This window comes from Phoenix dactylifera, chromosome 3, assembly GCF_051530095.1.
Source record: "Phoenix dactylifera cultivar Ajwa chromosome 3, Ajwa_hap1_PhDact_Kaust_v1.1, whole genome shotgun sequence".
In the NCBI taxonomy this organism is placed as follows: domain Eukaryota; kingdom Viridiplantae; phylum Streptophyta; class Magnoliopsida; order Arecales; family Arecaceae; genus Phoenix; species Phoenix dactylifera.
The window spans coordinates 55,698,891-55,763,135 of record NC_143192.1 but is presented as its reverse complement, the minus strand read 5'-3'; the positions used below and the strand labels follow the sequence as shown (position 1 = coordinate 55,763,135).

Genomic DNA, 64,245 nt, shown 5'->3' with positions numbered 1-64,245 from the left:
ATGAGAGCGAGAGAATGTTTGAGAGAGAGATAGTGCTTGAACGTGTTTACCTGAGGATTTACCAATTATCCCTATATATAGAATGGGGCAAATATCAATTATCTTATTTGTTAGAAAGCAATATAATGTATCTTCGTGGTATATCTACAATGTTAATTATATTGATTGTGCATTTATGGCCAAGCTAGGTCCACCATTATCCAAACCATAATTGCCACTCCTTTAATAATCTTTGGCGTTCGGGTGGACCGACCAGCATAACACGTCTGCCAAGATCAAGATCAAAGAAATCAGGACAACCTGATGTTAAGATGAACAATATTTTTCTCGTCACACTTACTAATTTGGCCAGTTGGTACTCCAACAATTTAGACTTTTTTAAGCTATGTCTTGAAAAAGAGAAGGATGATTATTAGAAGCACCAGCTAGTCAAATGCAGCAGTAATCTTCAACGTCAGTGTATTCAACATGCGTGTATGAACATTTACGAGTCAAGACAATGGAATCAGCCCAGTCCAAACCCACCTCCACGCTCTTCCCTTGACTATGATTTATGATTCCGCAGCGTCCGGCTCCATTCCTTTGAAAAGGTCAAGCATGAGAAACGATTCTGAAAAAACAACCTCGTACACCCAAAACACACCCACCCGAAACAAGGTACTCCACGTGGATAGAATCGCCCCAAGACCCCTGGGGCCCGTAGAACTGAGAAATAAAGTAAACGTAATCTTCTCAGGTCCTTGTAACAAGGGAAATAAAGAATTAATATTTTTATTCTCTCTAGGGCAACGGAAGAAGGTGCTCTTCTAATCTCTCGTTATCTTGGGGCCGGCTTCCACTCGTCTTCCCTTCCCCCCATTTCTGACCTGCTACGTTGACTTGTTAAAAGAAATCGAATTCCTCCAACTCGCTATTTAGAGTCATCTCGCCTTCCCCAATTCCATCGCCTCTCTCTCTCGCTCTCGCTTCGAATCGGAGAAGGAAAGAAGTGAGGGAACGATGAATTGGATCAGCCGCAAGATCCATCTCTACAACGTGACGATGGGCCTCTACATGCTCGATTGGTGGGAGCGCTATCTCTTCAGTATCCTTTCTCATCCAATATTTCCCTACTTTAATTCGGATTCATCCATCCATTACGGCTCTATTTTTTTTTTCTTTCTTTGAGGTTCTGCTGTTTGATTCGGCGAATTAAAGAAACCTACCGTGGAATCACTACTTGAGCTTTTGCATCCGCCGTGTCTCACTTCTTTTTCTTATAATTTTGACTCCGTCTGAAATTTCTATTCAGTGTCATGCAAGGGCTACAGAATTGCATCAAATTTTTGTAATTTTTATGGTTTCTTAATCCATGAAAGTTTTCCCCCCTTTTTATATTAAGCGCGATGTGCTGGTCTTTATTTTGCTCTGCTTCAGCTGCTTCGTTTCTCTTTCATATCACAGAATCGCCACCATTTCCTTCTAGGTTTGTTCATGGGTTACCGAGGTATTTTTGGAGTTTTTGTTCCTATGATATTATACTAAGGATACTCTGGATTGTGGGCTTTCTTAACTCTGGTAGACATATTAATCCTTATTTTGCTCTGGTTCATCTGCTACAATGGATCTCGTTTCGCAACTGAGTTCTATGAAAGGTAAAATCTCTTTCCCTAATTTTGTTTTCTATTTTTTTTTCCAGAAAAGCCTGAGGAATATTACTCCAAGGTCACTCTAAGAAATATTTTCAGAGTGTGGAGGCAGCCATTTGGATTGGACCATGACTTGAGCTGATTAGTAGTAACTACCACACACCATAGACAATTTTCCTAATAGATTCCCTTATGATACACCGACACCAAATGACCGCACTCACTCTAAAAATGATTAAAGTGCACTGCCTCTCACAGTAGATTGCCTTCATGCAAGAAAAAGTCATCTTGGGCTTCCAATCTGCAGCAAGAACTTGACATCATCAAATGTATATTCTGAACATTTTACTTCTGATGAAAGTCAGAGAAAACCATGACTGTTTCAGTGTATTAGAATTGAGGTGGGACCAACTGTAAAAATCTAAACATAGCAATGAATGTTCATTTTCTCTTCGTCTCTGTTTATGACCCCTTTCAGCAAAGTTGGCCAATTTGTATCTGTTAACATATGATTGATCGACTGCCTTTGAATTGGACACTTAACTAAGTGCTTTCTCAGGAAAAAAAGTTTAAATTAATAATCTACAATTAGTTATGGAGTATCTGTATAATAATTGGTTTATGTAACAAAAAAAAAAAAAACTATTTAGAAATCTAGACTGTTTATTATATTGCCCTTAGAAACCAATCCAGCAATAATATGATTAAAAAAAGTGATAAATACACAAATATCTTGCAAATTGAATTTCTCTTATAAGTCAAGTTCAATGTGAAACCATAATACATAACACTAGCCACTAGCCCTGGATTGCTTATTGAAATTTCTACAAGACATTAGCATGGCCTGATGTGTTCTCATGATTAGAGTAGTGCACAACGAAGAGGGTGCAAGCACACACAACGAGAACTTTAGATATTAGATTGCTAAGGTAGATGTGCGGTAAGAACAAGAATAGTACAGTTTATTATGAATAAATTAGAGCAAGCACTTAAGAACAGCACCTATCAGACATAATGATGGAAAACAAGTGGATAGTAGGATCTAGTAAGTAAGGGGCTTAGATTTGTATCAGAATATCAAGAAACAAGCAGCCAAGGTTGTGAAGAAGTATTGGAAATGCTTATATCAACAATGAAGGTAGGCCTTGACAGGAATGAGCAAAGAAGGATTTGTAAGGCCGACCTTGATGTGTGTTTGTAGCTACTCTGTGGGGCATTTGCACCTCGGTATTGTTATTTCTTGTTTCTCCTGGCTGGTTGCCTTTCTATTCATGGTAACCATAGTCATGTTCTAGCTATATTTCAAAGCATGTCCTGTGGAGTTGTCTGTTGTTTGTTTAACCTTTTTGGCCATTTCTTCGATGGACCTGTCCATTTTCTTCGAACCCCTGACTTTTTATTAGTTACCATATTCTGACTGCTATTTATATAATTCAACAATCTATCAACAATTGTCAGGTAGATAATTCCGGGTGTTCTATTTTAAATGATATGCATGTTTCTTTATTGACAATGGTCAAGCAACATGGTGTTAATTGATGGTCCTTTTTTTCCCCCTCTTTTTTCAGCTATCTGAAGTCCACACTCGTGGCTGGTGGCCACTCTGCAATGGAAGGAGTGTACCATCCTAATTGATGATCAGAATATGGAGAGAAATAATAAAGTGTGCAATGAAGTGTAGACTGATCATATTTAGTGGTTTGGAAACGTTTTTTTTTAATTAAACCCCTGTGCAACATCGAAGCCCTGAGTTTATCTGTATAGTAGATCACCATGGGGTGTTTCTTGAAATATTGTTCTTTGGAGAACCTGTCTCTTTCTGTATTATTTGTGACGACATTAAGTATAACTTCTCTCTTAATGTAGTAGGTGGAGCTTGACTCCTCTCTTTTCTTTAAACAAAAATTGTATACTTTTTTTCATGAAATTATTTCCATACAACATATGCACTCTCTTGTATTCCACTTTTTCTTTTTCTTTTTTCCATTTGGACTTGATCTAGTGGCTTCAATAAACCACACTGGACTTCCATTGAACCCTAGATTATCACTTTGTCTTTATGAGTACATGCAAAAGCCAGGATGGCACTCTGAGAAACATCTACGAACATAATTATACCCACTTAATTATGCTTTCGCTTTCAAGGCAATTGTTACAACTTGCAAATTAAGAAACAGTTATCAGCAAATAAATTTGAAGGAGCTTCTTATGTATTGTCTTTAAAGCCTACGCTAAGATTCTAGGAGTTTCTTGCTGAATAATTGAAGTTTACTCATCTTAACGTCAATGCGTTTGGCCTCTGGAGTTTCTTATAAGAATTAGGGCTGGATATATTGAACTTGACTCCTAAACTTGCTCCAAACGTGGCCAAAATGAACTGGCAGGCTCACAATGACAGTGATTCTTTGAAATCATCAAATTTGATCAATGGTTCGTAACACGATATTGAATGATAACTATTACAACACACAATTTTGAAAGAGAACCCTGATGAAGTAGGATTAGAATATTAGTAATCACATTAAGAGTGCAAGGAAATGTGACTAGAATATATGCCCCTTCTAGGCTGAAGATTTTGGGCATCTTTGTTTTTACCGGGTTATTTGCCAGTTCAGACAACCTGCCTCACTTTGTAGTACTTGCCTTTGGAGGCTTTCAATCAAAACTACCGGCTCCAAAAAAAAAAAAAAAAAAAATCTGAACTGAGTATTTCAATTTTCAAGGGTTCACATATTTCAGAATACCCTAAACCGAAGACTTTATGTGCATATCCTCTTAAATCCTGATATAAAACACAAGATTCTTTTATCAAGTTAAAGTTCCTGTCACTGATAGATAATGCCCATATGCTTTCACTCCTTTGAGGACTAGATTCTTAACCAGAGGGGTTTTATACCTAAGCTATCATAAATCATGGCTTTTCATATAAAAAGCAAAGAGTGTACTTCCAATAATATTTTTGCTAACTTACCAAATTGACAAACTCTTATTAGCTATATCAAAAACTTAGATATAAATAATGCACTCATTAGATTTTTGAGAGTTGATGGTATTAAAGAGTGGCTGATTTATTTTTATCAGCCTTTTCCATGACATACATATACATGCCTATGTGCGCACATGTTTAAATATATAAATATATAAACAAAACTAAATTTACATGTAATTTAAGGGCCCATTCGGTATTATATTGTTTCTTGTCTCTGTTTTCAGAAATCCAACAGAAAAAATGATCAAAGCTATGCAGCATGTATAATATTACCCATTTCTTTTTCTTAAATTATTTGTCAAGTCTATAAATCTTTTTGTGTTAAAGGATATATTACCTTTAGAAAGAGTGAAAATAAAAATAATAATAGCAGTTTTGTGCAAATGTTATTATTAACATCAATTATCATATGGTATTTTATTAACTTCTATAGAAATGATGATATCATATGTACCTTTTAAAAAATAATCAATTATTTATTGTTGATAAAGTAAATTTTTATTGGTTGTTTTTGGTGCATCAGAGATATTGATAAAATGGGTTATTTTCAGTGCTACTGAGATTTTGAAAATAAATGTGCAAATATACATCAAATACTAATTCGTGTTATTAAAATTTTATTATTTTTTACGAAATGTTAGATAGATGGACATGAAATATAACACGGTCTGGTTCGGTTCGTGTACCTAAGGCTGGTTTCGACCGGATCGAATCCGGTCCGCATCAGTCAGGGCCCGACCCGGCACCAACTCACTTCCTGTGTTTAAATATATACCATACCGCCTTCGGTTTTCCCCTTTCTTAATTGCATCATACGGAGGTAGGGCATCCGCTTCCGCCGGCCGCGGGCGGTGCGCAGCAGCAGCGGGGCGGGCGGCGGCGAGATTCCGGCAGCCGAGGGCGGTGGCTGCCATGGGTATGAGGCCGTCGTTCTCCTCGCGTAGGGGACTGCGGCCCTGTTGGTGAGGAGCGAATCTGATTCGAGTGGGTCCGGACCGGCTCAAACTCCCCAAGCCAAGTTCTTTCCTTTCCGGTCTCTGGCATAGATATTTCCATGCTTCAAGCGATAGGCGTTACGGAAGCAGATCCTTGTTGCGCAAGAAGTTTTTATAATGGGCACGTCGGCAAAGATTGCAGCGCCTCCGATGATAATGACGGGGCCCTATATTCTCGCGGGCCATTCCCCCTGTCCGAGGTTCGAGACAGGATACACGGTTGGCCTTTTTATCCTTTTTGTCAAGCTTTTAACGAGCGTATTCACTGCGTTTGGGAGTGAGCGGGACTGCACTTATTGCAACGCGCAGATCGACATTTGGACACGCTCGAGAGGAAGGAAAGAAGGGAGAAGCGTTTCAAGAAAGTCTTCTTCTTTCTGGTTTTCACCAGAGCCCAGAGGTTTCATTCTCTTGTATTCTTTAATCCAGCCCCGCTTACCTTCCAGTCATCTGTTTTCATCTCCTGTCAGAAGAAAGACAAGGGAACGTGAAGAAAGAAGCCATCTTTGAGGTACTTCGCGACTTACCCTTTTTCCTGTCAATGAGAGATTTGATAAAAGACCGAATTCTTGATGGTTCCTTTTCTTGCCCCCCTCTCGCCCCTTCTCTCTCTATCCATCTTTAACTGCTTCCCAAAACGTTACCATCTGATCCATCTACACGTGCATTCACCTTCCTTCTTGGTTCGTGTAATACCCCGTTTCGATCTTCTTTCACGATAAACGCCAAGGAAAGGAAAGAGAGGAGCCCTCCTCAAGGTTATCATAGATTATTATGTATTACTCTGTTTATTTTAATAAAAAAAATTGTTAAAAAAGATTAGAGAAACGGGCCATCTTTGTACGCCCATTTTGAGATTTTGATATCTTTGATGATTGATTTTTATCATCTTTGCAAGAATAAATGGTTTAGATGCTTTGTTTCCATCTTGTTTTCAGGAGAAACATAAGGGAGGGAAAGTGAGGAGGGGGCTCTAAGGTAGTGAGCCATCATTTACAACTTATTGATGTTTGCTTTGATGAGAAATATGTTGGAAGATTGGATTCTTAATAACTTGGAGAAGCACAAGGGAAAGGAAAGAAAGATGAGATCTTAAGGCTTTTGATGAGAGGTTTGCTGAAAGATTAGAGAAAGAGCCCATCTTTGTATAAACATTCTCAAGTTTTGATGTCATGGAAAACTGCTTTCCTTCCTCTTCTTCTTCTTTTTCTTCTAATGTGTTGTCTTTGTAAGAACAAATAGTTTAAATTCTCTATATCCATCTTCCTTTACATAGACCATAGGGGAAAAGAAAGAAAGGAGGGAGCTTTAAGGTAGTACACCAGCTTTTAGGGCTTACCCTGCTTGCTTTTGACAAGAAATTTGCTCAAGAATTATAGAAAGTGCCCATCTTTTTATGCCTATTTTGGATTCTTGATGTCTTGGATGGTTGGTTCTATGTTCCGTTAAATTATTTCTCTTTGTAAGAAATACTTTAGACGATCTAGTTCCATTAATTTAGAAGAAATGCAAGGGGAAGGGGAAAAAAGAGGCAGCTTTAAGGTGGTTCACAGCTTTCTAAGGCTTACCCTGATTGTTTTCCATGAGAAAAAGGTCAATAGGTTAGAAAAAACACCCATCGTTCTATGACCTTTAAAATCAATCCAGGCTTACCCATTTAATTTCACATAATTATCAATTATGCTAGATGGTAACACCACATTCCTAACCGTCATTTAGACTTTTATCCATGTGCATGTAACTTAACATAGCCTTATCCAGCAAGTCTTGTCTACCAATATTCTGAAACTATGACCATGCATTTCTATTTTTGTTTGTGCACTTCTTGAGGGTTATTTTGTTGTTTAGATTTTGCACATTGGAGGGATAGGTCATTCACCAATCAAAACAAAAATTCCCTTCTAGGTGGGCAAGGCAACAATAGAGCAAGACCAAGAGGGTACTGCTTGGTACATGTATTTAAATGGTTAAATTGTCCGTGAAGCTGGTTTTGTGTAGCTTTCATTCTGTTCAGCACGCTACCTATAATAATAACTGCAGCTTCAGTAAAGTCAGTGACATGATTCATGAATGTATAGAAGATGTCCAGAGTATATTAATATTTGTTTTGAGCTATTTCATATTTAATTGCGCCCATCCTCACTTTATTGTCAACAAATGGAAACTGATTTTGGTTCAGTTTTCTGGATATGCTTGCAATGCCAAAGAATGAACCCTGAATTGAGCGACTGGTTGAGAAGATCCTTAAAGTTGACTTGGAATCCTTAAAGAAAAAGCACCCATCGATCTATGACCCTTAAAATATTTTGATACGATTCGAACATTTTGATGTATTGGATGGTTGGTTTTCTATTTCTCTATGAATCTTTATAATATATACATGCCCATAAGCGCATATTTTTGATAATTAGCTATCCAGTAATCTCGCAAAGATTAGTGAATAGCTTGTTGTCAAAATGTGCATGCATAGACATGTATTTTTTATAACTTCCTATATTTTGAATTTGTGAAATGCTTTGTATTCTCCAACATTATTTTGTGCATGAAGCTTAAGGAAATCTTCTTTCTTTGTCACTACTGTTTGTAAGACTTTCATTAGCATGACAGCTACCTCTTCCTCTCCTTTATATTTTATTTTTTTTCTTTTACTTTGAAAGGCAATTCTTAATAAAGAACTAATTTGATATATGAGTGGCTGTTGGATGCAGGGGTGATTTTATTTTTATGTGCTTGTTCTTTCAATCCTCTTGAGTTAGCTTTTTCTAATAAAACCCTTGCTCCCTGTTACGTGCTTAGATTGGTGCAAAGGCGACTTTCAGATAATAGGCAGCTCTGCACCTTCTAATGCATGAAGAAATCCTGAGGGCCATTTTAGTTGGTAATTAGTTTTACATGCTATTCTACCCTGCTAACCAATGTATTTCAAAAGAAACTATCAGTTTTTGAGTTTCTCTTACATGTTCTAAAGGTTTTCTAATGTTGATTCATTGTGGTTTGCATTGGTCTCTGCATTTTCCTTTCCTTTGAAGGAAGAAGTTGATTAATTTGAATGCCGTAATATCTCTATGTATGCCTTATTGAGGATGGTTCATTTGCGCATCTGCAGCTAAAATCTTTTAGAGCTATCAGTTTTTGATGCTTGACCTCAAATTCCTGTATTTGGTGCTTATTGAAGGGGTTTTTAATTATTTAGGCAGCTATATTTAGATGTAAACTTATGAAACGTGCCTTCTGTAGCATATACATACATACATACATGCATACATATGTATGTCTGTCTTTTTCTGAGGTGCACACACATATTTGTCTAAGATATGGCTACTGACTTTAAAAGTTATCCAGATCTCAACAGCTTAGGTCAATATTTGCCTACTATATTGGACCAGCACTTCTATTGTCCATGGAATACATGGACCTTGGTAAATGGGTAGCGGCTATCGAGGGTGGTGCACATATTGGTCTCCATCTTATACTAGTGCTGTTTTTTTTCAATTGCTCTGGTATTTTGTGCCAGTATCTTGCAAACCTTATTGGCATAGTCACAGGAAAGAATCTTGCTCAGGTAATCTCTTTTGTCCTTGCTAAGTTTTATTGTTCAGTTTCTTTTGCCCGTGCTAATATTGAATGTTCTTTGCATTAAAATTCATGATATGTTCCCTATGTTAATTTGAAGAGTTCAATAAGACATAATTTTGTCTTGGCACTTGGGTTAAATGATGATTTCTGCAGTGAGTCTGTTTTCTGAATGTTGCAACTATGGTTCCATACTTCCATTAATCTTTTTCCCCAGTAATTAGAGTTACTCAAATTCATGGCCTGAGCATTTTTGACATGTTAAGTAGTCAATACTTCATTAGTACTGCATATTATCTTCCCATTAATAATCATTTTTTTTTGTTTTTGTTGATTTGGAAGATTTGCAATGAGGAGTACTGCAGGTTGACATGTGTCCTTCTTGGAGTGCAAGCCCAGATATCGATGATTGTTTCCGACCTGACAATGGTATTTGTTATGCTTCATCAAATAAATGAAAGCCATTTTTAGGTTTCTTGATTCGTCAGGTTTCTTTACAACGTTAATGATGCCAGATTCTGAGCTTTGCACATGGATTCAGTTTATTTTTTGGGGTGAACCAGTTCATTTCCATCTATTTCTCTGCTACCATTGCTGTTCTAATTCCATATATTTTCAACCTCTTGGTAAGTTTATGATTTGTATTTTATAGACCGTCAATGATCCAATTGTCAGATGTAATTTTAATGTGTTTTGTGACGATATCACTTGTCCATGATCCTTAGGGCTCTTGCAAATTAGAGGCGGTCTATGGCATATCAAGCTTCGTATCGCTCTTTGGAGTGCTCTCCAGTCTACCAAATATTCCATCTATAGCTCATGATAGGTATCCAGGGTTGGATTTGCAGACTGCTTGCTCAGTCATGGTTCTTCTTGGCTCAAATATCATGCCTCATAATTTTTACATTCACTCGTCTGTTGTACAGGTATGCTTAGCCATCATACTCTTGGATCTTGGTTACGTTGGAAAATATGTTTGTGATGATCATCCTTACAGTTCGGTTGTTAATATTCCTGTCATCTTATTTTAATGCTTGAGAAGATTATGGTGCGTAACAGATTTTTTCCAAAGAACCTTCAATTCTATTTTTGAGTGACCATATATGCAAATCTGTCATTTAACTCTGCTAATTTCATGCTTAAGGATAAAAGAGTGGACAAGCCATTTATCCAGTACTGTATCTTAGTGCAAAAAGATCTCAAATTTGATAATGAGAAGTAACAGATGATTAGGAATAGAGGAAAGGAAAGGAAGAGTTGGAGGAAGAATTAGGAATGCAACTTTTGAATCACTATTTAATATAACTTATGAAAGTCTTGTAATTCATCACTTCTCTAAGGTGTTTTGATGGATTATACATTGAAGGTGGATTTAATTATAAAGTTTAGATTATGAATGATGGTACACTAGAGCTTAAATTAACGAGTATCCTTGTAGATAATTCTTAATGCTTCTTTAGAGAGTGAAATAATTAATGGTACTGTTCCTTTTGACTCGTAGTCAGTATTCTAGAGCTTATTAACTACCCATGGACCCTTGCATGGACAACACAAGAGCCATTTAATATCTTAAATGGAGATTTGCTCTTCTACAAATGGCAAGACTGACCACTTAACAAGAAATTGGTTTGAATAGCTTAGGCTGGGTTCCATTTAAAATATCTGGTTCATTTGTTTCTTAAGGATCAAGGATTAGAATAGGTCTGCCTATAAGTCCGTTTTCGGTTGCCTGGTCCAACCAGACTGTCTGGACTTGTTTGATAACATTGGCTTATGTCTTCCTTTCTTCCCTCTAATGATTTTATCTATATTAAATGTTGTGCAGGAACTGATTAATGTTGTCCTTTTTTTCTATTTAGAGCCAAAGTTTGCCGTACCGTTCCGTACTGTATCGGTATTGAACCAGTACCCAGTCTTGTGCCGTACTGACACTCGGTACGACTCCCCTTCTCGTACCATACCCCATACTGACACTATAATAGGATGGTACCAGTAAGGGGTTCGTACCGAGATGGAGAACCTTGCTCAGAGCTACTGCTTGGATAACTTATTTAACAAGTGCTAAAGATGTTATTTATCATTTCTTCCCCTTGTCAATCTAAAATTAGACATGCTTTAATTTGTTCCTTTCAGGTATTTTCCTAATTTTTCATGCTGAAGCATTTGAGTTCAAAATTGGCATTTATCCTTAATTAGTTCATTTTGGTACAAAGTTGTGTTGGCTATATATATATATATTAATCCAGTACCAAGTTTCAGCTGCTTCTAATAGATGATTACCTCTTTCATTTGTCTTTGTGCAGCAGCAGAAACCAACAAATGCCAGTGTGGGCTCTTTAATTCATGATAAACTTTTTACTATAATATCTAATTTTGCTGCTATTTTCCTGGTGAATTTTGTTTTTATGAGCTCGACAGCAGCTGTATTTGACAATGCGGGCCTCATAATGCCTACATTTCAAGATGCTTTTATGTTGGTGGACCAGGTTATGTCTCACTTCTTTGGTGCACTATTTCTTCATTCATTTACATGATTAACATAAGTATGCCTCTGTCAGTACAATTCCGTATATAAAATGTACAGATTGCATTTAGGACTAAAAACCATGACCTAATTTCTCATATATTGGTGAACCTGCAAGCTGCATTATCGTCGATATTATGTAGCATAAACTGCATTAGACACATTTTGATAAGTATGTTGGCTCTTGTTGCTTCTGCATTGCATATTTGTCAAAGTTCTATATCAGAATTTCAGTAAATGGTAGGTGTATATTTTCTACAATTTTTTCCATCGTAATGCATGTCGATTGGATTTGTTATCTTTATTCTTGACCCAGTACAGAAAGACCAACACTGAAATCAATTTTGATGGAATCAAATCTGTTGTCAAACTACGATAGGTCTCGACACTTTTCCTTGTCAATATATATATATATATATATATATATATATATATATATGTATGTATGTATGTATGTATGTATGTATGTATATGTATCTCATGATCTAAGGGACTCAAATGGCTTGCCTGAAGGTTAGATTACATAAAAAAATCTGTGTTAATCCCATAAATAGTTGCTTCAAAAATTGGATAAAAGAAGTGTAGTAGAAATAAATATAAGTTTATAATATTTTCTAGACTTCTTTTGGACCGAGGTCCGCAATCTCGGTACTAGATACCGAGTCGGTACCTTATTGGTTTGGTACGGTACGGTATACCTCTGTGCTAAAATTGCTCTCTAATTATTTTTCTCAATGTTCATCTTGGTACACCTTGGTACGAACCAGTACATATCTCAGTACGAACCGGTACACACCTCATTATGCCTCGGTATAGGTGGTACAAGGCTTATACCAACTTGAATATGTGTTTCGTACCGATTTTCTTTCGGTGCGGTACAGTACGCCCCATACCGAGCAGTACAAGACGGTACGACCGACTTATTTTGGACTGTTAATTAACTCGTATATTGGAGTTACTGGACAACTATGCTATCTTCTTTGAATTAGATGATCCTTCCATGATTAAATAGTTGATTCATTTTCTTATTATCCTTTACCTCTTTCTTTACTTTCTGGTTGCAAACTGACTTACCTAATTTTGGGGGATCGTATCTGTAAGTATGTAATTTCACACCCCATCGACCTTATAAAAATTAAAAAAAAAATAAATGCACTACCATTACCCAAGTACCACCGGAATACAGTTAGGGGTACGAATGGGTTAGGTGGGACAGGATCATGAGTGACCCTGACTCGCCCTAGTTTCTTGTTGGGGTCCTAATATTGGACTCAGACCTAGACCCAACTCAATAGAAGATTGGGTCGGGTCCATGGCTAAAATTTTTGACCCAGTGAAACATTCGGGTCAGCTTGGGTCCATGTATAATCCGATCCTAACCCGAAAAATTCGGATCCCGATCGGGTCTAGGTTGGGTCTAGATCACACAAATGGAGCTCTAAAGTGAAAGTTAAATTTGGACAAAAGAAAATCCTAGTTTCATCACAAAATATGAATCTGTCTTTGAAAGTTTGTTATGACACATTCAGCATGATAACTTTTTCCAATAAAGCTCAGAAAACAATTGAAAAGAGTCCAAAAGTCGAGCATTCCCTATGGATTATATGAATTATTGTGTTTAGGGATATCTACTAGACGGAAACGGAGTATGGATAGAGTGCCAAGTCAGTCACAATATCAATCAACAATCCGAGAACTCGTTTGGTTCGTCGAAAAAATTTTAGCTCACTAAAATATTTTTTATGGAAAGCTGATGCCTGGGTATACGATGCTTGGAAAAGTGGTTTTTGCATATTCGGTTGACTATGAGAAGTGGCACATTTTAGAGTGGCTTATGTTTGGTTAAGTATCTATTTTAATAGGAAAGTTGTGTAAAATACATGTTATGCTCTTAAATTACTGTAAATTCCAGCCCGTGAGAAAGTCACTTTTCCATGTCCCACGTGGGTTTTTCTTTTTCATGAAATATGAAAATCTTATTGTCATGGAAAAGCTAATTTTTCATCTCTCTCCTTTGAAAACTCCAACTAAATATGAGTCATTTTCCCATTTTCCTATCGACCAAACTTTTCCCCCTCTTCCTGCGAACCAAATGAGTCCTTCCCATCCAAGGATATTGCTCAATTATCTAGTTTGCCACAACATCCCCTATGTCATGTGAAGAAAATTAGATCAAGAAGCTTTGTGGGGTGCTGTCACCATTTATTTCAGACCAATTAATTGATGATGGATAACACCATTAAATGGCTTTACAAATTCTAGCACAGAATTCCTAGCGCTTCCAAGCACTATGCTTCCATTTCTAACACATTATGCACAAATGAAGTTTATAAATGTAGTTTACAGATTTTCTACATGTTAAGATTTGTATGTCAGTTAAACCATCAATTAAAATAAATTTGCCCTACCTGTTCTATGATTAATGCCTTATAAATTATGGAATAAAATAAAGAACAAGGTCAAGAAATTTAACAACAAAGGTAATTAAAGATTCCATCATTTATGGTTTTCAGTTTTTAACCTACTTTTCCTATTAAACAATTCCACAATTGAGGTCTGATCAAGGCCGGCTTGAGCCTTAGGCGACTGAGGCGGTCGCCTAAGGCCCCCGGCCTGAGGAAGGCCCCGATTTTTTTTTTTTGCCTTAACGCTGCACATCTGAAAGAGTGAAAGCTAGGAGCCTAGGATAGGAGGCACCGCTACAGTGTCAGTGCTTTCCGGCGGCAGCAGGCTACGGGCTATAGGTAGGCGGGCGGAATTGACAAACAACGGGCTACAGTGTCAGTGCTTTCCTCCCCCCTTCTCTCCCAGAGCTTTTTTTTTCTTTTCTGAACCTTTTCTTTGCTGAACCTCCCCCCTTGAGGCTTCCCATTTCTCAAAGCTTCAGTTTTTGGGCCGCCCCTGCTCCGGAGTCTTGTCGGGACCTCCTCTCCTCTCCAGACTCCAGCGACCAGCTCTCCTCGGCAGCTCGGCTCCTCCGACTTCCGGGCTCTGCCGCTCCAGCCTCCAGCCTCCGCGGCCTCTGGGCTCCCTTGATCCCTCTCGATCTTGTCAGCGCCAACGGTCCACGGACCACGGTCCACGTCCACCGTCCTCCGGCAGCCCGGCTCCGGCTACAAGAAGGCAAGAACCCGGGCTCCCTAGTCCCTCCTGGCTCCATTCCTCTTGATCTCGTCAACCTCCCTTTTTTTTCTTTTTTGATCTCTAATCTTGTTCTTTTTTTTTGTGAGGAGGGATTTGCATGTCTGGAGGAGAGCGATGCACCGCTCGAAGTTGAGGGAGGGGGGTTTTGGGGCGGATGAGCGTGGGGGTGAGGTGGTGACTGGTGAGGGATAGAGGGAGGAGGGGGTGGGGACCGTGGGGTGTCTTTTGAAGAGGGATGGAGGGCGCCAACCAGGCGCCAGCCAGGGAGGAATTGGGTCAGGGACTCAGGATGGAGGCTGAGGGGTTTAGTATGGTGGTGTGGTGCCGTGGTGGGGGGTTTGGGCTGCATCTGGCCATTAAAGTAGAGGGGTGGGTTTTCCTGGGAATTGGGAGTGATATTGTGTGGTTTAATGAGCTCAACCTCCTTTTTTTTTTGTTTGTGATTGATTAGCTTTTCCAGGGGCCAGGGGGTGAGGTCTGTGGTGAGCATGATAAAAGGAAATGTTCTCTTCAACAAGGCCTTGGCTTGGGCTATCTTCTAATGTGATCAGGTATGTTGTAAATTCTTTGGGGCAGGGCCTCTTCAAATACATTGGAAAGCATTTGTGGTGTGGACGAATGCACATAGCTAGGTTGTTAAAGGATGCTGAAAGGTTTAGATTTCTAAACACTAATAGCTGAGCATAAATGGGCCCTATTCTCATAGCTTTTCACTACTTGTAAGCACTGATTTCGGAACATCTAATAGCTATTATTTTTAAATGAATTTTTAAAATATTTTGCATTTATTAAAAAAATTTATTATTTTTTTTTAAGAAAAGCCTCTTTTAATGAGTTCGCCTTAGGCCCCCAAATGTATTGAGCCGCCCCTGGGTCTGATGGGGGCGAAATGAATCGTCCAGCCCACAACAAAAAGGGGCCCAATTTCGGCCTGATAGACACCAACGCCGATCAGACGTATCCTCAGTTCAGCCCAGAATCAGCTCGACCTTGGACTCCACCAAAAGTTCCTCCAACCTCCTTATTCGCCAAAGCGCCCCGGCCAAGCCCGAGCGCCAAAGCGCCCTGGCCAAGCTCGGGGTGCCCTCCTGTATTCGCCGATGCGCCCCGGCCGAGCTCGGGGCGCCCACTTTATTCACCGACACACCCGACCAAGCTCGGGCGCCCTCTCCAGCAATGCACTTCGACCCTCGGGCTCGGGGCACTTCGTCGAGCACACCTCGGCACCCATCAAGCCGACCTCGTCAAAAGCACAACGCGACCTCTCAGCGAGTTTGGCCTAACCGGCAGCCGCACCCATGTGTGTGCCCACACCCTCCTACGTGGCTGTACATTGCGACACCACCACGACATACTATTCCGGCCATGCTCTGCCAATGCCTTTTTGTTCCCAAGAACGGACTCCACCGTGCGCCACAATCAAACCCTGGCTGCGCGCCACACCCACTCATGATGGGGACAGGCCATGCCCCGCCACGGCTGTCAATGCCTTACTGTTCTCAAGAACGGACTCCACCGCGCGCCACAACCAAGCTCTGGCTGCGCGCCACTCCCACTCATGATGGGAACGGGCCATACCTCCGCCACCTAAGTACCCCTACCGGGACTACAAATAACGATCAACAAGTAACACCTGGGGGGACACTTGGCTGGATATACAAAACTCCACTCTAACTTGATCGTCGGAGGGCCCTCACCGGAAACATCGGTAAGGCTTTGTGCAGGTACACCGTCGGTCGCAGGAGGTGGCTATCTCTATCTTCTTCTTCACTCCGGCAGCTCCCCCAACTCCTCCAGCGTGGTCACCCTCGGGCCACATTTGAACCACAACAAGGTCCATTCGATTATATGCTAACACAAAACCACATAACTTGTGTCGGGTCGAGTTGGGTAATAGGTCGAAAGACCTAGACTAGACCCATATAACAATTGGGTCGGGTCGGGTCACGTAAAAACTCAATAAACCCTGACCTGACCTAAAATATGGAATAGGTCCAAATTTGAAACCTGACTCAGCCCCCAGGTCCTTAAATCAGATATGGATTGGATCTAAGCGGGTAGGGATGGGTCGGGTCATGGGTCAACCCGACCCATTTGCAGCCTTAAATACAGTAAACAAAATGTCTTTAAATTTATCAATTTGTCTAATTGTGTCCTTTGACCTAGCATATCCATAATGCTTGTCCCCTCCATCATTATCTGATCCTGCAATCAGGTTCTAGCATTTTCTCTATTCCATCTCTTCGCTCGATGCTTGCTAGCTTTTGTTTGTCGATCAACTTAGTTTGGGCGTTGTGTATATAACTTGGTAAATTTTACTCCCCATCAACTGAATCAAAAAAAAAAAAGAAACAGAGAAAATGTACCATTGAAATGCAATGGCCAAAATGCCCTTAAACTTACATTACACCTAAAAGGCCAACTATATTCATATGTCTCCAATCTAAAGAACTCATACTGCTAAAACCTCCAGCATTATTAACACTAGCGGTTGCATTTTGGTGTAATCTCCAATTTAAAACAATGCACGACTAAGTGCAACTTGGTTCGAGACATGCCGAAGCATAATATTAAAGGCCTACACATTGGTTTTAGGCCCAAGTCCCACGTGAGCTCTTCTCTAGGCTCGTATGTTCAGCTTCCTCCATTTGATCTAGACCCATGACCAGCTTGGCCTGGCTAGTTCAAATTACTAGACAAATCAGTTCCCTTCCTTGGTCATTTGTCATTGACGAGGAGGGGGAGGGGAGGGGATGACTATGAGATCATTAATGGTGATGATGGATGAGATGCTAGTAGTTCATAGAGAGGGAGAGTAGGGGGTGGCACATAACCGATGGCAGTTGTGCCCATGTGCGTTGATGGAAGAGGAGAGAGAGGCATTTGCAGGTGGTGAGCAAGGCAATAGTGGGGGTTGTGACGAGGACAAAGTTGGGCAAGGCTATGATGGAAACTGATATTTAGTAGTGGAAGAAACAAATTAGGGATTTAAGATGAAAAAGTATATATTTCAATATTAATAAATATAAATACATATATATTTATTATATCTAACTCTAGGCCAGGTCAGGTTAGCCTATACATTTTTTGGCTAGCATGAGCTCAGTATGAAGTTTAATCAGCTCATGTGTTTTAGGCTCGACCTAACCTGATGGGATGAAAACTTTGAAAGCTTGCTAAAATTGGGTCAAGTGGGTTGGGCTTGTTCGAGTCTTTCTCTAGTCCATTTTTGCCCATATTTGTTAATTTCTATTTGTGAACTAACTTACCTAATTTGGAATATTATGCATTTTTAATGAAGTAAATTTCCTCCTTACTAAGTAAATAAAGTTTATAAAATATTGATTGTATTACCATTGCCAAGGCACCTTTTGAAATAAGAGAAAAGGTACCTTTTAAAATTTGCTTAAAAGATGGTATCTTGTGAGATACAATGTACAAGATGCCCTTAAAAATTTCATATTATTGAAAAACCCCTCCATTTATATTTGGAAGAAGACCTATTTATCACCTTCAACCAGAAAACTCCTAATGCTTTGTCCCTTCTCCAACATTGTCTGCACCAAAGGCCATAGTTTGGTGTTATCTCTTGTCCATATCTTCAATTATACTTTTTAGTTTCCATTTGTGTAACAACTTGCCTAATTAAGATTGTCATGCATAGAAAATTAGAAAATAGTAAATGTACTACCACTGGATTTCAATGACCAAATGCCCTTAAATTCTATTACACCGAGAAACTCCCTCCAACTATATTTAAAGGAAGACCTAATTGTCTCCTTCAACCTAGAAAAATTCATAATGCTTACTTCTTTTTTCTTTGAAATTATCTGCACCAACGATTGCATTTTGGTGTCATCTTCGCTGCATCTCTTCATCTATACTTCTTTGTATTTGTGGTCTTGTTTACCTTATTTGGAAGATTGCGTATATCTTAGTAAATTTGTTCTCTGTCAACTGAATCAAAAAATTAGAAAACATTAAATATCCTACCATTATTAAGGTGACACCAAGTACCATGCACCAAATGCTCTTAAAATTCATACCAACAAAAGTTCCACCCAATATAGAGGAAGAACCTGTTGTCTCCTTCAACCTACAAAACCCATAACACTTAACTCCTCCTGCTTCAACATCGTCTGCGCCAATGACCAGATTGCAGTTTTATCTCTGGTCCATTTGTTCACCAGTTGCTTTCAGTATGCTCCATGAAAACTCATTATTATGTTTCTTTTGTTGCAAAGTAATCTTACTTTTGTTGCTTTCATGAAAAATAAAAAAGGGAATAAGTGGAAGGATGATTTTGCCATCTCAATCTTTAGTTTATGGTTGCTTGTACTAGGAGCGTGTGCATGAGTAGAGAGCTTAAGAATTTAAGGAACGAAAGCATCAAGGAAGTGTCCACATGAAAATAATATTAACATTTATTTTTAAAATACTAGATTTTTGTTTAATTTTATGATAACTGAATTATATCATGATAGAGAAAATGATATGACACATATCTTTTGCAAAATAAATGATAAGATAATGAATAGCACAGCTGTCATGGAAATAATAGAGATAGTTTAATGCTGGTTGGAAACATATATAAGTGGGTATATGTTCTAGAGAGGGTGCAGCACCCTTGGGGTAAGATTATGGCTACTAATTTTTAACTGACATCTTTTGTGTCTGTTGTTTCATGATGCCGTGACAAGTGCCGGTCAGCAACCATTTGTAGGTGCATCTTTTTGGGATGCTTTTCCACAGAAACTCTAAACATAATTAGTTCTTTCACTGTCATTCATAGGAAATGGGACATTTACTAAGGTGAACAACATATCTCCAGAGAAGGCAAGCCTTGGTGCAACAGTAAGGTTGCTCCGTCGTGACCTAGTGTCACAAGTTCGAACTTGGAAATAGCGTCTCTGCACATCGGGGTAAGACCGTGTGCCTGTGTGTATTTGACCCTCACAAAACCCGTAATGACTGGAGTCTCATGCACTAGGACACCCCTTTAACAACATCTTTCTAAAAGCGCATTTACTCTTCGTTGGAAGCAGGGATTGGTAACTGATGGTATTTCATGGATTTGCTTCTGCGAACCATGCCACTCCCACATGCATGCCTCAAGTACATTGCTTTGGTAAATGTTCTTTTTTTTCTCTGTTTTGCTATTTATGCGTCCTTTGCTCATGGTTTCTAAATGTCATACAGAAGAATAATCCTATCAAGGAAGAATGTTGTCTATGTTTGAGTTTCTGATTCTTTAGCATTCACAGTGGGCAGAGCATGCAACTCTAAATAAAGCTTCAAAAATAATTTTTATCTATAGAGTAATTTAATTGTGAATTTGATCTCTGAGAATGCTGTGATAATAATACTTGATGGATACTCTTTCAAGTCATGTAAGCTTGTTCAGTAGACTATGACAGCCCTGTGGTATGTTTCCTTAAATTAGTATTAATATTTTCCAACTCTTTTGAATTTTCCTTGATGCAAGTTTATTCCATAGTTTTTACATTGGATGCACTAGACAACTAATCCAATGGAGTTACCTAATAGATCATTCACTGTTTTCATCCTTGCAGATTTTTAATAGTCCTGCAGCACCCTTTCCCTTTTCTCTGGTTTTTCTCATCGCAATTGTAATCACCTCTTGCATTCGGAGTCTTGGTGCGCAAGTCATCTTGCATGACTTCTTTCAGATCAACCTACCTATTTGGGTTCATCACATTATAGTGAAATCTCTTGCTGTCATTCCGGCTCTATACTGCCTCCAGAGTGTAGGACCAGAGGGGATCTATCAGTTGCTTCTCTTCTGTCAAGTTATATTGGCGACCCTCGTACCACCCTCAGTGATTCCCCTTTTCCGAGTGTCATCGTCCAGATCAATTATGGGTTTTTTCAGAATCTCGCAGCATACAGATGTCTTTGCTTTTTGTGCCTTTCTGGTGTTCCTTGCAACAGATACCATCTTCATTTTTGAGTTGCTATTCGAAAATTGCTTCTGGATGGTTGAGCTTAGGGAAAGCATGGGAAGAGGTGTGAGACTTGTCCTTCTCCTCCTTGCCATCACATCCTATGTCTTTGCACTTTATATGGTATTCACACCACTAAGGTCTGAAAGTAACAGACTAGATGATGAAAACAGCGAAGGACCGGATATGCAGATATTTACATGGGGCAGGAAAAAGGATCAACTTGAGCTATCTAAGGGTAGAGATGAGAACTCTTCAAGTCAGACCATTAATGGTGAAGAAAAGGAGTACGTAAAGGAGACAACCTCCATAGAGTCATTGGAGAATCAATCCAATAATATGTTTGCAGAATTCAGTCTTGATCAGCCTAAGACAGCCATTCATTCTGAATGGCAAGCCCAGAAGCCTGCTTCTGTTCTGGCTCTTAATAAGGATTGTATTATCCAATCCTTATCTTTAGAAGAATATAATTCCATAGTTAACATTGTTTCTAGCGACGAGGTGATTAGTAAAGGTATTGCACAGAATTATGAAACTAAAGTATCCGGAGAAGAAAATGTGGAAGTAGGAGTTGGAGTCCACCATCAGAAGGATGGTGAGAAGGGCGGTGCATGTGAACCTGTCCAGCCTCCGAGTGCTTCAACCTCCGATGTACCTGGGTCTTGTAAGAATGCCAGAGTGACGGGTGGCAATATTAGAAATGATGCCAAGAAGGCAACATCATGTGGATTGAGTCGTGCAGGACGGCGCCAATTAGCTGCCATTCTCAATGAATTTTGGGCGCATCTGTTTGACTTACATGGTCTGCTAACAGAAGAAGCTAAGGTCATGAGAACAGATCTTTTACTGAATTTGGATCTAGAAATGTACCATGCATCTGCAAGAGCAGGCACCAAAGACACTTCCCAGAAAAGCTCATTAGACACAAAAAGTGGACCACTACCTTCAGCAAACTCGAGGGACTACACTCCCATGCAAGAGAAGGCTATGAATTTGGAATTATCTTATATGCCACTAGCGCAAACTTCGTTTTGGTCAATGGACACTCAGTTTCTGGATGTGAATGGCCAATGTGATGGCCAGGATTGTCACATACCCAAGATTCATGACTTTGAGATTCCGCAATTTGGCACATGGTTACGGACTCCTAATATTGCTAAATCTTCTGTTATAGAATATGGGGATCAACTCCAGGATACTTCGAGCCAGAATGCATCTGATTCTTTATGTAAAAGTAGTTTACAAAACCCTGCATCAACTGGATCAATCTGTTCACAGTTTAGAAGGCCTCAGTATGAACCTTCCTCAGTTGAAAACCCTTCATTCTTGGGCTCAACGAAGGAAAATATTAGCTTTCCTGATATTTCAGAGCTCATAGATTCCTTCGGGCGTTCGTCTCTCAATATTTCTGGCTCCTTTTCATCTGCGAGTGGAACTGCACATGAACAAGCACAAAATCCAAACTATCTGGTCTCTGAAGGTGAAGAGGCTCCCTCAGCACTCGACAAGCCTTCTGTGTTAAAGCACCATGAAAGTTTCCTATGTCAAGTAGTTAGCCCTATTCTGGACTCGGAACCTTTCTGGGTTAAACAACCATTAGAAAATATGTTCAGTTCGACAATCAAAACTAGTAAGGCAAGGAAGAGGAAGCAAGTACTGAATACCTCTTTTACTTCAAAAATAATCATGTCTTATGGAGAATCAGAAGCTTGGGTTCTCCAATCTCTAAGAGTTTGTCTTGGAAAGCTCCTAGATTTGGAAGGATCAAGTTGGTTATTTACTCAGAATGGTGGGTATGATGAGAAGTTAATAGACTGGGTAGCTGCAGCAGAGGGTTACCTACGGAAAGAGGGGACTAGCTTGTTGAATCAGGTAAAGTGTAGTGAGGAGGAAGATATGAATGATGTCATCTCCTCTGTGTCTAACTGTGGGGAGCACTGCACTTGGCAATCTGGCCTGGTTATAAGCTTTGGTGTCTGGTGCATTTGCCGGATCTTAGGACTGTTGCTCATGGAAAGTCGACCAGAGTTATGGGGCAAATACACCTATGTTCTCAACCGTCTTCAGGTAAAAATTTACACATTATCTTTTTTCTTTTTATAAAAAAAAAATCACACATTATCATGAACCCGTTTTGTTTTATAGCAGCCATGGTCATTTCTACAACTTAGGTGACTGAAGAAATTGTTTTTTTCCCTCTTCCTTCTGTTGAATGGCAGGGTGTTGGCTAGAACGATGTTTTTATATCATGTAGGATATATTGTTCTATTTTATGTGTATATTGTTTTATGATATACCACACAAGGATATGAGTCAGGCAGTTCTACAGAAATATAGTCCGTTAACATGCAGAGAACCCTGTGTGGCTATATCTGATATATGTAAGCTCTGCAATGGCGTGATGTGTCTATGTCAAAAAATACACCAACAATAGTGTTAGTGTTCCAAGGTTCAAACATTTAGAAGGAAAAAAAAGTTGGATGTTGGAAAAGAAACAGCATCGAGGAGAGCTGAAACCCTTGATTGTAACCAAAATCTGGAGTTGTGGTCACTTGATACTTGTGAAATCCATAATTTGTCAGGATACCAATGAGTGTTTTCTCTCTCTTTAAACATGGTGTAACTCTTTCTAAACTTTGTCAAAGTCATGATATAAAACAACTCCATAGACAAGAATACCTCTCTTCTCACTCAAGGAAAGCCGAACCTTGGATATGGATTCCTTGGATGCATATTGGAGCATTCAGAAGAGCCCTTGTGGATTAAGACAACTGGTATTGTAATTTGACACTTGAATCGTAATATAAGGAAGCTGATAATAACCAATGTTGTCGGCATAGGTTGTTAGACCTAAAGCTTCATGTATATCTTGTCATGCATAGGTGATGGAGAACTGAACACCTGAAATGGATTTTTTTTTTATTGGGTGCTTTGGTCTTTCATGTGTTGATACTCAAGATTACACCTTTAGCACTAGTTTCTCTTCATATTTATACTTTCAGAACTCTACCAGAGTATACAACTTACTTTCAGAACTCCTGCCAACCACACAATTGAGGAATGAACTCATCACCAGGTTTTATCACAGCTAGACAGCTGGGCTATATAATCCATTTAAGGAAGAATCATGTGTACTTGTATGTACTATTTTGATAAAATAATTAAGATAAAAACAAAGAAGAATTTTCTACTAACATGTCCATCAGCTATGCTGACAGATTTTTATGGATCATATGAGATGCAGGGCATACTTGATCCAGCATTCTTGAATCCCCGTGATCCTCTCAAACCATGCCAGTGTATCGACCACCTTGATATGCGGACCAGTGGGCTCGAACATATTAAGGAAAGCCTTGGCGGAACCCGGTGCACTACTGCAAGCTCAGTGTTACAGATGATCAAGGAGGTTGAAGGTGCAATTTCAAGGCGCAAGGGTCGGTCCGGCACAGCAGCAGGAGGTATTGCCTTTCCGAAGGGGAAGGAAAACTTGGCTTCTGTTCTGAAGCGCTACAAGCGTCGCCTGTCAAAGAAGTCATCTGCTACTAATGGAGGAGCCTCTGCACCATCTGAAAAGGCATGTACCAATCAGCCTGCTTATCCTCCTAATCAAAGTGAGCCATTTTTCAATTTGAACTGAGTGAACTTATAATGAATTTTTCTTTTCTACGCCTCATGCAATTGTGAAGTAGAAACTAGAATGGATCAAAATGTATCCAGGTTAAGGTGATCTGGTTGTTGAATAACTGTTCTTCTAGACATCTTGGCTAGTGGATTTTGAGTAACCACCTGAATTTCGAGGAGACATGATAACTTTGATTAGGGCTTCATGCTTTGAGGTTACCATTGATGCGGTGAATTATAATAATAAAAATATAATAATTATGTTCATCTTTGAATTTTTTATATTTTGATAAATGTTATTTTGTCATTTATAGCGATAAAATGTTAAGAGTCCAGCCACATCCCATCATCCTGTAAATCTGAAGTCTCCCTCTTCAGCTGGCCTTACGTAAAAAAAGAATAACATATTATCATTTAGTCTAATCTTTATTTTTTTTTGGGGATATTTTTATAATTAATCTTTTTATTATAGTTTTTTAAAAAATTTCATATACAGGATACGGAGCAGGCTGAGAACTTGAAACTGAATGCGCCGCTAAATGGGAACCGAGAAACTACGCATGGAAAAATGGCTGAGCTCCTAGAAGACACCGGTCATCTGAAGTCGCATGAATATATGACACGTGGCGCGCATTTTGGGTGGAAACTAAACTTTCACGGAAGCACCGTTGACTGACGGTCCCTCCTCTATCTTACCTTCCTTTCGCTTCCGTTCTCTTCTCGTCTCTCCCCTGAAAGAAAGGAGGCAACCTCCAGTTCCAGTTCTTCTCCTTCTCCCATAGCTGTGGATTCGGATATTCCGGTCATCCGCCATAGCATCAGAGAGGTACGCTACCTTCTCTCTCTCGGATCTCGATTTTTTCTCCTTGTTTTGATTCTAGTCTTTATCTGAAACGGAACCCCAGTTGTGTTGCTAATTTCGCCCCCCTTCTCTCTCTTTATCGTGCCTCTCTTCTGTATATAGTAGTATTTTTTATTACCACGAATTTTTTTTTTCATTTTTGAATGAAGAACGAGTATCTTTCTCTCTATATATACATATGTATGTATGTATATATCCAAATTGATGATGAAAATTAACCGGAACTATATGCTTAAAATCTTTGTGGGTTCGCATAGATCTCTTAAATAAGCTAGCTGTTCATGAATGATTTTGAGCGCTTCTTCTTGAAATTAAAGAAGCTGTGACTCCAACTTGGCCCGATTACAAGTTGTGCTGATCTGCAAAGTATTGTAGGCTGAAGCTGGGATGGTCATTCTGATGCTCCTGCAGGAAAGGATAGTAGCAGCGTTTGGAAGGCGATGGGATACGTGGTGGTGATATCGGTGCCGTTCCTTATCCTGCTCGCGATCCTGGCCCTTGCTTGCTACCTTCTCGGTAGGGCCAGGGGACGGTCCGAGTGGAGGACACCACAGTACTACGGGCCGCCGGCCCCACCCGCCACAGCCCCGGCCCAGGGCAAGTAAGGGCCCTACGGCCCGTACATGGATATCAAATACAACTACTACTCTTAGATGTGAGGTTGATTGTGGTTTTATTTAAACGATATGATGTTGGTGGGTTTGATATACTTTTTTTGCTTCTTTGTTAAGCATGGGTTTTAAACAATAATTTTATATTCGTTTTATAATTATTCAGTTGACTAATTCGATAAACGTGACCCTCACTCTTGGTTGGTTGACTTATTGAATAGTTCTGCCAAGCCCCATTCAGGGAAATCCATGGGCTGAGCTAACAAATTCATCTTGGTCCGCACCAAGTTAGCTTTTGACCTGCAAGCGACGTTCGAATAGCTTTAACAAATCAAATGACTCCTGTTTCAAGGATGCTTCTACGTATTCTTGCATGCCCAACTAATGGTTTATTACACGCTAGCAATTTGATATGTCTCTGGCTCATGATAACTATGTATGGTTGCTATAACATGATAATCTCAAAGATAATATGGTGCATGACTGTTGCAAGAGGGATAACGATGCTTTGATATCTTGTTAGCTAATCGCTAGATTCTATAAATTTAAGTTGATAGGGAAGGGATCAATAATGTATATCAGGCTTTATTGCTTTAACCCTTCTTCGGCTTTATGTATAGCTTGGACCATGCAAGTAAAAGATATGATTGAGTCAAGAGTTGCTCAAGGTAAGAACAAGTAAAAGACTCAATATAGAACCCGTCGATAGAAGAAAAGACTCAAGAAAATAAACCGTAAAATTGGCCTTAATGAATGAAGAAAGAACAGACTAAAAATTGTATAGATAGAAATCTTAAGTTCTCACATAAGGAGTTTAAATAGAACAAAGATTTTAGACAATATTTGTAATCACACACTCAAAGGAATATTTGTTGGATAAAAAAACTTTGATAGATAATGAAGCTCCACTCTCTCAGCTTATACAGCACTTATATAGGATGCTGCAAGCTGGCTGTTACAAGAATGTTAAACAAATCTTTAAACTTGCTAAGCAAACTCCTAGATAGTTTCAACTACTTGTAACAAATAACAACTCAATATCAAGTGACTAAAAATTAGGAACTAATAAACTAATAGGAGACTAAGTTTAGAAGACTAAGTTTTTAGTTCACGTTTTTTTTTTTTTTCCAGCACCCAAAGAACCCATGCTGAATTATCTAACATTCTCCCCCTTAATTCAAGTGAAGGGTTGTACTCCAAGCATGCTTTGAAACTTCTTGTACTTCTTCTCAGTTAGTGCCTTTGTGAGAATGTCTGTAGGTTGGTCTTCAGTACTGCAATGTTGTGCCTCCACTTTGCCTTTAGCAACTAAGTCTCGAATATAATGGTACTTGATATTAATATGCTTGGTTCTCCCTTGATGAACTGGATTCTTGGATAATGCGATTGCTGACTTGTTATCGCAGAATATCACTGTTGGTTCATCTTGCTTTGCTTCAAGTCTTTTAAAATTCTTCTCAGCCACACAACATGACATGCAGTGCTTGTCGTTGCAATATACTCGGCTTCAGTGCTCGACAAGGTCACACAGTCTTGTTTCTTTGATGACCAAGAGATGACACCGAAACCAAGACTGAAGGCATAAACTGCTGTACTCCTACTATCATCTGCACATCCAGCCCAATCACTGCCAGTATAACCAATAAGATTATTTGGGTTCCCATTAGTATACCTGATGCTGTAATCAGTAGTTCCCTGAATAAATCTGAGAACTCTCTTAGCTGCCCCCAAATGGTGTTTGCTTTGACTATGCATGAATCTGGAAAGAAGACTCACAGAATACATTATATTTGGCCTTGTGTGAGTAAGATACATGATACCTCCTACCAAGCTTCTATAATACTTTGCATCAGTCTTCTCAACCCCATCATGCAATAAAAGCTTCTCATTTGAGTTCAATGGTGTCGGGGCAGGATTACAATCGGCCATTCTAAATTTTTTTAACAAATCAGCTGCATACTTCTTTTGACAAATAAAAATACCATCCAAATCTTGCACAACTTCAATACCCAAAAATAATGCAAAGGACCCAAATCAGACATTTCAAAATTCTTCATCATGTTGTTTTTAAATCCTTCCATCATTTGTGAAGAATTACCAGTATATATCATGTCATCCACATACAAGCATACAACCCAAAAATCATTTCCATGACATTTCACATATAAGGTGGGTTCACTAGCACTCTTTTCGAATTCATTTTGAGCAAAATAATTATCAATTTTGCTATACCAGGCTCGTGGAGCCTACTTGAGCCCATAGAGTGCTTTGTGTAATTTATACACCTTATTTTCTAACCCCTCCACTATAAAGCCTTGGGGTTGTTCAACATATACTTCTTCCAACATTCACCATTTAGAAATACAGATTTAATATCCAATTGACACACTGGCCAACTATTATGAGCTGCTAAACACAAAATAGTTCTAACGGTATCAAACCAAACAACTGGAGCAAAAGTTTCAGTGAAGTCAGTACCTGGGACTTGGGCATAACCTTTGGCAACCAAACGAGCTTTATACATTTGCAATGTTCCATCTGGATTCAATTTGGATTTAAAAATCCCTTTCAAGCCAATTGCTTCCTTCCTTGGTGGTAGATCCACCAAGGCCCAAGTTTTGTTCTTCTCTATGGCTTCAATTTCTTCTTCCATTGCTCTACACCATTCTTTCTATGTCACTGCATCTTCAAAACAAGTAGGTTTCATAGCAAAACATGCATATTCACATGAAGCATAAATGTCCTCTAGACATCTTACCCTCCTGTGAGTACTTTCTAGAGATGACTGGGGAGACAATGGCAAGCTGGATGATTCAGATTTAGAATTTTCTACTTCAATAATGGTTGGTGTTTGTTCAGAACTCTCCCAATTCCAAGCATCATTTTCATTAAAGACAACATCACAACTAACAATCAAATTTTTAGATTCTGGGTCATAAAACCTGTAGTCTTTAGTTTCATCACTATACCCAATGAAATGCATTTGACACTCTTATCATCTAACTTTTTTCTAAGTTCAGTGGGCACAAATGCATATGCAATACAACCAAAAATTTTTAAATGACTTACATTGGGTCTTCCCCCATACCATGCTTCATAAGGTGTCTTCCCTTCTATAGCTCGAGTCGGAGATCTATTCTATAAGTACACTGCAACTGCTACAGCTTCAGCCAAGAATTTTTTGGAAGCCCCTTATCCCTCAACATACTTCTTACTGCCTCAACAACAGTTCTGTTCTTACGTTCTGCGCCCCCGTTTTGCTGCGGAGTGTAACTGGCAGTAAGTTGTCTCCGGATGCCATGAGAGCTGCAAAACATTCTAAATTCTGTTGATGTAAATTCACCACCGCGATCTGTCCATAAGGTAGAAATGGATAGACCGCTTTCTTTCTCAACAGTAGCTTTAAATTGCTTGAAATATTTGAAAGCTTTAGATTTCTCCTTCAGAAAATAAACCCAAGTCATCCTTGAAAAATCATCAACAAGGATTAAGAAATACTTACTGCCATTCAAAGGAGTTTGCATTGGGCCACATAAAGCAGCATGCACCAACATTAGAGGTTTCGGGGCTCGCCAAGACTTCCCTATAGGCAACTTGTCACGATGATGCTTTCCGAAGATACAAACTTCACATAATTCTTGATCACCTTTTGTCATTGAAAAACTAGAAACCATATCCTTTTCATGCAATAAATTCAACCCACCAAAATTAAGATGCCCGAACCTCCTATGCCAAAGTACTGAATCACAAATAGGAGCAGCAAAAGCATTGAGTGTAACTTCAGAAAACATGATCAGAAACATCTTATTTTCTGCCCTTTTGACTGAGTAAATTAAGGCCATGCTCTTCTCATCATATATCATGCATTTATCATTGTCAAAAACAGCATAATAACCTTTTCTTATCAATTGACCCAAACTAAGCAGATTTTGAGCCAAACCAGGAACATACATAACATCATGAATAATCTTCTTACCGGATTTCGTAATTACAGCAACAGTGCCCAAGCCACATACCTGAACATGATTCTTGTCCCCCAACTTCACTTTTGTTTGCACCGCTTCATCAATTTCAACAAAAAACTCCTTGTTGCATGTCATATGATTACTGCAGCCACTATCGAGATACCATACATCAGCCAAACAAGAAAGAAATAGAATTTCTTCGGAATCCTTTTTTTCCTCATGGAAATTAGCATGCTCCTTGGCCTTTTGAAAATAATTCTTTTCGACATGCCCATATTTTTTGCAATGATAACATTGAGGAGCATTTTTATTTTTGAACCAGCAATCTTTAGCTTCATAATTTGACTTTCCACGATGCAAACATAGAGAAAAATTAGCATTGTTACCTCCATTGGAGTTTCTTTGCTGGTTATTGCTCCTCCCTCAACCTCTTCCTCGAAATGAACCACCACGTCCTCGGCCGTTGGATCCTCGTCCACCACTATCCGATTTTTGCTTTACATTAACCTTTGTCTAGAAGGCCTGCTGTAAAAATGCTTCAGTTGTTCGACTTAGCCGCTGCTCATGTGTCTGAAGTGATCCCATCAATTCATGGAGAGAATAATTAGACAGATCTTTCGATTCTTCTATTGCTACAACAACATGGTCAAATTTGACCGGAAGGCTTCGCAAAACCTTCTCAACAACTTTCTAATATGTCAAGTCTTCTCCAAATGGTCTAATTTGATTCACAAGTGAAAAGACTTTCGAGAAAAATTCTTGGATTGAATCCGAGGACTTCATTGACAAATTTTCGAATTCCCTATGAAGAGTTTGTAGCTTCACAGTGATGATACGGGTAGAGCCTTGATACTCTTCTTCCAGCACTTCCCAAGCCTCCTTCGAAGTAGTCGCACCCATGATTCGTGGAAAAATTGCTTCATCCATAGCTTGTTGAATATAGAACAACGCTTTGGTATCCTTTTTCTGCTTCTCTTTCAACTCAGTACGTTGAGCTGCAGTCAATCTCGTGCCTTGATCAGTATTTGGATCATCAAGGCCATCTTCCACCAAGTCCCAGAGGTCATAGGACATAAATAAGGTTCTCATTTTGACACGCCAGAATTGGAAATTTAGGCCAGCGAAAATGGGAAGGTTTTGTGAAGGATTCATAGAGTTGGACATGATTTTGGACTAAAAGTTTTGTAGTAACTTGGCTCTGATACCAATTTGAAGAAAAAAAATAGACTAAAAATTGTTTGGATAGAAATCTCAAGTTCTCACATAAGGAGTTTGAATAGAACAAGGACTTTAGACAATATTTGTAATCACACGCTCAAAGGAATATTTGCTGGATAAAAAACTTTGATAGATAATGAAGCTCCACTCTCTCGGCTTACACAGCATGGTTTATCCAGGTTGCTGCAAGCTGGCTGTTACAAGAACGTTAAACAAATTCCTAAACTTGCTAAACAAACTCCTAGATAGTTCCAACTACTTCTAATAAATAACAACTCAATATTAAGTGACTAAAAATTAGGAACTAATAAACTAGTAGGAGAATAAGTCTTTAGTTCATGTTTTATTTTTTTTCAGCACCCAAAGAACCCACGCTGAATTATCTAACAATGAAGACACGTGCCTGGAAACTTTGCCTCCTATACCATGATAGATTCGAGTTAGAGGAACAAGAGAAGTCAAGTGTGGAAATATGTAATAGTCATTTAGATATGGCTCAAGGTAAATATATGTAATAACCTAATTTTTATTTGGGCTCGTGGGCCAACCCGGAGTGGTCAGGCTCAGCCCAACTTGTGGGCCTGTGGGTTGGCCCGAAAAGGCTAGGCCTGATTAGCCCAAAAGCGTGCCCATTGGGAGTCTTCTTCCTCCTCTGACTCCGACGGACTTCGAGAATCCTAGAACAACCCAAAGACTTGCCAAAATTCTTCGTCCTCATTAGCGTCGGCGGTATTTTTACCGACACTTATAAGCGTCGGCAAAGGCTATAAAAAACGCCGGGAAAGATCTATTTTCTTATAGTGTACGTTACCTTCTCTCTCGGATCTCGAATTTAAGGGGTGTTTTGAGGAGTGCAAGTTTGTCAAAATCTCCTTGTTTTGATTTGAGTCTTTATCTGAAACGGAACCCCAGTTGTGTTGCTAATTTCGCCTTCCTTCTCTATCTGTATCGTGCCTCTCTTCTGTATATAGTAGTATTTTTTATTACCACGTATTTTTTTCCATTTTTTGTGAAGAACAAATATCTTTCTCTCTCTCTCTCTCTATATATATATATATATATATATATATATATGTGTGTGTGTGTGTGTGTGTATGTATGTATGTATATATCCAAATTGATGACGAAAATTTACTGAGACTATATGCTTAAAATCTTCACATAGATCTCTTAAATAAGCTGCTAACGCTTCTTGAAATTAAACAAGCTGTGACTCCAACTCGGCCCGATTACGATTTTAGCTGATCTGCAAAGGTTTGCAGGGGATAGTCCTTCTGAAGTGATATATAGTAGCGATTGGAAGGTGATGGAACTCGTGGTGGTGATATTGGTGCCGTTCCTTGTCCTGTTCATGATCCTGCTCCTTGCTTCGTGCCTTTTCCGTAGGCCCAGGGACGGGTCTCCACCTGCCAATCGGATTCACGCACCCCATCATGCAACCCATCATCCACTCCATCATGCAACCCATTTGCAGCCCGCCATGCAATCGGATCAAACTTCTCAATTTGCTGCTGCAGCTTCTAGCATGTCTTCCAGCATGCCTTGTAACATGTGAGGTTGCTTATGGCTTTATTTGTAGGATACGAGGTTGGTGGGTTTGATATACTTTTTTTTTTTTGTTCTTTTGTTAAACATGGGTTTTAAACAATAATTTTATATATGTGTTATTATTATTCAGTCTTGGTTGGTTAACTTTTGCCAAGTCCCCGTTCAGGGAAAATCCATGGGCTAAGCTAACAATTTTATACTTGGACGGACCATGTTAGCTTGATCTCTGCATTCTGCAAGCGACGTTCAATTAGCTTTAACAAATCAAATGACTCCTGTTTCAAGTATGCTTCATATGTCTAGCTTTTGGCTCATTATAACTATGTATGGTTGCTAAGAAAACATGAAAAACTGAGCCAGAAAAATGACTCCTGAAGCAAGAATGCTTCTACGTTTCAAGAATGTGCCCAACTAATCGTTTAATACAGTTAGAAATTTTGATACGTCTTTTGGCTCATGATAAGTATGTATGGTTGCTAAAAAACCATTAAAAACTGAGCCAGAAAGTGTGTATAACAGCTATAACATGATAATCTCAAAGATAATATGGTACATGACTGCTGCAAGAGGGATAACGATGCTTTGATATCCTGTTAGCTAATCGCTTGCTAGATTCTAAAAATTTAAGTTGACAGGGAAGAGATCAATAATGTATATCAGGCTTTAGCCCTTCTTCGACTTTATATGTAGCTTGGACCATGCACATGAAGGTTTGAATGACTCGAGTAGCTTAAGAACAAGTAAAGATAGACTCAACACAGAACGAGTCAATAGAAGAAAAGGCTTGAGAAAATAAACCGTAAAATTGGCCTTAATGAAGACGCGTACCTGGAAACTTTGCCTCCTATACCATGATAGATTCGAGTTAGAGGAACAAGAGAAGTCAAGTGTGGAAATATACAATACTTATTTAGATTTGTCTCAAGGTAAATATATGTAATTACCCAATTTTTATTTGGGCTTGTGGGCCGGCCCGGAGTGGCCAAGCTCAGCCTAGCTTTTGGGCCTGTGGGCTGGCCCGAAGAGGCTGGGCCCGATTAGCCCAAAAGCGTGTTTGTTGCACGCGATGGAGGAGAAGACTCCAATTGGGAATCTTCTTCTTCCGACTCCGACGAACTCCGGAAGTTCTAGAACAACCCAAAAACTGGCCAAAAACTCCGAGATTCAATCTATTTAGGGCTCCTTCCTCCCCCTTTGTGGTCCGTCGATGAAAACCCCAAATATTGCTGCCAATTTTCAAGCCCTTCTTCCGGATTTTCTCCTTCGATTCGTCGCCGCAAAGTGCCGTCAGAACCTTGCCGAACTGAGGCTAGTGTCGCCTGCCTTCCTCTCCTTTTTTTTCCTATGTTTATAGCCGCCCTTGCTTGGGTTTGAGCCAGCTAATCGTCAGGATTTAATCCGAAACAGCGGTGCCCGATTTTGGCGTCTCTTCCTCCCGTGCTCGCCGCCACCGGCTATCAGAAAAGGGCCAAGCCTTGCCGCCCCTAGGAACCCCTAAGATCATGTAGCGGTGGGTTATAGAAATAGCCATAATTAGGTCAAGATTGATCATCCCTTGCCTCTCTGCTTTCTTTCTCTCTTCTTCTTCCTTAGTTTGTTGGCTACCACCGGCAATGGCTTGTTGCTTGGGGCCATCACTGTTGCCATCACCAGAGGCTGTTGTAGGCCGTCGTCCATCGGCTTTTCTATGGCTCAGATTGAGAAGGAGAGGGAGAGAGAGAGAGTCTCCCCTATTTTGAGAAGAGAAAGAAGGCTTTCTCTCTTTTCTCTCTACTTTCCTCTCTCCTTTCGCTCTCTCGTTTCTTTCGACCTAAATTGTCTCTTTCTAGATTGTTGGACCTAGTAAGGACATCTCCCAGTGACTTTTGGTCGGCTCTGGTGAAGGGTCCTGATCCATAGTCATTGGGCAGCGTGCCAGCCCCCCACTACGGTACTTACTAAATACATTTGAATTTTATCATAATTGTAGCCTGACTCTTGAGTAGACTTGTTAGATTAACTGGATCCGATCAATTCGAGCACCTGAATGTTTCTACCTGGTTGACCCCAGTAGAGGGTCCAGTGTAGTGCCGCTGCGACCATCCATCGCGCTAGCTTTATCCTGACTATTGCCGAGCACTACTGGACTCCATCATCATAAATCTCTATTATATTACATGTATCGTGGTCTGATTATTGTTTCATGATTTGATTGGTTGGATTAGCCAGAGCGAACGGACCCGGATCGTCGGATGCCACTACCTAGTCGACCTCGTCTGTCCTGCACCTAACTATTGTCAGCCACCATTGGACCTATAATTGATAACCCTTGATCTATTGCCTTGATTAGATATAATTTCTTGATTTGATTGATGTTACATTGTGCTGAACGATTTGAACAATTGGGCATTGTCATCTAGCTAGCCTCGTATATCTCTCTATACAAATCTATTTTCATAGTCAGCCCTAGTTTTGTATGGGGCTACAAATCTATTTGTGTTTCTTTCTCTAGCTTGATTCGAGAAAATTTTGGTTAAAAGGACTTAGAGGGTAGTCCTAAATTACTACGTGATGGTGGACCCCTTAGTAGATCAATAGAGGATTCCAGGTTCTCGGATATCTTGAATAATTTTTTATATTGATTTAGTTTTGTAAAAGAACAATCTTTTAGACAAGAGGACATTCAACTAGATTTTGCGCACCTTGGTTTGTAGATTGCGGTGTGGGTAGGTGATTAGTCCGTCTGGATTGTACGCAAAAAGATAAAAATCCTTATACATCGAATTGTATGATATAGATATTTTGTACATATATATGTATAATATGCTAATGATCAAGATAAGTAAGAAGCATGAATGGTTTCATGATGGTTTCTGTATTAAATCATATTTTGATCATGTATGCTTGTGATTGATAGTATGATGGATGCATATACAACTTACACTTGCATAATTAGATTAATGGATGTAGTGTTCGAGATTAACCATGTTATATTGATTGCACCATTACGGACGAAAAATGTATCGTGGTTAGTCTAAAGTCAGAAAAAAAAATTGATATGTGGATGTAAACTTAACTGAATGAATAAGAACTTTGGGCTTATTTTGTTATCATCGGTTGCTCCGTCACGGGCTGAAAATGTAATACTATGGCACACCCCGTCACAATAGTGTTCTAGCAACATGATCTGAAGATAATAGATGGAAAAAATTCTCCAAATCAAAGTGAGCCATTTTTCAATTTGAAGTGTGAGTGAACTTATTACGAATCTTTCTTTTCTATGCCTTATGCAATTGTGAAGTAGAAACTAGAATGGATCAAAATATATCCAAGTTATTCAATTTGAATAACTACCTGAATTTTGAGGAGACATGACAACGTTTATTAGGACTTCGTGCTTTGAGGTTACCATTGATGCGGTGAAATATAATAATAAAAATATAATAATTATGTTCATCTATGAATTTTTTATATTTTGGTAAATGTTATCTTGTCACATCTGGTCATCCTCTAAATTTGATGTCTCCCTCTTCAATTAGCCTTACATAAAACAGAATAACATATTATCATTTAGTCTAATCTTTTTCGGAATATTTTATAATTAATATTTTATTAAAAAAATTTTAAAAAATTACATATATAAGATAAGCAGCATGCTGAGAACTTGAAACTAAATGCACCGCTAAATGAAAAACGAGAAAGAATTTTTTTCATTAATACCCTCCTAAATATCAAATTTTGCATAAATACCTTTCTAAAATTAATATTTGCATGGATATCCTGGTAAAACACTTGTTTTGCTATTCTATCCCTTTGTATCTTTGTTTTTGTACATGTATCCGCGCTATCAAACGCCGTTAAAAAATTAACGGTTTCAAATTAAAATGATTAAAATATTTTTAATGGGTAGATGTGCAAAAAAATATTTATAAGCTGATCGTGATGGAGAACAAAAAAATAATTTTAAAATTTTATTTTTAATTAAAATAAATATGATTTTTTTTAATGGTGTTAAAAAATAGTTATATTAGAAGTGTTTGTGTAAAAATAGTATTTTATGGGGATAAATTTTAAGGAAATATTTATATAAATTTAAATTTTTAAAAAGATATCTATGGAAAAAAAAATAATAATGAGAAAGTACGTACGAAAAAATGGCTTGGCCCATGAAAGGCACCAGTCATCTGAAGTCGCATGAATATATGACACGTGGCGCCCCATTTTGAAGCACCGTTGACTGACGGTCCCCCTCCATCTTACTTTCCCTTCGCTTCCGTCCTCGTCTATGGTCTCTCCCGTGATTCCGTGAAAGAAAGAGATAAGGCAATCTCCGGTTCTTCTCCTTCTCCCATTGCTGTGGAATCGGATATTCCGGTCATCCGCCATAGCATCAGAGAGGTACGCTACCTTCTCTCTCTCGGATCTCGAATTTTTCTCCTTGTTTTGATTCTAGTCTTTATCTGAAACGGACCCCCAGTTGTGTTGCTAATTTCGCCCCCCTTCTCCATCTGTATAGTGATTAGTGCCTCTCTGCTGTATATAGTAATATTTTTTATTACCACGTATTTTTTTTTTCATTTTTTTATGAAGAACAAGTGTCTTTCTCTCTCTATATATATGTATGTATGTATGTATCCAAATTGATGATGAAAATTAACCCGAACTATATGCTTAAAATCTTTGTGGGGTCCCAAAGATCTCTTAAATAAGCTAGCTGTTCATGAATGATTTTGAGCGCTTCTTCTTGAAATTAAAGAAGCTGTGACTCCAACTCGGCCCGATTACAATTTGTGATGATCTGCAAAAGGATTGTGGGCTGAAGATGGGATGGTCATTCTGATGCTCCTGCAGGAAAGGATAATAGCAGCGTTTGGAAGGCGATGCGAATCGTGGTGGAGATGTCGCTGCCATGCCTTATTCTGCTCGCGATCCTGGCCCTTGCTTGCTACCTTGTTGGTTGGGCCAGGGGCCGGTCCGACTTCCCAGCACTACGGGCCGCCTGGCCCGGCCCAGGAAAAGTAAGGGTCTTACATGGATATCACATATAAACAACTAGTACTCTTACCATATGAGCTTGATTGTGGTTTTATTTGTAAGATATGATGTTGGTGGGTTTGATATGCTTTTTTTGCGTCTTTGTTAAGCATGGGTTTTAAACAATAATTTTATATTTGTTTTATTATTATTCAGTTGACTAGTTTGATAAACATGACCCTCAATCTTGGTTAGTTAACTTCTTAAATAGTGTTGCCAAGCCCCCATTCAGGGGAAATCCATGGGCTGAGCTAACAATGTTATATTTGATGCCTCTACATATTCTTGCATGTCCAACTAATCGTTTAATACACACTAGCAATTTTGATATGTCTCTGGCTCATGATAACTATGTATGGTTGCTAAAAAAACATTAAAAACTGAGCTAGAAAGTGTCTGTAACAGCTATAACATGGTAATCTCGAAGATAATATACTGCATGACTGTTGCAAGAGGGCTAACGATGCTTTGATATCCTGTTAGCTAATTGCTAGATTCCAAAAATTTAAGTTGATATGGAAGGGATCAATAATGTATATCAGGGTTTAACCCTTCTTCAACTTTATATATAGCTTGGACCATGCACATGAAGGTTGAGTGAGTCAAGAGTGACTTAAGGTAAGAACAAGTAAAGATTGACTCAACAAAGAACGAGTCAATGGAAGAAAAGACTCCTATACAATGATACACTCGAGTTAGAGGAACAAGAGAAGCCAAGTGTGGAAATATACAATACTCATTAAGACATAGCTCAAGGTAAATATAAACCTAAAAGGAATATGGTCATCACGATGGCGAGAATGTCACAAGAGGATATGCACAATACCTAGAGTATGCTCACACTCTTAACACATCTGTGATAACAAATCAGCAAGAGGAAGCCTCGAAGAATGCACCACTGAACAACTCCACAGGGCTATGACCAACATGAACTTTAGAACAATTCAACAAAGGGTGACAGAGAATTCTGGTACTAATTTATCCAATCATATCCCAGCTCAAATACCATGTTCTGGTATCTGCTATAAGACTGTAACATGCATGCCATTTCAATTCAGATACTTCTCCATCTTTGTGGCATCACTCCCATGTCATACCCAAGAAGCATCGATCTGCCATTACTCGTACGTGGATGGAACGAAGAACTCGAACCGTTTGGTAATTGGTTTGGTTTAGAAGGTGCAGTCGAAGGGGGACCAGGGGAAGGTTGGAGTGGTTGTTAGATTTCTATATCTAAAGATTTAATAATGCAACAAATCATCTTTAATTAAAATTAATCTGAATACTCATACATGGATGTGATCGGAGACTATAGCTTCAAGGGAGTGATCAACCTACTCTTATCCTGTCTCAACAGAAAAATGTCCTCTAAAGGTTGCATGCAAGCAACAAAAACTGAAACAAGACTTCAGCACCCAAGACTGACCAAGGTATTGCACCAAAAGAAAACTGACAAAATAGCTATAACGCTAATAGATAATGAGAGTGCTTGTGTATGATATCCTCGTCCTTCCAACTCCAATGCAAGACAGGACTTTAGCATCTAGGACTGACCAAAAGAAATTGTACCAGAAAAAGACCAAGTTATCTGTACCCTACCAGATTAAGGGAATCCTTGTGTATCTACTTGTCCTTCCAACTCCAATGCAAGTGCCCAATTTCCTTTACCTTTTTCTCAGCTTTCTTTCTTTTTCAGTTTGCTTATTTTATAGGCACTCATCGAATTGGCTCCCATCTTTTACATCAAAAAACAGCCTATCAAATTGATGAAAGAAACAAACTCCTCCATTTGCCTTGATTTTGTATCTCAGTTGCCATGACATCATAGCCATCCATAGATACATGTGCCACAATAATCATAACAATTTGAATAAAATCATGTGATCACAATCATCAATTAAATATCCATAGTTCAGTTAAACACATTACATTAATATTTTATAGTATTATAGTTATATGTAATTAGCTATTATATTGCATATGCTAAATGTTAGCTGCGTGACATGCAGACTCGGCCACCTTTTTTTTTTTTTTTTTTTGCTTAGGTAAAAAGGGAAGGAGGGAGGAAGGGAGGAAGGGACAAGTCTACCCCGCGTAGCAGCTTCTACTGGACCCCCATCCCGCTAGGAGAATGTTCGATACGGGCAGAAATGACTGTGTTGGGTATTCCGGCCGGTTTTACTCATACCCTCCCCATTTGTGGGCTCGGCTCGGTTACCTCTCTGGGCTCTGACATGAACCCTTCGTGTGAGTATATCACACCCGGCACCACCGAGGCTACCAGCAGACCAATAAGCCCTCCCAGTCTACGTGTTCGTGCTCTCTACAATTTAATCGATGCCCGTGCGTTCCGAACTTGGAACCATAGGAGTGGAAGTAAGGCCATGGTACCACTGAGCTACCATCTCAGTGGCCACTCGACCACCTTTCTGTCACGTCTCGGCAAGAGTTTTGTTTTTTAATAGAATTATGAAATAATTAAGAGAGAGAAAAGAAATGAACAAGAAGAGCCGTAAATCTACTCCTTCAAATTGGAAAAATCATAGTAGTCGTCCATTGATCTTTAACCATATTAAAATATTTTTTTGAAATATTTATATAATTTAAAATTATAAAATTTTTATTTTTTGTCACCTGTGAGGCTGTGACTTGTGTTAACTTCATAAAGATCTAATCTTAATGTGGCCGCTCCGATGCCTAGAAGACACGAGTCATCTGAAGTTGCATGGATAAATGACACGAGGCGCGCCATTCGGTGGAAACTAAACTGCCACGGAATAGCACCGTTGACCAACGGTCCGTACTCCCTCCCTATCTTTTTCACTTTTTCACCGTCCCCCTCTATCTTCCCTTCTCTCCTCTTCTCTTCTCTTCTCTTTTCACCCTCCGCCTCCTCTTCTTTTCTCTTCTCTTCTCTTCTCTCTCCCCTGAAACAAAGAAGGGAGAGATCTCCAGTGTTCCTATTCCTCCGATTGCAGTGGCTTCCGATATTCCGGTCATCCGCCATAGCATCAGAGAGGTACGCTACCTTCTCTCTCTCGGATCTTGCATTTAAGGGGATGTTTCGAGGGGTGCAAGACTGCCAAGATCTCCTTGATTTGATCTGTGTCTTTTTGTGCTGCTAATTTCGCCCCCCTTCTCTATCCATATCGTGCCTCTCTGCTGTAGTAGTATTTTTACTACCACGTATTTTTTTTCCATTTTTTTATGAAGAACATGCATCTCTCTCTCTCTCTCTCTCTCTCTCTCTCTCTCTCTCTCTCTCTCTCTCTCTCTCTCTCTATATATATATATATATATATATATATATATATATATATATATATATATATATGCATGCATGTATATATCCAAGTTGATGAAATTAACTCAAACTATATGCTTCAAATCTTTGTGGGTTCACATATATAGATCTCTTCAATAAGCTAGCTGTTCATGAATGATTTTGAGAGCTTCTTGATTGAAATTAAACAAGTTGTTTAGTGCAAAGGGTTGCAGGCTGAAGCTGGGATAGTCTGCAGGAAAGGAAAGGATTGTAGCGAAGCGATTGGAAGGCGATGGGAGGCGTGCTGGTGATCTCGGTGCCGTTACTTCTCCTGATCGCGATCCTGGCCCTTGCTTGCTACCTTTTCGGTAGGTCCCGGGGCCGGTCCTAGTGGAGGGCCCCGCAGTATTTGGGCTGCCGGCCCAACCATACAGCCCATCCTCTACTGCTCCGGCCCAAGAGAAGGGCCCAACTACCCACAACATGCGTTGCCGAGAATGCTACATTGTGTATTTGCTCGGACCTTCTGTGGTGTGCTTTTATTTATAGGGAGTGACGTTTGTGGGTTTGGTAGCTTTTTGGCTTCCTTGTCGAGCATGGATTATAAGTAATAATATTATATTTGTTTTATTGCTATTCAGTTGATTAATTCGATAAACACGATGCTTCCTCTTGGCTGGTTCTGGTTAATTAGCTTCCTAAAGAGTCTTGCCAAGTCCCCGTTTTGGAGAAATCTGTGGGCCGTCAAATTTGTAGTTGCTCCAATCTCCGTTCTGGAGGACGACTTTGCTACAATCATTGGAGGACGACTTTGCTACGATCATTGCCTGAATTTTGTAGGCTTCGGAAGAGAATTAACGATTACCACCCGCTCCTGAGAGATATCCGGACTATGGTTTGTTGTGGGATGGTGCTTCCGGCGAAGCATGTATTTGAGAGGCCAACTAGGCTGTAGATTGGATAGCTTATTTTATTGCCAACCATTTTGGTGACCATCTCTGGGTGGGAGAGGTGGAGTTGTTTTCCGTGATGTATTGCTTTTTAACTTTCTTACTTGTATCGGTGTATGTTATATATAGTATTGCAGTTTTTAGTAAAAAAATAATTAAAAAAAAGTAATTAGCTTTCAATATGAAAGCAATGTTCGGATAGATTTGACGGATCAAATGATGCCTGCCTGTTTCAAGGAAGCTTCTACATACTCTTTGCATGCCCAACTAATTATTTTGTCCTTGTATTATAAGTATATACAGCGTTAAATTTCTTGATCTCTAATAAGCATTTTAATATTTCAAAATCTCTAAGATGCCCCACGACCCTATGAAGGTACCATTGATAAGGAGAGTAAAGGATAGCCTCTCGATACATCCTTGCACCCTAACTGGTCCAACCACGTTGGAATCCCATTGGCTCGAGAGGAGAAAAAATCTCATCTGACACGGTCACATTTTGAAAAACGTTGTTGAATGAGAACAACGGTATGATTAAATAAAATAACAACTTTATATGCTTCAAATTTTTAAAATTTTTTGTTTGAAAAAATATTTGTAGAAAATGGGCTGCAAATTAGAGATAATCTCTCTCTTTTGTACCCATCTTCGCTTAATGATTGCAGGTGTAGAGCTGAGAATCTCCACCGCAAGGTTTAGTCGGCATTATGAGGATACTACCATCAAAACAAAAGCCCCTTCGGTTTCTTTTTTTTTGGCTAAAAATAGAAGTATCATACATAACATGTACAGATACAATCAAAAAAATCAAAAAGCGGTATATCACGGAGTGCACATGACAACTTCACCTCTCTCATCCAGAGATGATCCTCCGAGTGGTTGGCAACAAAAGTGGCTACCCAATCTGCAGCTTCATTGGCTTCTCTATACACGTGCTTAGTCTGAAGTACCATCGCACCACAAACCATGAACCGGATATTTTTTAGCAGCGGATAGTAACCACCTATCTTTCTTTTTCAATAGCACCACTGCTTATATCTCTTCCACTATAGTCATGAGTAGTTTATATCTAATGGCGAAGTTATGTACGTATATCAAAATCAAGAAAGGAATCTCAATATCTGTATGCGAGTCTCATCTTAACTTTTTTTGTTTCCTTCCTTTTCTTACCCAAAAATCTTATCGCGTTCATGTACTGAATCGTAGCTTTGAAACTCTGATGCTGCTGCCGCCTGTACCTCGTCTCACTCTCAATGATAAGCACTCGACTAATTAAATATCAGACTGAACCACAAAATAACTTGAGAATTACTATTTGTAGGTCCCACATGACGTATTTATTATTTGAGGACAAACGAAAGGGGGAAGACATTTGGGCGGCGCGCAAGATGATGTATTTATTATTTGGGTCACCGATGGAGAAATTAGTGGGTAGATTTAGTCCAACGTATCAACCATAAACTAGTCCAACAAAAATTGAACACGTCGGCCAAGAAGAACCGCGTGCTGTCCAAAACTTAATTAAAATTAGCGATGACTAAAAAATATTAAAAAATAGCGGAAGCCCTGTTCGTCGTCATCGCGACCGGAACTGAAAAATCGTGGCATTCTCTCCTGTGTCCACGTTGCAGACCAAGCCCACCCCAACCTGCACCCATCAATGCCCGGCCACGGCGGAAGAGATCGAGGCTTCCTCATGATTTCCTCCACCGCACCAACGGACTGCGAACTGTTGGAGTTTTAATTAAAAAAAATAATTATCTCCTAACTTTTAGTTATCTTAAATATTTTAAACTATTTTTTTTGGACGCCTCTCTCTTAGAAGGGCTACGACTTTTCGAAAGAAATCGTTAGCTTCAAAAAAAATAGGGCACGTATCTTCAAAAGCATTGAAAATAGTGTCTATAAATAGACTTTTTTCGGAATTGATCCAATCCAACCTCTTTCATTATTTATAAATTGATGTGAAATATTATTGGATTAAACATGCTTGAAGTTAAAAAAATTAATAAGTCAAATATGATGACTAAAATTTTGTCTATAAAAAAAATTATTGCTTGTAAAGAAAAACAAGCTCGGCGAAACCCTTACATGAGTCGGAAAAAGGAGATTTGTTGGTGTGATCCCTTCTCACGGGGAACCCACCTTATTTGAATTTTAAAATAAAAATGATTACATCCAGATTTAGCTGAAATATTAATATATTGTTTTCAGTATATTACAAATAAAAATGATTGCATCCAAATTGAGAGCTACAAATTGAACGGTTTGAATCTTTAAAAAGTCTTCTCTATTGATTATTTCAAGCACCAGCACTCAATAAGATCTATTCTTTATTTTATTATTTGTTATTAAAATCCGTCTTATTAATGATGAATATTTTTGTTGCGGAGCCAAGATAGGATCTATTATAACCCTATTATTCTAAATAGTGAAAGTTTTTGGCTGGACTAGGTCCCATAGTTTTTTACTTTACATAGAAGTTTTTTTCCACGTTAAAAATTGTGTTGTGTCTTGTTTCTAAATTGCTTGATTATGTTGCATGTTAATTGCTTAAGTAGATTGTAGATATTATTGTTGCTTGGTGAGTGATATTCTATTTAATTATACAAAGAGAGAGAAAAGAGATTTGCAGCATCATTATTTCTTGATTGCAATTTTTTCCGATCTAAAAAGTTATAAACAAATTCCAGATCACACCTTCAACTTCGCATCAAATTCATTGGTTAAGATTTTTGCGTCGTGGTCTTTTTTCTTTCTCTTGGATAGGAAGGTTATATTAATTTTAGAGTAATTCTACAGGGTGCCAATTGAAAAGCTCCCAAAGCTGCATGTTTGGTGCCACTCATACAAATTAGTGCAATACAAAGCGGTTGAGTGATTACTAAGTGCCCAGGCCAATAAGCCCAGTCCAATAAGCCCAGTCCAAATTAGGTGAAGGTGGGATTCAAACCTAAGTCACTGCTATCGGCACTCAAAAGACCTCACCAGTTAAGCCAGCTGACATCCTTTTAATCGATTTATATATTAACTATGCTTTCAATAATATCCATATTCAAATCTTTTTCCACGTAGGTACCCACAACTTGTACCATCCGTCTTCTCAACTCTGCTGTTAAATGTTTTGTTCAGATTGGTTGGTCATCACAATTGATATCTTGGTTACAAATGTGCCTTCTTTTCTGCAGGATCCTTGTTCACTTTGCTTGCTACTAGTTACAGTTGCAGCCACAATTCTGCAACCGACTAATCAGCCACGGCCTTTCGAGTTTCGAGTTTTTGTCTAAGTGCGTGCTGCAGTAATTTTGTTCCACAAATGCCACAAAAAATCAGTGGATGATGCAGTTAAGTGCATGAAGATGCTTTCAGATATGATATCAAATTATATTGTTGATGAAACCATGTCATTCATGAAAATGACGACCGAAGTAAGAAATAAGCAACATTTTTCTGGCGAGAAACACAGAAAGAGAACACCAATGTCATATCCTATTTGTGCAAGAGAATGCATATGATTCACTAACAAGCATAGCCATTCCAACCTGCATAAAACCAGAGAGGTAACAGACTTACTCTTGAAGCTCAGAAGAAATGAAACGACAGATGATTGCCTTAAACCGACTATGCATTACATTAACCAACACAAAAATTTGCAGGGTTTACTGTAGCACATTGCCAGCTTGTGTGATGCTTCATTCAAATCAAAATTCCAACCATTCATCATCATATACTCCATCTAGAAAAAGATAGAACAGAAGATATAAATATCCAAAATGGAAACCTACACGATTATATATATAAATTACTGACTGCATATACCATAATATACTGGGTCCTTCAAGAGGCTTCCAAACTTCAACACAAATTACATTAATTGGTAATACGAGCACAAAAATTGCTTTTAAATAAAAGAAATCTATTGAAATTGTTAACAAGAAGCATGTCCACAAAGAAAGTCATCAACCAGTATAAAACACAAAGAAAGGCATGTCCCATCTAAAACAAAGAGCTTAAAATAGAAACACCCATCATCTATGATGTTAAATTACTGATTGCAAAAAACATGTATATGAAGCTGAAAGACTCCCACCATTCCTGAAAGAAAGAAAAGGGAAAGGATGTATATATGTGCCAATTCCACTTCCACTAGCTGTCCTGATTTGCCCGTTTAAAACCAATGAGGGAGCCTGCAAGGCGCAAAAGGAAGTCCGAGGTGGAGGGAGATTGACTCTGGGGAACATGCAACATACCCGAACCTTCCGGTTGATGACTTCCACTTACCGGTAAAATCTGCTCAGAAGCAGACAATGAGATACCCATATCACTGAAAACTTGTTGCTGGTTCAACCTACTCCCATTTTCCTGTTGAAGATTTGACACAGACATGGAAGTTGTGGATGTAAGGAGATGAGCAAGCCCATGCGGTGTACTTCTAATGTTCAGGTCATAAATGGAATGAGCCATGGAACTGGGAGGAGATCTAACTGCATTGCTCGAGAAGACAGTAGGAGTGCTGTGCCTTGCCAGAACTGGTGGAACAGGCACTACGTTTGAGGATGGGGGCCTCACCTCCACTGAGGAAAGAGGTAACAGATTTCGGAATGGAGGTAAGTTGGCAGGGGAAGGGCCACTTCCTGAGGGTGAGGTCATGAATGGGCTCTGGGCAAAATGTTGTTGCTGCGGTACCGGAACAAACCATTGCCCAGTACTTGAACACGCACCTGGTAAAGTAACAACATGCATCAGCAACAGGGGGAAAAAAACAACACCTAACCAGTTTATTTGTTGTACATGTAGCATCTTCTTTTTTCTTTCTTCCTTTTTTTTCCTCTTTTGGGTAGTATTTGTTACAAAAATATTGTGACTAATGCAAAAGATAGCAGCGGAGTATGGAAAGCTAGACAGGACAATAAGTAACAACAGACACAAGACTTCATGCAGTTCACTTGGAATTGGGCTAGTGTATGTATCCAAAAAGATGCAAATGTGCAAATAATAATCCAATAGTATAAAAAAACTACGATCTTATCGAATATGATAATAATATCGTATGGTTATCCAGAGTTGGAAAGCCACATACAAAGATCATATAAACAGATGCTGAACTAAACTAAATTCGAGCATAATAATAGATATGAAAATAATATACTGGTAGATAGTAAAATATGGAATTAAGCACTTATTAGTATTTGAAATGTATAATATTTAGATTAGATTCTCTCAAAGAAAAATATTTAAATTAGAAAGATTCACATTTCAAATACTATCTACATAATGTTGAAATTTATGCCATGAAGGCATCATATTATGCCCTAAAGGTTTATTAGTGAACACCTGAGTCCATGTTCATTGCACATCTTGGGTACTGCATAGGAAGAGATATGAACATGTTTTTTCTTTTTTATACATGAAGCTTATAGCTACAAGTTGAGTTTCACAAACCAATCCATTGGTTTTGGGTTAAGTCTAATTCAAGCTACCAAGTATCAAACCTATGTCAACCAAGGGCAAATGCTGTTATCAACAAAGGGTATCGACCGAAACACTTTGACACAACCAGTATGCCCCTGGTATTGCTTATTTCAGCCTCTAAAATTAATTTTTTGCCTTTTACTTATATTTTATCATCTGAATATTACATTTGTGCAAGAGATATGGTCAAATAATCAATTTAAGTGCCCTAGTCGTGGTTTCGGATGTGTGTTAATGTTTATGTTTTGCATCTTTGTGACATAAGATCATATAACTTGGAACTGAAGTATGTTTTAAACATTTATAATAAACAACTGAAATGCAATGAGATTAAACTAAAAATCATTGAATCAATAAATGTTATTAACTACTACCAAGATTCTAGATGAAATGGTCCACGGCCAGCACCGATTTGAAAGCAGTAAATTAAGAACATATTTGATACTAACTTTTGTTGGAATTCATCAACACTGTCATGAACATAGGAGTGGAGACATCAGTGAAGAGTTTCCCAGTGGAGTTGCCAGCATAAACTTCATAATAAGGGGGAGTACTGAGAGTCATTGCTCCATTGCCAAGATTAACTATGAATTGTTGTCAGGTTCAACACCAATGTCAAGTTTTCTTGTCGTGATCAGATGACGTGAAGATACGTGAACAGGTTGAGTTACTCATTGCTGTCAGCATCCCATTATAGTTGTCATAGGAGTCACTGAGCACAACTTTCAAGCTTGACTTGAGCAATTAGAATATGGTCATAGTCTTTTATCACCCTGAGAATTACATGTTGGGTCTGCTTAGAAGTGATGAACTTTTGGGTAAATGAACTCGGCATGGTTTCCCAGTAATGAGATATTTCCATGCCTAGTTTACCCTCTGTGTATGTGGGTTCGGTTTTTCCTTTTCTTGTTGGGGGTGGGGGTTCAGTATTTTGGTTGGGTGGTGTGCCTCGAGTTAGTGTGTGGTGTTTTTGGAAAGAGCAAGCACCATGCACAGTTATTAGGTTCTTCATATTTTGTAAATTTATTCGATAAAGTTCTTCCTCTCTAATTTTCTTTATCTCACTATTCTCACCTCAAGTATTTGGTGCATGTATTCAATGTTCTTGGGCTGGCAGGCTATCCTATACACAAGGAACTGTGCTTTTCAGGAAACTGAAAAAAGAGAGGGGCGGGGAGAAGAAGTGATTTATCTGTCTAGAATTTTGTTCTAGACCAAAACTAGATGATCCTTGCTTCAATCCTACAGAAAATGGATTTGGACAGCACCTGGCTTCCCCATTAACTTGTTCCCACCTTCAAATGGTGGAAAACAAACTAAAAACCAACTAAAACATCATCCCAAGTAACACTGGGTGATACCACTAAGTTTAGTCCAATTCAAAGGTGATATGGGCTCAATCAGCCCTGCTCTGCATAATTCAGGCCAATATGGGTGGTTTGGCCCTGGTTTATCTGATTCCTTTGCATGCTAAGCCCCCCTATACCAGCTCACAGCCAATACAAGGCCGATGTGCCTGGCATTTCAATCCTTGCCTGAGTCACAAGGAACATTGGCCTAGTTCGCACTTGAAATGTCGCTCATAGCTTGGAGTGAGGTTAGCCATTTTAGCCAACGGCTGCACCAGGGCACGTCTATGAAAACTGGAAAGGCTATTTCTTTACTTATCAGCTAGGGTTGATTGCATTAACACACTGGTGTATTTCACATTGCATGGTCGATGCATGAATTTGTCTCATCAAACAGTTATTAAACAGACCAGAGTTGTAGAAGTTGTTATCAACGTTGTATGATTGTCCTTCCCAAGGACAATTTTTTTTTTCTTTGAGAAAATAAGGGCATAATATCTTGCACTGTGTCTAATACATTCACTCGGGGCCAAGGAAAAACTACTTCAATGAAGTGGGCTTCTGCTCAGCCCACTTACACCAAATCAAATGAGCCCTAAGTAAAAATATAGCTTCCATTGCATAAGTTGCATGTTTTCATCATATTAACCTTTTGCATCTTGCTCTTTAAGTATGTCTCAAAGTCCTTGATAGTTGATGCCACTTCTTCTTTGCCATTTTTCTGAAATAAGCCTTCTTTTTGTTATTTTTAATTTTTCCGAAAAAAGCTTTCTTTTCCTTGATCAATCCATTATTCCTGTACCTCATCAGTATGCCACCAAGTTTCTTTATATGCGAGTCCTATCACTTTAGACTTTCTAATATGGATAGTGTTAGGAAAAGGGATATAAATACTGCTATGTACTAGTTCATACTGGATTGTACTGGTAAGGTAGCAGTTACTTCTATCAGTATCATAAAGACGCATGATTTTCACCTCTTTTTTCTGTCTCAGCACTAAAAGCTGTGCACCTTGTTAGTATAGTACCATAGAATGGTCGAGATGAAGGAACTGCCACAAAATTTTGCTGCTGCTCAACTGGATAAAGAGGTTCAAGATCTTCTAACTAATAATACTTTTTATTCGTAGATTAGTACAGGATGCTATGGTTAAGGAGGATTGGCCCCTTTACATATTTCAGTTTCCTTGCACTCACCCAAGAACGCTTAACGGATAGAAACATTCCATTCCCTTCTACACATAGACGGTGGCTCAATGTACAAGGCTCCTGCATTGCGTAGTGTGAGGAGGGTTAGATGTATGCAGACTTACCTCCATGTATGGAAAGGTTATTTTTATGTTTTGAAGCCATGACCTCAAGGTCGAAATGGAGCAACCATACCATTGCGCTAAGGCTCACACTCACCACCCCTTCTACATATGAACTTCCTAAATTTCTCAATAAAACTATTGATGACATCTAGCACACAAAGTCACATCCATTATCCACTGAAATGAACTAAAAGAAACACCCAAAATCAGTTTTAAACTAACTTTCAAGAAAACTCAGAATGGGAGTATGGGACTGGGCTCTTCCCTTTGTTTTGTTGTTAATTCTAAAAGGCTCCTGGCTCCTGAAATACTTGTCTAGTAACTTCTAATATAGCTAACTGTCAAATCCGTCTCCCACTTATTTCACTCTAAAAACTTAATTTATATTGAAAAGATGCTACAATTTTCCTGTTTAAGTTTCATCATCTCATCTTTGACAATGCAGTGGCTTCAATTATTGTCCTCTTCCTCCTATTGCATCCATTCTAAAACTATTAGCCTATGTTGCGTGGTCACATGTCCCTTGGTATCACTATCCACTATTTGCATATTAAATCCTCTTCTAATTTTTTTAATAAAATCTGAGCAAGTGTGATCCACTTTTAAGAATGACTTAATATTCATCTTTGTACTTTTGCTAACACTGGATCATATGCTCATCTCTACTTAACAATAGTGAGCAACCATATTTTGACATTTTATACTTAGATTTGATTTATCATCCTGATACTCTCATAGGTAATGTGACTATCATTTTTTGCGCTATGTTTGCATGTGAATCCATGTATATATTAAAAAAATAATACTAGGCCTAATGTAGGTTAGCCATGTCTCTCATCTTCCAAAATTAGATATCATGTGTATGCTATATGTATATTTGTATCAAGGTTTTAAATACTAAAACCGAACTTGGTACCATGTTTTGCATCAGAACAACATGGTATCAGTAGGCACTAGTACCGATAGTAGTAATAAAACTGAAAGATTCTAAAAAATAATTAAAAAAAATCATCAATGCTGACCGGTATGACCAATGTATGGCCAACATGGAACTACTGATATGCACCAGTACGGGCCAGTATAGACAGGTACGGATGGTGTATATCAGTACAGCTACTTTGGTGTCTCAACACCCATACCGGTGCCAGTTTTGCACAAAAAGGTGCAGTACTGGTCATACCATCCCACTCTAGCAGTTTTTGAGACCACAATTTGCATGTAATAAATAATGAAGTGCACTTATATGAAAGAGAATTTTTGATAACATATTTAATTACCAATGTTTACATAAGAAAATGCATGAAATGAAAAACATAAGCATCTGCAGGAGTTTTTAATCCACTTGAGAGTTTTTTACAGCTCAGAACATAGATGAATGCTTGCTGGCAGATTTAATTTGCTATTCACAATGAAACTAGATATATGAAAGAGATTATGGTGGTGATTTTCATACCTTGATAAGCATTTCCAGCCTCCTCAAAGGTTTCATTAAATATCTCCCGAAATCCCCCAGCTAATTCTTGATGCTGGCTAACTTTAGTGTACATCATCTCAATGTCCTTTCTTCTCTTTACAAACTCTTTGTCAGTATCCTGAATTAGTGCATCGTACTTTCTTTTTAGATTATCTATCTCTTTTTTATATTCTAATTTAAGTTTAAGTTTCTGTCCAACAAAAAGCAGATAAACAGTCAAGATAACAGCTAGAGTAAAATCTGACAAAATGAACAGCCAAAGATTATTTGCAAAATAATGTCTTGCATGGTTACCTTTTCTTCATGCCTTTGGACAAATAAAGCCTTCAGTGCATATAATCTCTTCAACTCATGATGAAATATCTGGATATTAGGATCTAGTTGAGGCATGGATTGCATTATTGGGCAACTTAATGCAAAATGACTGCCTCTCTCTGGTTGACCACTGGTGGATCTGAGAAACTCAGTGTGTGCTCTGGCAGGAGGAATATCAGTAGTAGGAGGCATTGGATGGACAAAAGGGTGTGAGAATAAGAGATTGGAGTTCTCCCACTGTGCATCTGTGAATACAATGGGCTGTTGCATGGACACTTCTGTAAGTTGAGCAGAACAGTGTATTTGACCATCAGGCTCTAAGTCACTTCCTGCAGGTGCAGGTGTGTTTGGATGACCATGCACAGCTGAAGTCAAGCCAATAGATGGAGGCAGAGGCTGTGAGGATATGTGATTAGACTCTTCAAGTACAAGCCACTGTTGCATTGATGCTTCCGTAGGTTGAGCCGAACAAAGTACTTGATTGCAAGGAACTTGATCACTTCTGACAGATGAAGGTCTGCTTGCATGACCTTTCACAGCTAAAGCCAAGTCAACAGGTGGAGAACGAGGTTGTGAGGATATACAGTCAGACTGTTTCAGCTGTGCAGCTGTGGCTACAACTGGCGGTTGCATTGATACTTCGGTTAGTTGAGCAGAACAATGTATCCGATTGCAAGCGCTCCCTACAGAGGCAGGTGAGCTTCCATCACCTTGCATAACAGAAGCTAAGCCAACAGATAAAGGAAGCCCCAGCGAAATGGGATTTGGGACTGTTGAAACGTTGAATGTTGGGTCATTTTTTTGAAATCCTGTATCAACTGAACTTAATGCAGAAGCCACATTATTTGGGAAAGAACTTGAGCCTTGGTCACCTCCCACTCTAGGTACAGCAGACCTCTCCTGTTCACTGATGGAGGGCACCTGCTCAGGCACAACAATGATTAGAACTCATTTTCCAGCCACCCCTCTAATATAAAACCAACAGGATCATTATCTTTGTTATGTAATATAAGGCTGTCATACAGATAATGATCATTACAATAAGGATGGAGTTCAAATAAATCAGTTCGAATTGTAGTTCTAGTTAGTCTTATAAAGAATTTGTCATTCCAATTACAGGCATATAATTTCAGAAATGAAATATGTCATGACAGAATAGCCAGTAATGTCTGCATCAGGAATTATCATGGAAGCATAAAATATATAATACTATCGTAAAGTTCAAGGACTAAATGTAGTACAAAGCAACTCTGTGGCGTAATGCATGAGGCAGAGACAAAAAAAATTTCAAGCAGAAATGGGATATAAGTTTTTTTTATCAAACTGTGCTATGATATTTTGAGAAATAGACAATCAAACTGATAACATATAGCAGTATGAATCAATGTGCTAACAAGTATAAAATGCTAAAAAGTGATTTAAGTTTCTAATCAAGTTTTGTTTACAATTATTCTTATCATAGGCAACCTCCATTAACTACAATTTCCTTTTTCTTCCCCGCAACCTCAATCTTTTGATTTGTTATGTCCTTTCTTGCCTTAAACATCCACAAAAATCCTCCCAGTTCCTATATTAATTGTACTTCAGTCTTCCTTGCACATGATCCTATCAATTCATTTATTCAGCATCACCGTATCTTCCATTTCAGCAACCAGTGTTTCAAGAATCCGGTACCGAACCCCATATCTCTTGGATACCAGGTCTGTGTGGGTAATGACACACTAAAACTTCCATTTTTCCATCCCTCTTTTTTTTGTTTCATTGGTTTCTTCTATTGTTCCACAGATTTTCGGCATAGCTTTTCCTAGTTTTAGTTGTTTCTTTAGGATTCTAGGCCCTAAAACATCTTTAAAAAAAATAAAAAAAAAACCAAAATCTAGGGTTGGTTGGGATGCAATTTGGTATGATTTCATTTAAAAGGAAAGAAACATGATTTTGGCATGGACATGTAGATCCATTCTAGATCTACATCATATCAAGAAATCATGCCAAAGAAAAAACTTTGGCATGATTTCTCTGTTTTTTTTTTTTTTTGACAAAAAATAAGGGCGGCAAAAAAAGGGGAAGTGAGAATGCTTTACCTTCCTAGAAGCTTCTCCCATGGTGATTTGCACTAAGGGCGGCAATTCCAAGGGGAAAAGGAAAACAGAGTTTCCATCCTCATTCACTCTCTATCCTATTCAACACTTGGATAAAAAGGTCAAAAAGGGTACTAAAACTTTTTCCACTCGGTACTGGGTAGAACAGGCAAGTGCCAGTAGTACCGCTTGGTACTTGCTGATACTGAGTAGTACAGACTAGTTTTACCCGGTTTGCCTAGGAACTGAGTTCCAAACCTATTTTTTGCACCGATTTCACTTGTTCGGTGCAACCCCATACCTCCCAATTTGGTCCAATTCTTCGGGGGCTAGGTGCAGCTCTAAACTTCCACTAATGTACTTATCTATATCCAATCCTTCTTACTTTACTATGGATTCATCACACCTCATTTTTGAACTCTTTATACTACCTTTATTGCTGAAATAGCAAATGGGGACATTTGATGCATGTTTAAGGGGAAAAAGAAACAAAATGCAGAACTAAAAAAATATAAGAGGATCAACAAGAAACAAGAAATAAAAAATTACAGAACATTATAAACTAATGAAAGTAAAAGAAAATGAAATACAATATAAAAAAATAAATAGAAAATATGAAACAAGAAACTAAAACTACATAACTAATTTTTTTTTAAAAATAAAACAGAACAAACAATACATAAAATACTTAATAAAAATATAACAACCTAACATCAATAAAAATCACAGCTAGAAATGTTAAAAATGAAAGTAGAAAAGAGTGTGGGGGAGGGAAAGTTAGAGACACACAAACTCAAGGGCATACACAAACACAGAGATGGGTGGAAGTCAGACTAAAATGGAGCATTTATAGCACCATTAGAGAATCCACTAAAAAGGTAATTAACATGAGAAAGTAAGGATAAAACACTTAAGAGGAGATTACCGAGAATTTGGAGAAGAAAATTAGGCAAGTATTAGATGGACCCAAAGGTGAAGGTGGAGTGACAGGTGAGAGAGTTCGAATATGTAGTAGATGTGGAAAGAATGAGAGAGTTAAGTAGGCTCTAGAATCTAATATGAGAGAGAGAGAGAGATTAGATTCAAATTTAGGTTGAAGGCCGACAACCACGAATTATTAGGAAGGTCTCAAATTGAGTTAAGGGCTCGGAATAAGGATTGGGGATCACATTATGGATTTTAGGGTACTTTAGGAATAAAATTGACACACAAGCATACCAAGGATATCCTTGATATTTAAAACTATCTTATTCTAAATAGCATAGGACCATAGGAAGTACAACATATATTGCTTTTTCACCATTTGTTACTCTTACATACATTAATTCTCATTTTTCATGACCTCATGGTTGTTCATTCAGCATCTCCTTATATTATATTAGTGCAACTCTCCAACTTATGCAATGTCCCATTTACGGCTTTATTTATTTTTTACTTCATCCCTGAAGACATATTATGAGCATAAACATTCTGCAGCACTTAAGTATTTAAAGTGTATTACTATTTACGAAAAAATTTACTAAGTTGGACTTGCATGTTGCAATCACATAACACTTCCTCTTTATTCCCGAGATTAATTCTTCCAAAAAACTTCTTGTCTCTCTCTATTTAACAGAGTAGACCCAAGAAAATTATTATTCTCAAGGTCATCAACCTGAGCTACATTTTCATTCCCAGACCCATTAAACCTAATATACCTAAAACTATTTAAGCAAACTTTTGAACAAAGAACTTGGGGCACCTACCTACAAAGTGTTGTCCATGAGAATACACGTCTAATTTGATGAAAAAAAGAAAAGAAAAGAAAACTTTACACTTTGATTGTGCAATATATATCTAGCTTTGACTTTCGATCCTAGTGAGGAAGGTAACTTGTGTATTTAATTGCAAATGGAGCTTTATTATTTTCTCATGGTACTTATAAAATCATGAATTCAATCATTTTGGATAAGTAAATTGTTTCCTAATATGAAATATTCAATAAGTATGATGCTGAGTTCATAGCAAAAATAACAATGCACATAAATGATGGACGGCATTTAAATAGTATAATGAAGGGAATAAATGCTATCCCATGTGATTTTCTATAATACCAAGCCCATATACTTAGTACTTATCAATGACAACCAAGCTGGCATGGTACCAAGGCAAGTTTACACTAGTTAGGATTCAGACGTGGGATGAAGGTTTCCTTCTAACAAACAACAAGCCCTGGTTCTAACTATGGTTTCTAGACCTTGGAAAGATTTGAGAAGCCTTCATCTCAAACTGAATAGAAAAGGGAATCTGGTTTTTTTTTTCAAACTTTTAATATGCTCAATAATGAAAGAAGCAAGCTTACATAAAATGTAGAGTTTTAAGGTAAAAGATGAAACTAAGCTATGGTACCTACTAGTAAATCAACAGTACTATAGCACTTCGTCGATGCTCAAAATCCACCAAGATATTTAAAAGTCACTCAAAGCTCCTTGGAATCTACAAACTGGCCATCAAATGATCACCAAACTCCACCGATGTTGCTCTGGAATCCACCAAAGCATGCAAAATTCACCATGCAGAAAAAGAAACACTAAAAAATACATTCAAGATAAGAATTATTTCATTGATGTCTGATTTGAGTAATATAAGAGGGATATTCATGGCATTCAAGGGCCCCTTATATCAGTAGGACTTGAATCCATGCTATTAAAGGACTTTGTTGATGTTCAAAACCCACCAAGGTCTTTAAAAGTGGCTCACAACTCCTTGGAATTATCAACTGGCCATTGAACGATCACCGTCCTCCACCAAGGTTTCTTTAAAATCCACCAAAGCATGCAAAGTCTGCTATGTAGAAAAAGAAACACTAAAAGTGCACTCAAGAGAAGAATGCTTTCATTGATGTGTGATTTGAGTAATATAAGCGTGATATTCGTCATGTTCAAGGGCCCCTATATCATAGGACTCGTGGTTCCTCTATTTACTTTCCAAACATCGAAATACTATAAAAGGATATCAAACTAAGCAAAATGATCGCTATAGCAGTTTGGGCATTTTGACAACAGATTTTGAATTAGTAAATGCTTCACAACTATCCTAAACCTAAAATAACTCAAAAATGGCTTTTTGACCTTTGATATTTGATGGCAACTTTTTGTTATCTTATACCAGGAATGTAGAACATGCACCATTAGAAACAGGTGGCCTGAAAATGCTGCAATATTTCAGTCATAACTCCTCCATCTGCTCCAATCAAGGTGAGTTAAGAACTATCATAGAACTAACTTAGTGCAATAGGCAATGAAAAGAAAAGATGGTTTAAGGTCGAATGCTAACTATCAAGGTTTGCAAAACTGATAACCAGAATTGTATCAATCAGTGTCCGCTGAGCCGACCGAACCGGTGTACCGGTGGGCTCCGGTACCGGATCGGCACCAGTTGGAACCGGTGCCGAACCGGAACCACAAAAAAAGAAAAGGCCGACGCGCGCACGCAGACGCGTTTTAGCCACAGAAGACATTAAATGCCACTTTGTGGCATTAATTGCCCACGCAGCCCCGTGTGGGCTCGGGCTCGCGCTCGCGCGGGGTGCCGCGTGGGCTCGCTGCCCCGCGCGAGGAATCGTGCGGGAGCGAGGTTCCCTACATGTGGAATTGCGCGCGGGCACGAGCGATTCCCCGCCACGCTCGCGCGGGTGCGCTACCCCGCGCGCGGAAAGATTTTATTTTATTTTCTTTTCTTTTTTCCGTCCCTTCTTCTTCCTCCTTTCCGAGCTCTCTCCTCCTCTCCTTTCTTCCCCTCTCTCCTCCTCTCTTCTCCTCTCTTTCCCCCCTTCTCCTGCAAGCAAGGAAAGAACCGTTGGAAGGGCCGCGCGCATGTCGGGGTGCTCGAGAGGGGGTCAGCCCGAGGTACGCTGAACCGTCTTCTTCTTCTTCTCCTCTTTCTCTTCTTCTTCCTCTTCTTTCCTCTTCTTTCTTCCTCTTCTCCTCTCTCTTCTTTCTTCTTCCCCGCTCGATTTCAGCCCCAACAGTTTTATGTGGTTGTACCGTACCGGTGGGGGTCGGTACCGATATGGTACGTGTTGAACCAGCTGGTACGGGCCGGTTCAGCAGACCATGGTATTAATATATTACCAATTCGGTATAATGCAGTATGTACCCTATACCGAGATAGGCTTTCAATACTTTTTCTCACTCCCAGCCACGATACCTTCCGAAATCGGGCGGTATGGGGTAGTTCCTCTAAGTTTAAAGTCGTACGGACTGGTCCAGCTCATATACTAAACTGAACCTCAGTGTCGTATTGGTATCTTACCAATATGATATGGTACAATTGGTACAAGACGGTACGAGTTCGTATGGTAGGCCTTGCTAACTATGTTGTTTCTAGTAAAGCCTTTTTTTGGACTAATATGCATCGTACTAATCTTTGGATGGTAACATGATCGATGATGCACCATCCTAAAACAATTACTGAAGTTAAGTTCATGGATACCTGAGTTACATGTCTAACATATGATAATCTAAAATTTGTCATCGTGTGGGCTTGGTCGCCTTATGGCGCTCGGACTGCATCCAAAGGGTCAACTTGGTGTCAAATGATCAGTCCATGGGGTGTCATATCGTGTTCCATGGTTTCCTTAAGTTGCACCATCTGTCGTGCACATTTCCTATTACTGAAGAGTGATTGAGCCTACACATTGGCGAAGTGAACCGTTCCATGATGAGACATGCTTTTATATCAACTGATATGAAGGACAATAAGATGCTACATACGTTTATGATGTGGTTCAAGTTCGTCGGCTTTATTAAGCGAAACAAGCAGTTCTAAATGTTCTATATGAAAAATTCAAACCATCTCGGTTTTGGACCCCATACCAATACCATCCTATTACTGTGTCGGTATGCTCGGTATAAGGCCGGTTCAGCGTAATGACACTCATTACATCTTCCATACTGCATATCGATTCAATACCTCTATGGTATAGTATGGTCGGTATGCACTGGTACCAACCGATACAGCAAGTCATGCTATAAACCATGCTGAATATTACTTAATGAAGTTACGAAAAACTTACAAAAGTAACTATTTTAAATCTTAAAATGATCAATGCAATATTTTCCCCTAATAAGGTGAACGAATTAAAAAGGACATGCCTCCTAACATGAGTGGAAAACTAATGCCATATCTTGTTAAAGCAGTTCATCCTTCTTTGAACTGACTTTCCTTTTAGACACTTGAACGGAAGAAAAGCAATAGATGTAGTAATGTAATGACCCACTACAAGAATTAGCTTGTTGTAAAACCATAGGAGCTGGATTCCTTCCGATATTTAAGCTTTTACTAAGAATATATGTAGGTACAATCAAGGGATCTAGCCCTCCAAATTCCATTTTCAAAACCTAAGGAGATGTACTAAAGTAATAACATATTAGAGGACCTCTCGCTTTTTGAAAAACCATGGAGAGTTGGGATCTCTTCCTTTTACTAGGAATGTCTGTTGGAAGAATAAAGGAATCTAGTTTTCCAATTTATTAGGGTTTTTGAGGAAACTTGAGAGTGAATTAATGGGCTGTCAAGAGGCCAAAAGTATTCTTTATGGGGGCAAAAGCCAGAAAAAAAAAAAAAATCAAGCAAGTGAACTTTCACGAGTAACATGTGAAGTAATGTGTGGTAAACATATATATGAAATTATATCTCTAATTCATCAAATTTAACGTAGATCAACCATTGAGGGTTTGCTCAATAGATAACAAAAGCATGATGTAGTGGTTCTTTCTAAGAAAGTCCAAAATAAGATGTGGTTAAGTGAAAGAATGGCAGCATGAACAACTAACAATTAATCTCGATGAACTTCATGCGCTCACAAAAACTAACTTTCAATAATCTTAATCACATTATATTACCTCACATGGTTTGTGAGTATTGATCCATGATGGTCAGCATGTATCCTACTCGATGTTCGTGACTATTAACTAACCACTAGACTCTAAAATCTTAATTATCGGGGAAGGTGTCAAGATAAGAATGACTCTAAAATGCTGCCCCCCCCCTCCCAAAAAAAAAAAAAAAACAATGTGCAGCCCGGATCATGCATGTGAGAGCATGAAGAAGTCTAGAATGACTCAACATAAGACCAATTCAAAAGCAACTCAACCAGGAACAAGTCAAGGGAAGAAAAGATAATAAATGGGTACAACTGGCTTTGATGGGGATTTTAAATACATGACCTTTGGATCCGATACCATGTTAACTAACCACTAAGCTGTTAAGGAAGGGGTCAACAATGAATATTAGGCCTTAGTAATGTCTAGACAGAAACCACCAAGGCCAATGGGCTGAAACCCAATATCCAGGTACTTTAAAGCCAAAGAGAGTTTAACCATACTCTTGTAGATTAGTTAATTCACAGCAGTCAGCAGATCAAAACTACAGATTATTTTGATGTCATGTTTAGTACCCTGTGAACAGCTCAGAATCACAGTGCAGCTAGTACCCTTTTTATTGAGAGGAGCAACACATGCAAAAATTTGGATATTCATGTTCAGGCATACCCGCATAACCTACTTGTCCCCTACTTATGGTTGGACACTAAAGCCTGGAGCTTCAGATTCAAAACACCTGTAATTCAGGTGAGCTTTCAAGAGAAACTAGTAAAATTAACGAGTCAGCAATGTCTTGAAAAGCTTATGAATAGTAAATTCCAACTTCAGTTTGAGATAGTTTGAGTTTTACAGTAGATTATTCTTTATATACATATTTTTCTTTGGTTTGGTTTCATGAATGTAACCTTGATGAAAATTTCAGCTGCACCATGACTGCTTAAGTTTTTTGATGTACATGACGGCTTCAAGTCGGATGATAAAGGATGAAAATAAAATATTTAAGGTAGACTAGATCGCTTATATATGCACTAATTACACAAAATTTTCATTTCTAAACACCTAAATTATGCTTTTGCTTGTAGATCAGTTTCATTTTCTAAATGAAAGACCAATTTGTAATTGGCTCAAGCTGCTTTCTTCAACTTGCCCTTCAGCTGTAAGAAAGGTCATCAATTGCAAACAGTCCAAATGCCAATAATATCAAATAATTAAAAGAAACAGAGTAGGCATATGTAAACAAGATTTGATAAAAAAAGTTGGACAGACAACCTGATTACACAATACAGTTCTGGCACCTTCAGAACTTTTCAATGCATGGGCAAAAGAAAGAATCTCTGTCTTATCTTGCTTAGTAGGATCTGTCAAGCAAACAACACTGGAACCTGTACCTCCATCTTGCTTGCTGGAAGCAGTTGCTGCAATCCCCGGATCAGTCCCTCCTTCATCAAACTTAGTACACACTGCATTGATTTTATTGGAAGCTTGGTCTTCGGTTTCTAGAGGCATATTCTCTGCCCTGCCATGCTGATTTAGTGGTAAAACACTAGGAGATGGTCTACTCAGTTCACAAGATTCCACAACATTTGTGCAACTGGACGCAGAATCAGTAGATCTATCAGTCAGTTCAGTAGATTCTACTGGCCTAGTTGTCAGATCTGAAGAAGAACCAGCCACTGCTTTATTATTCCCTGAACCATCATGAGCTCCATAATGTTTGCTCAATTTGAATTTCTCCAGCTTGAATCCAGTACTTGACAGTGGAATCTCATAAAAAGATTCTTCAAGAATACCAGCTTTAGCCTCTTCCAACCAGCAATCTTTCATCTGCTTCTCCTTATTCCTAGCCTCAATCTGCATAACCATTAGTTTCTTCCGTTGGCCCCACATATGCTTTTCAAATTCATCCATTCTTTTTGAAAATTCTTCATTTAGTAATTTTATTCTATATTCTCGAACTGAAGGGCCAATATGGATAGCATGAAAATCCCAATTTTTCATTTTAACCAATTCCATCTGTTGTTCACCTTTCAAAGTTTTGAACTCTCGGAGTTCTTCATTTTGCTTTAAGAGGAGTGTTCTTAACCTTATTGAATAAATTTCATCAATCAAATCAATCTGTTTCTTCAAGATCTCATCCTTCAATGACCTAATTTGCTGGTGAAGCTTTGCAGACAGAGGTTCAAGAACGGGAGTCTCATCCTGCTCCACCAAATTTGGTTGTTGGGAGGATATACGACCAACAGGACTCACTCTGATCTCTACTTTCTCCACTTCATCATCTAGCAGTGTTAAATCTGGACTGGTTTCATGCAAGAAGTCTTCAGTACCATCATTTCTAGGCACAGATGACTGGCCCACTCTGACACCAGCTTCTCCTATCTCTTGCTTGTCGGATGATGAAACTTCTAAACTAGCTTCATGGTTTTCAAGAGCATTCTGTCCTGCCTCAGATGATAGACCCTCCCTGATCTCACCTTCTTCCAGCTCTTCATCAACATATGACATTTTTGTCCAGCCTGGCATCAATGGTTCATCCTCTCTGATCTCACCTTCTTCCAGCTCTTCATCAACATATGACATTTTTGTCCAGCCTGGCATCAATGGTTCATCCTCTCTGATTTCACCTTCTTCCAGCTCTTCATCAACAAATGACATTTTTGTCCAGCCTGTTATCAATGGTTCATCCCCTCTGATTTCACCTTCTTCCAGTTCTTCCTCATCAAATAATGCTGCTTTCGAACTTGCTTCACTCACGGGGACTTTAGAAACATCTTTTTCAGGAAAAGATGGCCGAGCCTCTCCAATATCCGGTTTCTCCATTTTGTGATGTTTAGACGATTGGCTTCCCTGGGCTTCCTCCATGCCTCAGACCTTTCCCCTCCCCTATTTTTATCAGTTAATCGCAGACAGAGCCCAACAAAATCTAGGGAAAATTCAAAGAAACACATATAACTCAAATGGGCATTCATAAATGTACAGAAAAACTAAAAGAAAATAGATAGAAAATATTCAATACAACCATATACTAGTGCATGCAAACACAAGCATGACCAAGGAAGCAACAACACTGACAGTAAGATCAAGAGATAACATATTTAATAATTGATGTGCATCGAACGAATAAACTAGATTAATTTTTTTATAAGTGATTCACCAATTAATCAAATCAATTTGGGATGGGGGCATCTAATCACTGACGAGAAAGAAAAGATTCTACGAAGTTTTGAATTTCCACAAAACTTGCACCCGCTACATAGGACCAAACTCTACAGAAGAAAGAAGAAAAATCTAAACTTCTCGGAAACATCAAAAACATTCCACATCATTGGTGTACACGAATCACACGAAGAACAACTCCACATGACAGGTGTACACATCTCAGAAAACAAGTCTTGCCGTTCCATTTCTCCACCAAGAGAATCCCAGAGTTCGCCATAACAACACCAAACCAAAGAAATCCCCCGAAAAACTGAACAAGAAACCAAATCAAACCACGAAAAATCAGTAAAACGTTAGAATCGAGAAGCAGGGCAACTCACCTACATCGCTGCAACCAGAAATTTTCTCAAAGTGGACCCAAAATCCGTATACTCTCGAGTTTTTTAGAGAAACCCTAGATCGAAAAATAGCTCGAAGGATCACTATGGAAGAGATGTCGGTGCATAAAGAACACCACGAACGCACAAAAGACTGAATGAAGGAAGAAAAAATAGGAGAAAAAAACCATAAAATGGTAGCATAAAACAGGGACATTGGATCAAATTGGTATGAGAAAGGGGGTTCTTACGATGGAACAACGAGTTGTTGAGACTTCGGCCAATTCGACGACAGACGCAGAGAGAGAGAAGGGGAGTGGAAAGCAGAGTAATTCGAAGGGGCAACAGGAGGAGTGAGGGGACGTGCAAATTAGAGGACTTGTAGCAAAGCGAAGTTACTAAACTACCCTTGGTTTTGCAAAAGCCGCTAATGCGGCATACCTTTTCGGGCACGTGTGCGTAGGAAGCCGGGAGACACGAGCCTCGGCACGCAGGCTGAATCATGAGATTACCAAAATAGCCTCGACTTATAACGGGTGAATTTTTAATGACGTAATGACAAACGGTTTGAAGCCATGGCGTCCAAAAACAGATTTCCCCTTCTGGTAAAAACGGCATGTAAAGTGATGCATCGCCTCTGGACGGCGAACTGCATGTGAAATCTTGCATGGTTAGATATTACCATAATCACTTAGTATAAGGTGGCTTTGACCCATATTAATTATTAAATTTTAAAAAATAATAATTAATGATCTGTAATATGTTACATATTTACCTATTTACCTTTTGTTACCTTATTTACCTTATCTAAACGGGAAAGAATTAATGTAAGTTGAGTCCTTGGGAGACAAAGAAAAAGAAAAAAAAACATTTCCATGAAGCCTCAAATATCATACCAAAACTTAGTTGGCATGTCCATGATGATGCTAGGAGAATGGCTTATTTGATAAAGTTGATGCGGTTCACCGAGAATGAC

At 38.8% G+C, this 64,245-nt stretch overlaps 3 protein-coding genes and 1 long non-coding RNA gene across 15 annotated transcripts; 3 read left to right on the top strand and 1 right to left on the bottom strand.

Annotated features, from left to right (window-relative positions):
- The first annotated feature begins 798 nt into the window (after positions 1–798).
- On the top strand, positions 799–3,573 carry LOC103708428 (uncharacterized). Of its 2 annotated transcripts, XM_088719238.2 has the most exons (3): positions 805–1,084; positions 1,562–1,634; positions 3,197–3,573. In XM_088719238.2, the coding sequence occupies exons 1-3, from the start codon at positions 1,000–1,002 to the stop codon at positions 3,261–3,263; spliced, it is 225 nt and encodes a 74-aa protein (XP_088575364.2). In that variant the 5' UTR covers positions 805–999; the 3' UTR covers positions 3,264–3,573. The 2 variants fall into 2 exon arrangements, with proteins under 2 accessions (XP_089786002.1, XP_088575364.2); XM_089929876.1 differs by lacking the exon at positions 3,197–3,573 and having other exon boundaries at positions 799–1,084; positions 1,562–1,638.
- Positions 3,574–5,398: 1,825 nt separating this feature from the next.
- Positions 5,399–26,093, top strand: LOC103708429 (protein ETHYLENE-INSENSITIVE 2-like). 8 transcript variants are annotated; one of them, XM_088719234.2, is made up of 11 exons: positions 5,399–5,831; positions 5,922–6,123; positions 8,955–9,174; positions 9,528–9,614; positions 9,701–9,811; positions 9,911–10,111; positions 11,489–11,671; positions 20,427–22,883; positions 24,061–24,390; positions 24,934–25,263; positions 25,711–26,093. In XM_088719234.2, exons 3-10 carry the CDS (start codon positions 9,013–9,015, stop codon positions 25,111–25,113), a joined length of 3,711 nt encoding a protein of 1,236 aa, XP_088575360.2. In that variant the 5' UTR covers positions 5,399–5,831; positions 5,922–6,123; positions 8,955–9,012; the 3' UTR covers positions 25,114–25,263; positions 25,711–26,093. The 8 variants fall into 8 exon arrangements, with proteins under 8 accessions (XP_088575360.2, XP_088575359.2, XP_088575362.2 ...); XM_088719233.2 differs by having other exon boundaries at positions 25,675–26,093; XM_088719236.2 differs by having other exon boundaries at positions 24,061–24,427; positions 25,675–26,093.
- A 10,695-nt stretch (positions 26,094–36,788) lies between these two features.
- Positions 36,789–37,862, top strand: LOC120104758 (uncharacterized). The gene is made up of 2 exons (XR_005507131.3): positions 36,789–37,018; positions 37,472–37,862. It is a non-coding gene; the product is annotated as an uncharacterized LOC120104758 (long non-coding RNA).
- A 7,906-nt stretch (positions 37,863–45,768) lies between these two features.
- On the bottom strand, positions 45,769–63,615 carry LOC103708431 (uncharacterized). Of its 4 annotated transcripts, none has more exons than XM_088719230.2 (6): positions 63,521–63,615; positions 63,273–63,423; positions 61,003–62,656; positions 51,771–52,712; positions 51,456–51,666; positions 45,769–46,590 (listed from the first exon to the last, which is right to left on the bottom strand). In XM_088719230.2, the coding sequence occupies exons 3-6, from the start codon at positions 62,593–62,595 to the stop codon at positions 46,016–46,018; spliced, it is 3,321 nt and encodes a 1,106-aa protein (XP_088575356.2). In that variant the 5' UTR covers positions 62,596–62,656; positions 63,273–63,423; positions 63,521–63,615; the 3' UTR covers positions 45,769–46,015. The 4 variants fall into 4 exon arrangements, with proteins under 4 accessions (XP_088575356.2, XP_088575357.2, XP_038972414.3 ...); XM_088719231.2 differs by having other exon boundaries at positions 51,456–51,594; XM_039116486.3 differs by lacking the exon at positions 63,273–63,423.
- Between the last annotated feature and the right edge of the window lie 630 nt (positions 63,616–64,245).

What these genes read in the sequence shown, in the direction of transcription:
- LOC103708428 (XM_088719238.2), top strand. Translation starts at nt 1,000, where the DNA reads ATGAATTGGATCAGCCGCAAGATCCATCTCTACAACGTGACGATGGGC. An exon ending in GTGGGAGCGCTATCTCTTCA is followed by an intron (nt 1,085 to 1,561) that starts GTATCCTTTCTC and finishes TAACTCTGGTAG; the next exon opens with ACATATTAATCCTTATTTTG. An exon ending in GCAACTGAGTTCTATGAAAG is followed by an intron (nt 1,635 to 3,196) that starts GTAAAATCTCTT and finishes CTCTTTTTTCAG; the next exon opens with CTATCTGAAGTCCACACTCG.
- LOC103708429 (XM_088719234.2), top strand. Translation starts at nt 9,013, where the DNA reads ATGGAATACATGGACCTTGGTAAATGGGTAGCGGCTATCGAGGGTGGT. An exon ending in CAGGAAAGAATCTTGCTCAG is followed by an intron (nt 9,175 to 9,527) that starts GTAATCTCTTTT and finishes TTGATTTGGAAG; the next exon opens with ATTTGCAATGAGGAGTACTG. An exon ending in CCTCTGCACCATCTGAAAAG is followed by an intron (nt 24,391 to 24,933) that starts GCATGTACCAAT and finishes TTTCATATACAG; the next exon opens with GATACGGAGCAGGCTGAGAA.
- LOC103708431 (XM_088719230.2), bottom strand. Translation starts at nt 62,595, where the DNA reads ATGGAGGAAGCCCAGGGAAGCCAATCGTCTAAACATCACAAAATGGAG. An exon ending in GAACTGTATTGTGTAATCAG is followed by an intron (nt 52,713 to 61,002) that starts GTTGTCTGTCCA and finishes GTGCCTGAGCAG; the next exon opens with GTGCCCTCCATCAGTGAACA. An exon ending in TCCAAAGGCATGAAGAAAAG is followed by an intron (nt 51,667 to 51,770) that starts GTAACCATGCAA and finishes TTTGTTGGACAG; the next exon opens with AAACTTAAACTTAAATTAGA.